General features: G+C 40.4%; 5 protein-coding genes across 13 annotated transcripts in view; 3 read left to right on the forward strand and 2 right to left on the reverse strand.

Moving 5' to 3' along the window:
* The first annotated feature begins 4,024 nt into the window (after positions 1–4,024).
* dab2 (DAB adaptor protein 2) lies at positions 4,025–28,917 on the forward strand. 5 transcript variants are annotated; one of them, XM_080418692.1, is made up of 16 exons: positions 4,053–4,140; positions 8,532–8,562; positions 11,349–11,662; positions 12,257–12,396; positions 12,869–12,967; positions 17,212–17,343; positions 17,805–17,888; positions 19,457–19,483; positions 19,569–19,619; positions 20,499–20,561; positions 21,423–22,052; positions 23,985–24,117; positions 25,075–25,713; positions 26,453–26,607; positions 27,225–27,311; positions 28,528–28,917. In XM_080418692.1, exons 3-15 carry the CDS (start codon positions 11,521–11,523, stop codon positions 27,294–27,296), a joined length of 2,367 nt encoding a protein of 788 aa, XP_080274818.1. In that variant the 5' UTR covers positions 4,053–4,140; positions 8,532–8,562; positions 11,349–11,520; the 3' UTR covers positions 27,297–27,311; positions 28,528–28,917. The 5 variants fall into 5 exon arrangements, with proteins under 5 accessions (XP_080274815.1, XP_080274816.1, XP_080274819.1 ...); XM_080418691.1 differs by having other exon boundaries at positions 4,081–4,140; positions 8,527–8,562; XM_080418689.1 differs by lacking the exon at positions 8,532–8,562 and having other exon boundaries at positions 4,025–4,140.
* Positions 28,918–30,876: 1,959 nt separating this feature from the next.
* On the reverse strand, positions 30,877–48,738 carry LOC308077875 (uncharacterized protein). 3 transcript variants are annotated; one of them, XM_080418848.1, is made up of 19 exons: positions 48,470–48,738; positions 46,947–46,987; positions 46,147–46,232; positions 45,875–46,051; positions 45,509–45,719; positions 44,722–44,802; positions 43,601–43,770; positions 42,947–43,254; positions 41,619–41,652; positions 40,791–40,874; positions 39,716–39,857; positions 38,939–39,045; positions 37,589–37,828; positions 36,662–36,923; positions 35,479–35,528; positions 34,393–34,533; positions 33,520–33,686; positions 32,964–33,054; positions 30,877–32,052 (listed from the first exon to the last, which is right to left on the reverse strand). In XM_080418848.1, the coding sequence occupies exons 1-19, from the start codon at positions 48,503–48,505 to the stop codon at positions 31,958–31,960; spliced, it is 2,523 nt and encodes an 840-aa protein (XP_080274974.1). In that variant the 5' UTR covers positions 48,506–48,738; the 3' UTR covers positions 30,877–31,957. The 3 variants fall into 3 exon arrangements, with proteins under 3 accessions (XP_080274974.1, XP_080274973.1, XP_080274975.1); XM_080418847.1 differs by having other exon boundaries at positions 35,461–35,528; XM_080418849.1 differs by having other exon boundaries at positions 35,461–35,528; positions 48,698–48,737.
* An 836-nt stretch (positions 48,739–49,574) lies between these two features.
* hexb (hexosaminidase B (beta polypeptide)) lies at positions 49,575–63,968 on the forward strand. 3 transcript variants are annotated; one of them, XM_080419864.1, is made up of 14 exons: positions 49,575–49,955; positions 51,204–51,349; positions 52,607–52,672; positions 53,637–53,683; positions 54,567–54,677; positions 54,921–55,022; positions 55,579–55,711; positions 56,599–56,779; positions 57,259–57,345; positions 57,666–57,738; positions 59,203–59,377; positions 62,732–62,822; positions 63,313–63,417; positions 63,667–63,968. In XM_080419864.1, the coding sequence occupies exons 1-14, from the start codon at positions 49,648–49,650 to the stop codon at positions 63,728–63,730; spliced, it is 1,689 nt and encodes a 562-aa protein (XP_080275990.1). In that variant the 5' UTR covers positions 49,575–49,647; the 3' UTR covers positions 63,731–63,968. The 3 variants fall into 3 exon arrangements, with proteins under 3 accessions (XP_080275990.1, XP_080275988.1, XP_080275989.1); XM_080419862.1 differs by lacking the exon at positions 59,203–59,377 and adding an exon at positions 61,167–61,347; XM_080419863.1 differs by lacking the exon at positions 59,203–59,377 and adding an exon at positions 57,984–58,158 and having other exon boundaries at positions 49,576–49,955.
* Positions 63,969–64,111: 143 nt separating this feature from the next.
* Positions 64,112–70,567, reverse strand: part of gfm2 (GTP dependent ribosome recycling factor mitochondrial 2) — a 10,932-nt gene continuing 4,476 nt past the window's right edge. Inside the window, exons 12-21 of the mRNA XM_080419861.1 lie at positions 70,407–70,555; positions 70,022–70,162; positions 69,781–69,880; positions 69,245–69,428; positions 67,892–67,968; positions 67,603–67,741; positions 66,908–67,102; positions 66,090–66,205; positions 65,592–65,774; positions 64,112–64,815 (exon numbers count right to left, since the gene is read on the reverse strand). Of these exons, the coding sequence (XP_080275987.1) occupies positions 64,687–64,815; positions 65,592–65,774; positions 66,090–66,205; positions 66,908–67,102; positions 67,603–67,741; positions 67,892–67,968; positions 69,245–69,428; positions 69,781–69,880; positions 70,022–70,162; positions 70,407–70,555 (1,413 nt within the window). The 3' untranslated portion in view covers positions 64,112–64,686. The remainder of the gene's footprint in view (positions 64,816–65,591; positions 65,775–66,089; positions 66,206–66,907; positions 67,103–67,602; positions 67,742–67,891; positions 67,969–69,244; positions 69,429–69,780; positions 69,881–70,021; positions 70,163–70,406; positions 70,556–70,567) is intronic.
* Positions 68,604–68,816, forward strand: LOC308078234 (large ribosomal subunit protein eL29-like; the record flags this gene model as incomplete). Its single annotated transcript, XM_080419354.1, has 1 exon — positions 68,604–68,816. The coding sequence occupies one exon, from the start codon at positions 68,604–68,606 to the stop codon at positions 68,814–68,816; it is 213 nt and encodes a 70-aa protein (XP_080275480.1).

The following is a 70,567-nucleotide window of genomic DNA, read 5'->3' on the forward strand; positions in this document are numbered from 1 at the left end:
CACACATTCAGAGGAAATAGCAGGCCTGTAAGCTCAACTACGAGCTTATAGATCGGCTATTTTCGCGATTTTCACGTACGGAGCAACAAAGTAGTGCCACATATTTGAGCATGTAAGCTCTGGTGCATCCTTGACTCTGGATGGGGAAGTGATTTTCTTTTTTTTTTCGTTTTTTTTCGTTTTTTGGTCAGAAGTGTTGTAATAGACGTTGCTGTGCGTGGTTATACTGGGTGGGAGTCACACTGAATCACCCTCAGGAGAACAAGGAACCGTGTTTACCATCAGAAAGTGTCTCAGTGCCATAACGTCAGTGGCTTTAATAATAATTTCACATTTCCTCTTATGTCTGCCCCAATCTCCCTCCCCTCGTCTCTCTCCCTCCAGGCCTATACTGTATATAATAACCTCTGTCTGTACAATAAACTGTAGCAAAAACAATGAATGAAATACACAAATTGTAACCCTGCTTCACACAGAGTATTGATTACACATAAAAATACTATACATACTATATACACATACTGTATATAGTAGTAGTCTATGCCAGTGGTTCTCAAAGTGGGGTCCTTGAACGGTTTTCAGGGGGTCCCCAGCAAAATGAGTTAATGTAGCATCAAAATCAGTTGAACCGCTTTACCCCTTGGCACAAAATATTTTCAGATGATGGCAGCGGAAGCTAATGGGGATCCAAATAAAGAATGAATGAAGAACAGTCCGGGGCCAAACATATATTAATTTGGGGGGTCCTTGACATGGAAAACGTTTGAGAACTACAGCAGACTATAATGCACTCCAGTCTATGCACCGCAGTCCTTGGTCAGAGGGAGAAAACAGGTTCATTCTCAGTTGGTCAGTGGTGTGGGGCTTGGAGAAGATCAACCTCAGTCAGCAGAACACAGGATATGCAGTCAGGAAGGACATCCTTCCTTTGTACTTTTCCCCTATCTCTCCATAGCTCAGCTCTTAGATAGAGGTCTCTGTCTCTCTGTTGACCACAGAGCCACACATACAGTGCATGCACAGATACATTACAAACATAATATAACATACAGTCAAACATACTCGAGCGGTGAACTCAGAATATAAACATTATTAAGATTATTCAGAAGTCAGAATGACCATTCTTGCTCTTTTTTGCCTTATACATTCCAAGGGCACCATGGGCACAAGGGCACCATGTGCTCACCACAACATTCCTCCTATTTTCCCCCTTATAAAATGGACATGAACAGTGACACTGCAAGTGAATTTAATTTCCAGAACGTATAGCTAGTACCTGGTCTCAGGTTCAACCTATTAGGACTATATACCAGCATTGAATAATGATGGGGTGAGGTTGGGGATTGTTACAAATGTAACCAAATGGACCCTTGATTACATGTGCAATCTCAGAGTTATTAAACCAACAGAGGGTTTTACTGGGTATTTTTTTCAATTAAGCTTCTATGACATGAGGGACAATGGAGCTTCCACCCCAGCCTCTTGTTAGATAGCAGCATGAGGGGTCCATCCTGGATGGGGTATAGAGGAAAAAAGACTTTCCCAGGAAACTCCAAGAGAGGCCAAGTGTTTTGCTGTCGACCCATACTGGACCACTGGACCCTGGATCATGCCATATTATAGTAAATCGTTGCCGTCTGGCAGAAACCGCCCAACTCCATATTTTAACTTTTGGTGTTTTTTCGTAAATCAATGCCTATACTTGAACATACTGCAATGTCACATAAAAGCATCAAAAGTAGCAGATCTACAAGCTGTCGGGGTGGAAACACCCGGTTTCCACCCGACAGAGACAAAATGGATCATGCATATTTGTTTGCTCTAACATCTGCAGTCCATGCTTGATGGAGTACCATGTATGTTGATGACATGTGTTCATCATGTTCAATGCTCTGTTGATGAATTGAATACATAGGACCACAATGGAAACAAATCCCCAGGACTTTTTTGTGTTATCCTTTTGGCCTAAATGTTTTACTATACCTCTATGCTGTGTGCATCTTTGACTAATAAAGTATTCAATCAATCAATCAATCAATCAATCAATCAATCAATCAATCAATCAATCACCTTGTTCTTACAGTAGATATCAGACAACAATGGCTGTACACCCAGGCCTTGGGTACAGACCTACAGTTTGTCATTCTGTTTTTTTTGTTATCGACTGGTGGGATGGCGTTACCTGCTCTCAAGAAGCTTAAAAGAGCAAACAAAAAAAGAACAGGTGACAGGTCCCTCACTGTATTTTATCTGCCAAGATGATTTTACTTCATGTTTGCTTAAAGCCTTTGTTAAATCGTTCTACAGTACCAAGCTATTTTCACTGAGTAATAGAAGAAACCTGCAGGATTAGAAGGTGCATCCACTGCCTTTAGTCAGCAACAATCATAGAAGCCCCCTAGAGGAGGTTTATTATTCAGTACTGTGCTCATAGATGCTGCATGGTGTTCTCCTGAACTTGAGGGACCTGCTCCTTCTGTCTGAGACAGTGCATGGCAGGATTCAACAAAACACACTGCAAAGACTTTTTTGGGGGGGGGTGCATGAGCTACGTTGAGGTTGTACATCTACTATTTTGACACTATTTTTGATGATTTTCACATATGACCAAAATAGGGGATGGCAGGTTTAAAGTGCTAAACACACGTGGTCGGTGGTAAACTTCAACTTGAAGTTTCAAGTAAAGTAATTATCTGGAGAAAAAAAGCAGTGATCAGAACGTACAGTTACACACAAAGATAAGCAGGGGAGCTTGTGTCATAGGACCAGGCTGTACTCAAAACAATAAATACCAAGTCTGCATGCTATATAGAGTCTTAATATTCACATTGTGTCAGAACACATCATAAGGCCAAGGGTGAACTACGTCAAAACAAGACTGTAGGGCCTTGAATTAGAGCCTGACCTATGGCAGAGTTATGGTTCCAATGCAGGTGATCCCCATTCTTGGAGTCCTAGCCCAGTGGTTCTCAAACTTTTTAATTTAAAGGACCCCCATAACTCTGAGAGTTACATAGGCCTTCTGTACCTGTAAGGGTCCATTTGGAACACCCTCAAGGAACCCTGAGGGTCCCTGGACCTCACTTTGAGAACCACTATCCAAGCCACCGACTATTGCTATCTGGACCGATATTTTGTCAAAAAGTACAAAAATGTTCTAATCGATTTGAAAAACGTAGATTTGATTTGAGAATGTTTTACCTATATGAGCAGGTTGATGTCTTGCATGGTTTCCTCCAACGGTGTGTGAATGTGTAAAGCACTATATAAATGCACCATTTTAACCAATAATAATAGCTGATGTAGCCTAATATTGTCCCATATCAGCACACCATTCTGTACAAAAACAATAGGAGTAGCCCTATATGCTAATGCTGCCATTATCCTTATTGTCTTGATTGCTTAATTCTAATAATTAATTAATTATATAAACAAAAAGTAGACTATATACAGGCAAATAATGCCATGTCCATGACCATGAACCAGAATAGCTATATTAAAGGCTATGCTAAGATTATGCTGTGAAATGTCAAATCAAACTCACAAAAGTTTATTTTTTGGGGGGAAAAGTTTCTATAGTAGCCTACACAAAGTTTCTGCATAGCATATACCACTGGTTCTCAAAGTGGGGTCCGGGGACCCCTCTTTGGGGGGGGGGGTACCAGGGGGTCCCCAGCTAAATAAGTTAATATACATGTCACAATCATTTTAACCACTTTAACCATATTTTACACTTTTACACTATTTTTTAAGAATCCCTGGCACAAAATATTTTTGAGATGAGGGGTCAGCAGCCAAATACATATCATTTTGGGGGTCCTTGACATGAAAACATTTTAGAACCACTGGCATATACAAATTACTCGTGCATTAATAGCCCTATTTTGCTGCTCTTACAAATAGGATATAGCCTACCCTCTGTCCAACACATATACATATTTCCTAACAGTAAAAGGGTTCCAAAGTTCCACAGAGACCAGACACTGGCCAAAAACAGAACCGCCCCCTCTTTCAATTTAAAGAGCAACAAAAGACGTTCGAGGCTATACCTCTTCAGATCTGGCAGACCAAGTGTTAAATGGTAGAGTCTTCTTGTCCTGGACACGGAGTAGAGACGCAGAGCATCGCGTTCTGACTGGGGTAGGAGAAAAAAAAACACCATGTTTTCGGCTTGATACACTTTGGAAAAACACCATGTTTTCAGCTTGATACACTTAGGAAAACGCAATGTTTTCAGCTTGATTACACAGGGTTGTTGCAGTTGTATTCATAACTCCTATTCTTTCTGACAACTGAGATTTCAGTTTCGGGGAAATTGTGCCTACAGGCTGTTCCTTTTTTTTTAACGGTAAGGAATTGCATTGCATTGCATAGGCTGCATGCATAGGTCTATAAAACCACTCGGTTTTTTTGTGGGGATATTTTTGGGGGCTTTTTCTGCCTTTATTTTATAGTGGAAATATGTCATTTTAAGGTGAATTGCTGAATTAATGTCGGCCACTTGAATGGATCAAGTGTTCTTTTATAGCCTACTTTGTTTTTGCTAAATGTTCTGGGGGGAAAAAAGTTGAAAGCCAAAAAAAAACCCGTGAAAACCGTTAGTTTTCCATTAATTCCAGCTGTGCCTCTAGAGTCTGAACGGGTAGGTATAGGCTAACATCAGGCTGGGGTCGCGTTTTTTTTAGGGAATGTGGCTGCTTTTATAACGCCAGGGGATTTGGGGAGAAAATAGCAGATCTACAAGCTCACAACGCGTCGCGGACGCGACGTGTTGTGAGCTTATAGATCGGCTATTTTCACCGTCGTACGACGGGGTATAAATGCCATATAGTCTGTTTCCTGCACTGTCTGTTTTGGAAATGATGTTTTCTCCAAGTTTTTTTTTACTCATGATGATGACCGTTACTTTGCAGTGGTGGAAAAAGTATTCACATGTTTTACTAAAGTAAAAGTATCACTACTGCAATGTATAAGAAAAAAATAAGAAAGTAAAAAGTCCGGAATTAAGAATTCACTTGAGTAAAAGTACAAAGGTATTGGTATCAAAATACATAAGTACCAAAAGTAGAAAGTACTCATTATGCAGAATGTCCCATTTCACAAGTATTCAAATGTATAAAAATCTTCTGAAAATAGCAGATCTACAATTAAGCTTGTAGATCGGCTATTTTCAAAATGTTTATAGGGCTGAAGTGCTTAATGTATGTTTTGTAATAATAATCAAAAGCAACAAAGTAACTAGTAACTAAAGTTTTCAAATAATTTTAGTGGAGTAAAAAGTACAATATTTGCCTCTTGATATGTAGTGGAGTAGAAGTAAAACTACTGAAAATTTGAAATACTCCAGTAAAGTAAAAATACCTCAAAATTGTACTTAAGTACAGTACTTGAGTAAATGTACTTAGTTACTTTACACCACTGCTTTGCGAGCATTCATGAATCATACTAAAAATATTTCAATGACTTTATCTTTATCCTGTTCGGTGGATGAAAGTAAAAGCTGTTTTTCGTCAAAATAGTTTTCCCCCTTTTCTTTTACTTTTCTTCCTTTAAAAAAAAAGAAGTTGGATTTCACGAATAGCATTTCCATTCCATTGCCCTGTGCTGTGTCTGTGTGTGTGCGCGCGCGCATGCGTGCGTGCGAGAGTGACTCTGTGTGTGTGTGTGTGTGTGTGTGTGTGTGTGTGTGTGTGTGTGTGTGTGTGTGTGTGTGTGTGTGTGTGTGTGTGTATGTGTGTATGTGTGTCTGTGTGTGTGTGTGTCTGTGTGTGTGTGTGTGTGTGTGTGTGTGTGTGTGTGTGTGTGTGCACGTGCGCGCGTGTGTGTTAGTGTTGTGTTCCCATTGGGGCCTGAATTATGCTATTTCGCCATCCATCCACCTCATTCACTCGCATTGCAGTCAGAGTATGCAGACTGACTCATTCCCCCTGATTTCCTCCAGATGTTGAGCCGAACTTAACGTTTCCTGACAAAGCAAAGCCTAAAGGATTGTGACATTTACTGTCTCCTCTCCGCACAGGAGTTCAGAATGCTGACAAATGTAGAATCTAGCGTCAGAGCCCTTTGTTTCTATACACCACATCCACTATAAAGTATTCCCTGTTGAAATGTACGTATTAAAGGTGCAGTCAGGGATTTTCTGTTAAGACCTGAGGCCGATTCCACAAATGCCTTCTAAATCAATTGTTGCCCTTTGAAGATTTTTAAAAAATAGCAGATGTACAAGCTGTCAGCACGGCACGAAGAGATGTGCTGTGAGCTTGTATATCTGCTATTTTTGAATAGCTATCGCAAAAAATCTAAAGTGACACAGGATGCTTTCCCGGTTTTAATGGGTTAAAGTGTTAAATAGCTCTATTATTCTGATAAGAATAATTGCTATCCAGTGTTTGTTCAGTAACAGTAACAGAGGCCTCTCCCTGCATGTCTCTCCAGCTCTTTAGTAAACAGGAAAAGCCTTTTCAGGTCAGGAGGATGCCAATTTTATCCAATCAGGAGAGCGAAATTGAAAGTGATGACACAAAGAAACTATAGCCAAGACAAAATTGGACAGTAGGAAAATGGGACAACATGGGACCCTTACAGGTCATTTGTTTTCATCTACGAGAGTTTCAGACCCAAAACGGTTTCATTTTTTGGACCCCTGACGGTCACCTGACCCGTCGTCGAGAAGCAGTGTCTTTAATGACAGAGGCTATTAGGACTCTGACACCAGTGTAGTTACTGGACAACTAGGATCATGTGTGCCATGCAGACAGTGATGTGAAGCAACTAAGTACATGTACTCAAGTACTGTACTTAAGTACAATTTTTAGGTATCTTTTACTTTGCTGAAGTATTTCCCATTTCCAATAGTTTTACTTCTACTCCACTACATCTCAGAGACAAATATTTTACTTTTACACCACTACAATTATTTGAAAACTTATTTTGATTATTATATTTGGCCAATATTAGTATAGTTTGTTGATTACTTTTGTTGCAGCAATGGTCAAATTCTTCTGTTTTGTTTCTTTTTAGAGTTGTTAAAAAGGTCTTAAGTCCTTAAATGGTCACTTTAGAATCATCTGCGGACCCTCTGGGGGTCTCGACCCACAGTTTGAGAGCCACTGACTTAGGGTACAAAATAGACCAGTTAGGGCTTCCCCTTCCATTGCTTCATTTGTGATAAAAGGAGCTAATATTACGTTTTTTCCTGGGTATATAGTGCGGGGCAATACATCGATACTAAATCGATATTGTGACATGAGACTATCTGGAATTTTGGATAGGCCTATCATAATATCGTGACATGGCAAGTCTTGTTTTATTCCTAAAGTTTTAATCACTTAAGCCCTATTTTATACTTTCAAAAAATGTTTGAAAATCTTTCAAAATAGGAAAATAGCTGATCTACAAGCTCACAATGTGTAGTATCAGTAAATTAACCACTTAAAACCCCGGCATCCGTATTGTGAGGAAAGCTTTTGCAGAAAATAGCAGATCGACTGTCGATCGGCTATTCTCAGCGAAAGCTTTCCCCACAATAAACAGAAAACAGAAAAGACACTAGTATAGAGCCCTGAGGTACTCTGCTCAACCATATAGGTTTAAGTGGTTATAACATTAGCTACCAGTGTGTTGTAGACCTTGAACACACTGTACACGGCGGAAGAAGTGAACCCACAGCTGAATAACATGAAGGTTTTATTGCTTTAGTGCTATATCCCTTGTGATGTAAGCCATATGACTGAGGCAATACATCAACGCAATGAATTCTGCAATAAACAAACACGCTGCGCGGGCTGCATGCATGCCTTTACAGACACACTTCTGCACAGACACACATTTTGACACTTGCTATTCTTTTGGGAACACTATTTGTGCTTGTGGGATGACAATCCACAAAGATGGAAGGGTTTGGCACAGAGCCCCAATGCACCGACTGACCCCAAAGATCTTCTTATCTCTGTTATCATGTTTTAGCCACTTTCCTTTGAATTAAACTTCCAGTAATCATTAATAATAACTTTAAATTACATTAAGGCCGATTTACTGATTGTCTACACTACAGGTAGGCCTATCTATGGTTATAAAACACAATAAGCTTGAGCTTGTGTTTTATCGTTTGACAGATATGTACAAATATATGTTCATGTATATTATTCATCAATAGAAACATCAATCAATCAATCAATCATGTAGGCAACAATGCTAACCCAGGACAACCTACAATTAGGAATATCAAGTGTTTTAGGCCAAAAACTGCATTTATTTCATTTTAGGTTAATTTCACCATGCAACCATCACTAGGAGACATGCATTATATTAAGTGCAGGTTTGATTAAAAAAAATCATCAAATAAGAATATTGTGTGCTCTGAAGCCCTGTGTTCGGACTGCAAGTCATATATTTTGTTGATCAGCAGGGAATCACGGGATCTTTCAGCTAGCTAGCGTATAAGATTAACTTAATTGCTCAACCTTTGGCCACTTCCAACCTTTGTTCTGCCCTGCCGTAATTGTAGCTTCTTCTCCTTCCTGTCAGCCTAGGTCAGAGTAGGATCTGGAACTGCTCCTGAAGGTACGTCACATACAGGAAGATCAGAGTTTTCTCTTGGTAGCGTTTCATGGTAGTTGTAGAACTATGATCGTCTTGAATTTATAACTTAGCCATAATCTAACCTGTCCACCTGTTAAACCTGAATTATACTTTAGTGATGAGTGCTGAAAATAGTCGATCTACAAGCTCACTTGTAGATCGACTATTTTCAGCACTCAACACTGTGTTGAGGTTTCCATCGTTTAGAAGGCAGGCTTATCTGAAACGGGTGTCAAGGCTATGCTGCACTCACTGCACAGAAGCCTTTTGCTTACCAGAATGTCATGTAATTGCATGCCTTTGCATGGACGTTGTCCAACAGGGGCAGGGATAACTCTCAGGTATTGCTTATGTAATCTGATACCAGTGGTGGAAAGTAACTAAGTACATTTACTCAAGTAGCCTACTGTAACTCTGATGTACTTTTTCTTTACTTGAGTATTTCCTTTTTTTTTATTTATTATTTGATACTTTATACTTCACTTCTCTACTCTACTTTATACTTCCTCTACATCTCAGAGACAAATAATGTACTTATCTCTTTACTCCACTACAGTTATTTGACGGATTCGATTACTTATATGCTGGACATGTTTTCAACCTGCACAAGAACTAATTCTGCTTTCCCTAGGTCCATCTATCCATTGAAACGTGTAATATCTTTTGCATGCTATGCACCTTATGTATACTGGACTTTGTATATCTGATTTGCCAGGTTATTTGACTTGTTCTGTGCTCCTTTCTTCTCTATTCTCTCTATTCTCTTCCTGTAACTGCAATGTGTATGAGAGCTTGCTCTGAGAAAAAGGTTTTCTTTTACATAGTAAAGTAGATTTTGATTCTGAGAATTCAATGACAGTACGATTCCTGTCAGCACCATGAATTGGAATTTTACGCATAAATATGAGACCTTGGTCATTTCCCTTCCTTTCAGTATTGTGCAACTGTGACAAGTGATTCAGTGTGACACATGATGGGTTCTAAATTATGGGCTAAAGGGTGCCTTCGATGTCCTCGTCCTCCTAACGAGGTCATTAGGATTCTTGTATTCGTCTCTGTCGGGTGGAAACCTCATATATGTCCAAAACTTTTCAGGATTCAATTCAAAAATAGCAAAAGTAGCAGATCCGTGTGACGCTGAAGTATGATCAAGTAGGGCATTCATTTAAGAAAAAAACATTAAAAAGTTAAAATATGGAGATAAGAGGTTTCTGCCCGACAGCGACGTATTGTTTATTGCTGCGGTTCTCAAACTGTTTCGTGTGAATTAACCCCCAAATTAATATGTATTTGGCTGTGGACACCCACCCCATCTGAAAAGATATTGTGACAGGGACCCCCGAATAAGATTTGTGCATGTTGTTAAAATGTTTTTTAAAAAAAATCCAAAATAGTTGCATAGAGGTTAAAGTGGTTCGACTGATTTTTATGCTATATTAACACATTTGGTTGGGGACCCCCTGGAACCCCCCCAAGGACCCCTGGGGCCTCTGAACCAGTGGGGTAAACGGTGCTATTGATGTCTTCATTCTAATGAGGACATTCATGCATTGTTTATTGTATTCTCACTATACTATGGCTGCAAGCGTCCACTGTGGATGGTTGACCACATGAACCCTAGTGTCCCTATTCTGGGGGGAATAGAGCACCGAAGTCCTGACGTCACTCGTTCATCCCCAGGTTTGCGGAAGTAATTTCTCTATGGAGAATAACATTGGGTCATCTTAGAATCGTCTCATATAAGAATTGTGGTCCAAAAATAAACACCGCGTGTCGGCGTTATTGTCAGGGAGGAGGTTCTGTATCGTTTATGATAGTCAGTCACTTATATTTGATACAGTCTGTTTCTGGCGAAAATGTAACTAATTCGGCGGAAGTAACATTAGCGTTTTCTCACCGTCAGTTGATGCTTCATATCCATAAGAGTCAACCCGCCGGGGTCATGTGTTTATTTTTGGAACACAGTTCTTATTTGACGCGATATTCAATACGTCTATGGGATTCAGAACGGGGGTGGAAAACTGCAAACCAGGTAGACAAACAAAGGATGTGTAAATGACGTCAGACTTCGGCGGTCTATATTGGGTGAAAATAGCAGATCTACAAGCTTCATAACGTGGTGCGTTGTGAGCTTGGCTGTTCTAGTCTACCTGCAATTCGCTGCATATCTTAAAAACAAGTTTTGTCAGTGAATACTGGAGCAAGATTGTATCCCTGTAAAGCATTGGTTAGTTAGTGTATAAAGCTGTTGTGTCCCCGTCTGTGTTGTAGACATATATACAACTAGTTATGTCAGTTATGTCCTCTGCAGTGGTGTAAAGTAACTAAGTACATTTACTCAAGTACTGTACTTGAGTACAACTTTGAGGTACTTTTACTGTACTGGAGTATTTCCAATTGTCTATACTTTTACTTCTAGTCCACTACAGCTCAGAGGCATATATTGTACTTTTACTCAACTACAATTATTTGAAAACTTTAGTTACTAGTTACTTTGCAGATATCAATTATTACATTATAAAACATACATTAAGCACGTTAGCCCCATTTTAAACCTAGGCTATTTTCAAACATTGTAGTACTTTTACTTTTGATACTTTAAGTACATTTTGATACCAATACTTTTGTACTTTTACTCAAGAAAATGTTGAATTCCGGACTTTTGCTTTTACTTCTACATTGCAGTATTGATACTTTTACTTAAGTAAAACATTTTACTTTTCCCACCACTGCATATAACTACATCAGTTATGTCCTCTGTGTTGTAGACATATAACTACATCAGTGATGTCCTGCTGAGGTGACGTCCCTGTCCCCCCCTGAACACGGAGCTGCTGTCCGGTGACGTCTGCCCCACCCGTCCCGTCCCGTCCGTCTGGTTTTGCCGTCTGCTTGTGGTGTGAGGCTCTCCCCCCCACCACCACCCCCACCCACCCCAGCATGTCTACAGAAGTGGAGAACAGCGCTGCGGCTGATGCCGGCGCCGCCGCCCCCCCTCCCGCAGGCTCCGCCCCCAATAGCGCCCCCACCTCACCCGCTACAGCCGCGTCCAAAACCCCTTTCAAGAAAGAGAAGAAGAAAGGTACGCAAAAATCACACAAACCCTATATAGCGTCCCTATTCTGGAGTGAACATTCGGCGAAAATAGCCGCTCTAACAAGCTCACAGCGCATCGCATTGTGACACGTTGTGAGCTTTTAGACTTGTTGCTTCTTTAACCCATTAAGACCGGAGGCCGATTCTACAAATGTCTTCTAAATCAGTTTCCTGAACAACATTATGATCAGTGGTTCTCAAACGTTTTCATGTCAAGGACCCCCAAAATTATATGTATTTGGCCACGGAGCACCATCGCAAGTATTTTGTCCCACGGACCTCCAGAAGCAAAGATTTGAGTTAAAGATGTTCGCTTTCAAAATATATATATATTCAAAATATATTAAGGTTTGTATATCTGCTATTTTTTGTTTTAGATGCTTCGGTTTACCTGGTATCCCTAGGTTCTTTGAAGCACTACTGTACATTGTTCTACTTATGTGACTATTAACTCTGTCGTTTGTTGACTAGGGTTAATGCCATTCACTCTGATCTCACACTGAATGCCTAGATTATAAATTATGATAGATGATTTCATTTCAGTCCAATGGTCTTGACATGTTTTCCTCCGTATTTGTAGTTCCAGAGAAGACAGACGAGTACCTGCTGGCCAGGTTCCAAGGGGACGGCGTGAGGTACAAGGCCAAGCTGATCGGCGTCGATGACGTCCCAGAGGCCAGAGGGGACAAGATGAGCCAAGACTCCATGATGAAGCTCAAGGTGAAGCATCACAGGGGCCGCAGTCAAATCCTCAGCGTTAACCCATTTAGACCCGTCTACAAGCTCACATGTACAAGCTGCGAGCTTCTACATCTGCTATTTTTGAAAATATTTGAAAAATATTGAAAATGTTTGGAAAATGTTGGATACATTTTAAACAAATCATCACTTCTGGCGGTCCCTGGCACGAAACATTTTCAGATGGGGGTCCACAGCCAAATATATATATCAATTTGGGGTTCCTTGACACGAAAACGTTTGAAAACTGCTGAACAACACAATAACCCAAAACCTTGACCAAAGTATCCTTGTGCATTAATTTTACTCTGAGAGTTACACGTGGATAAATGAACACTGAGCATTTTCTGTTTACTGCGTACGGGCAATGTGAGTCATGAAAAGAAAAACAGTGTATATAAAAACAGTGCATTCATTGTGTGTGGTGTTCACTGTGTTTACCGCGGCGGTGCAGGGCATGGCGGTGGCAGCGCGGTCCCAAGGTAAACACAAACAGAGGATCTGGGTCAACATCTCCATGTCAGGGATCAAGATCATTGACGAGAAGTCTGGGGTAAGTGTTCTCTTTGCATTTATTTCCACCTTTTGCTTTGTTTTAGTTGCTTACCAAAGACATCATCGGTAGGGGCAAGTTTGGTCATTTCAAACAAACTTTTTGTATTATTAATATTATTATTATTATTATTATTATTGTCACTGTACTAACATTCCAGTAAGAAAAATATTGCAGTTTCTATTAGCTGATGAAGTGAGTACAAAGACCACAATGGAAACAAGCCCCTGGGGAGTTTTGGGTTATCCTTTTAGCACCTTTGACTGTACTACCTTCTCTCTTTCTTTCATTTTGTCCTATATTCATTACAACGTTACAGAATTGACCTGACATTTTTAGTCAACAGCTACAACTTACAATTTAGGCAATTGTCAGAATTTCTTATTCAGAGTGACTTGAACCTTAAGGTGCATCAGGTGAATGCTGCATGATTTAGGTCAGTACGATCATTACATGTCGCACGTAAAAAGGGTAAAATCGTGATTATCAACCTTGTTAGGCTGCGTAGTGAATTGAGTCCTACCTGTGCTGCGAAACTAACTATGTACCTATGTCAGCTGACATACGCTGGGACGATGTTTTATTCTTGAGAAAACTTCAAAGAGAAAAAGAAAGGAGTGCAACATGGGTTGGCAATTCTCCAAATGGAGCTGACAATATCTCCTGTCCATTTTTCATGAGACTAGCATGTCGCTGTTGTCGGGCAGATACCTTGTAGATATTTCAACTTTTAATGTTTTTTTTTGTTAAGTAGCGCCCTACTTCGTCATACAAGAGTGTTGCACAAAAGTAGCGAAAATAGCCGATATACAAGTTCACAACGAACGCATCGTGACGCACTGTGAGCTTGTAAATCTGCTATTTTTTTGTGTGAAAGTGGTTAAAGGGATACTTCACTTTCACATAAAATAAACATTAAAAATAAATATTAAAAAAAAATGAAAGAAGTTATGGCAAAATAAAGGCCCCCTCACACATTAGTAGGACACTCTAATGCGTGAGGGGGCCGTGATTTTTCCATTACTTTTTTCATTTATTTTTAATATATTTTTTAAATGTTTATTTTATGTGAAAGTGAAGTATCCCTTTAAGTCTGTATGTGGTTTTATAAACATTTAACCAATGAAAAGTACAAACAAGCGCTTGTGACTAAATGACAACTACATTGGATCCATTGGAACACAGGTTCCTTTTCTCCCCATCTCCTGAAAAGTAGGCTAACAGGTTTGGACGTAAAAGGTTTCCACCCGACAGCAACGAGATGGTGATTCATAGCCATTAGGGTTTTTTTCGGTATAAGTTCCTTTAACGCAAACAATGTGTTTGTAGCCGTTATATAATGTCTCACATTGACAATTTGACAGGCATCATATTAAGCCACCGTGCACAAACATACAGTAGCCAAAGGTTTGTGACACTGCCAGAAACTCTGTCGTACGTAGCCTATGACGGTGTGGCTCATAATTGGCCGTGTTTGACGCACTCACACTGAAGACTTCTGCCACGTTTACACCTCAATGTGTAATTTTCATACGCCATACAGACAGCTGATATTGTACATTGCGGATTACACATTTAGTCAACTAACTACAGTTCAGTCAGACAGACAAGATAAACCATTTGTTGCAATGATATTGCGTCAAATTTGACGCAATATCACGGTTTTATTGAAAAAGAATTGTGAAAGACTTTCAATAGTCTTGAAAAGTCTTAACGACACAAATCATAATGAGGAGCCCGGGCACTGAAGTCTTTTCAAAAGGGCGTCCGTGTCTAAATACATATAATAATTTGGATGTCCTTGACAAGAATAACTTTGAGAAGCAACTGGGGCGGCAGACTCCTTGGCGAGGGAGTGTGTAGACCTGACCAGTGTAGACCTGACCGCTGCAGCAATGTTGATTTTGACAGCAAATTTGTATTTAGTTTTAGTTATATTTTTGTCACCTGAAATGTTTTACTTTTAGTCTAGTTTTAGGAGACTAAATATCATAAGACTTTAGTCGACCAAATCTACAGCTGATTTAGTCGACTAAAATTAGTTTGATGTCTGATTTTACACTTGGTTGCATGCTGAAAATAGCCAATTAGTCTTAGTTTTAGTCATCATAGCTTAGTTTTTGCTTAGTTTTTATTTCGTTTTCGTCAGTGAAAAAAGGTAGTCGACGAACATTTTTCGTCATGGTTTTAGTCGATGAAATCAACACTGCGCTGCAGTGTGTGCCTTGAAGGACAGCTGACTGTCCAGGACAACACCCAGGTTCCTGGCAGTTTGAGGGGGAGTCAACAGGCCAGGGTGTTGTCGATGGAAGTGGCCAGTGGCGGAAAGTATCTAAAGTACTCAAGTACTGTACTTAAGTAGAATTTTGAGGTATTTTTTTTGCTTTACCGGAGTATTTCCAATTGTCAGTACTTTTACTTCTACTCCACTACATCTCAGAGACAAATAATGTACTTTTTACTCCACCCACAATTATTTGAAAACTTTAGTCACTAGTTACTTTGTAGATTTTGATTATTATTACAACACATACATTGCCCACTTCAGCCCTATATACATTTCGGCCGTTTTGAAAATAGCCGATCTACAAGCTCACAATGTGTCGGTATGCGACACATTGTGAGCTTGTAGATCTGCTATTTTCAAAAGATTTGTATACATTTGAAAACTTGTGAAACGGGACATTCTGCATAATGAGTACTTTCTACTGTTGGTACTATAAGTACATTTTGATACCAATACTTTTGTACTCTTGCTAGAATTCCGGACTTTTACTTGTAACAGAGTATTTCTAAATTTTTCCACCACTGGAAGTGGCCAGGGAAGAAGAGAAGCTCTGTTCTATCTACAGTAGATTGAGCTCTTGAGGTGGTGGGAATCCACTGAGAGATGTTAGCCAGGCAATGCAGGCATAAAAAGTCACGCTGACATTAAAGCTCAAATTTGTGTTTGAAATGCAGCTCACAGTGTGTGTGTGTGTGTGTGTGTGTGTGTGTGTGTGTGTGTGTGTGTGTGTGTGTGTGTGTGTGTGTGTGTGTGTGTGTGTGTGTGTGTGTGTGTGTGTGTGTGTGTGTGTGTGTGTGTGTGTGTGTGTGTGTGTGCGCGAGTGCGTGTGCATGTCTGTACGTGTGTGTGTGTGTGTGTGTGTGTGTGTGTGTGTGTGTGTCTGTGTGTCTTTAACTGAAATTCATGCATAAACATTATAACATTTACGTAAAAAAAACATTTAACACAAGGGTTAAGTTACAACTTGGGTATGGTTTTACAGGGAAAGGCTTAAAATGAAGAACTGTGGTTTCTTGATACGGCGTAATATACAGTACTTTAAAATGGAACACCATTACATCTCTCACTTCCAGATGTAGTAACCACTTTAAACCCATATACTTAATTAACTGGGGTCCACCAGGAGTCTGTACTAGGTCCCCCCCCCCCTCCTTTTTTCCCCTCTACACCAAATATTTTCGCCAAAAATATAGGCGATCCTACAAGATCGCAACATGTACTGTAGTGAGCTTGCAGATAAGTTATATTCGACCAAAATGTCTGACTATTTTCGCTGAATGTAAACAGGGGTTATAGCAGTAACTCCAGGACATTTTAAAGTAGGTACATGAGTCTATACTGGTGTGGGAGTGTGCAGTCCATGAAAATTAAGCTGATTCAGACTGGATTAATCACTCAACCCCTACTTTGTTGATCAGAGTCCCCCATGATTCTATACTAGGCCCCTTTTCCCCTCAACACCAAATCTCTTCACAACCCTTAATAGGGCTGTTTGGGTTTATGTGATCAAAATCACTGCTACTCTGATAATAATGACATTACACCATCTTCCGCTATAAAACATAGTCACATCTGAATAGAGCTCATGACTACATTTCAATAACTGATTATAGCATAAAAAGTGATTCTGGGGAATATATACTGTAGGTGGGGAAACTATAAACAAGCTATATTATTTTTGAACAATTGAACACAAAATTGGCCACACACAAGACAGCTGACTTGCCTCCTATTTCAATTTCTTCAAAATAAATAAATACAAATAAAATAAACCAAAAACTTTGAATAAATAAAAAAGAGGAAGCATCTCAGCCTTCTTGAGTGTGATTTTGTTTCAGCCCTATACTTCTTTATACAATGAAGAGCAAAAAGAGTGTATTTTTGCTATTTTTGAAAACGTTTTTTAAGCAAAAAACACTGAAGTTATATTGTTTGTCTTGTTGTCCTTTTCTGTCAGGTCATTGAGCATGAACACATCGTGAATAAGATCTCCTTCATCGCCAGAGACGTAACAGACAACAGGGCGTTTGGTTATGTGTGCGGCGCTGAGGGACAACATCAGTTCTTTGCCATAAAGACTGGACCACAGGTAGCGCATGCATGCACGCACGCGCACACACATGCACGCACTGAGACCTGAGGCCGATTCTGAACATATATTCTAAATCCTAACAGTTTTCTGAAAAACATGTTGCTATATCAGTGGTTCTCAAACATTTTCATGTCAAGGACCTCCAAAATTATATGTATTTGGTCGCGGACCACCATTTCAAAATATTTTGTTCCAGAGACCCCCGGAAGCAAAGTAAAAAAGTAAAAAATGTTTGCTTTAAAAATATATATATTCAAAGATTTGCGCAAATATTCACGATTTTTCAAAAATTGCAGATCTACAAGCTCATAGCACGGCACGAAGTGACGTGCTATGAGCTTGTATATCTGCTATTTTTCAATAGCCAAAGTACAAAAGTTAAAGCCAAAGTATGAAGGTTAAAGTGGTTAAAATTATTGTGACGGTATATCAACTCATTTTGTTCTTTCACCACACAGGCAGAACCTTTGGTCATCGACCTGAAGGACCTGTTCCAGGTTATCTTCAACCAGAGGAAGAAAGAGGCTGAGGCATCAAATAAGGTAACCGATGCTGCTATATTCAGTACAGTACGGGACACCGGCTTACGATGGAGTAAATATTCGGCATATCTGCTTCCATCTGGTCCTCATCCTGTGCAGCATGTTGTGCCTCGCCTCAAGTTAAAGCCTGATTTACACTTGGTTGCAAGCCGGTGTCGTGCTCGGTAAATGGCAGATCTACAAGCTCACGTCTGTGACACACTGTGAGCTTGTAGATCTGCCATTTACGGTGTGCAACGGCAGCTTGCAACCAAGTATAAATCAGGCTTAAATTGAGCGCCGTTTTCAGTTCTACGGTCACAGTTCTCTGCTATGTCGTTGTTGACCTCGTTTCCTCTTTCCAGGTGAGGTATGTACGTCTCAAGGCTAATTTAAGAATGCGGTCGTGGTCCTCTCTGAGGACATGTCCGAGCCACTGATCCATGTTTAATTAACTTCCAGCACCACATTGCGACAGACAGTTGTTTTTGTACAGGTACTTTCTGGCCAAAAGATGTGTGTCATATCTTCCCAAGACATCCGTTGGGGAATGCGATGATCTTTTCTCATGTCACTCTTAAACCACTCGCCAGCATTCTGAGGCATACAGCAAAACTGAATTAACACGACTGTTACACACTGTTGGGGAGTAACTTACTAAGTAAGACATTACTGTATTATTACTTTCCCCAGCAACGAGTAGAATAAGGGCTAATTGGTGACTCCTTCTGTAGGTTTTAACTATTGTTCCAATAAAGTGAATGCCGTTCTAAAAGGTTCAGGGTTCACTTTTATTTGTCTCCCATAGGAGAGATTTGTCTTGGAGTCAAGGGTTAAAAGCTGCGGTACAAAAAACACGGTTACATGTCATTGTTCCGACATTACAAACCCTATCCCTATCCCTAACCCTAACCCTAACCGCACGCGGAAGCCACATAGTCGGAGTAGTGGGATGTCGGACTTATGAGCAGTCACCAAAAAACATGCATGTAATTTGTGACGCATTCACTTTTTCAGAACGGGCGTAGCAAAAGTAATACTAGTAATATATTGAGCGACATAACTATCTACTTTTTTTACCAAGTAATAAGTAAAGAGTCAATTATTACACTTCCGGAGTAGCTTGCCCAACAGTGGTAATACAGTTGGATCTTGGTTTTAAGGCAGTGCTGCTTTGACTTCCAGATGGTTTGGAGGCTTGCAAATGCTGCTGCAAGCTCTCTGATGGCTTAGAGCCCTTACAGTAAATTACAGAGTTGGCAAGGTTTCAGGGTCAAATGCACATCTTGAACATGAACATTTTTACAGAAACAGACTCTAGATATTCAATTAATGATAGTTGTTTTCTGTATTCTGTATTCTGAAGAAAACCTGGAGACTGACATTCAGTAACTGGGTCTTATGATCAAAATAAAAATAATTATAATGGTGTGTACAAACTAAATCTAGAATTTGCCACGGACAAGGACAAGTCTTTGCCACGGACACATTTGTCTGTGTACGGACGGACATATTGATGACCATTGTCTGCACTGCACTGTTGTTAGGTGTAAAGATTTGCAATAATAACTGTCTACATCTGTTTGCAGGGTGAAAATAACAGCACAGTAGTTGAGGTAAGAAGAGAGGTTGTCCTGTGGTTTTATTTAAGAAGAAGTGTGCCTTAAATGCAACGTCTGACCAAATGAAATGTATTTCCAGAATGGAAGTGATGCCTTGCTAAGTGTTGACGCACAACAGAAAACTGCTAAAGTAAGTGTTTTTGCTCTTGTTCATGAGTTTAATCATTTATTAGTATAAGTGTGTAGATGATCAACCCGGCATTCATCGTTGCTCCACATTGTCCAACCGAGGGCCTGGCGTATAATGCTTAACAACCTAATAAAAAACCTTCTAGTCACCCTGGCATCCCAAAAATGTTGATTTTCTTTTCAAAAATGTTAAGAAATGTTAAATTTTTGTGGGTGCCGTGGCACCCACAAAGACCCACGAGACCCTGATGTAAGCAACACAGCTGCAGCTAATGAATACAGGGTGTGTTAGATTTAGGTGTGCCAATGCACTTTGACAATACTGTTGACCACTGTCAAACAAACTACAGAATCAGCCTAGGGTTTAATTTCCCTTTAAGTGGTAAATTGTTGCCAGAAATATCAGATCTACAAGCTGATGCAGCCATGGACCACAATGGAAACAAGCCTTTGGCTTTTTTGTGTCTGTCTTGTCCATTTGCCGTTTTTAAAAATCAATCTATCAAGCCAGTCCTGACTGAGGTTGGTTGACAAGGGTAACGACAAACGCTGGGTGATAATTTTGTTTATCACATGCCCATAGCTTTATCTACTCACAAAAACAATGACTGAAAAGCCTTTGCTCGTTACTCTAAGGCAGTGGTCGTCAAAACACTTTAATTTCAAGGACCCCGATAACTCTGAGAGTGTACAAATGGAACCAAACAGACCATTTGGTGATGTCTCTAATTGACACCGCAAGTGATGTTCCTTGTGGTGACTGTTAAGTGTGATATGGCTTTAGCTTGTGTTCATTGCTCACAATGGTCACGTAGTATGGATCTATCAAGCTGTCCAACTTATACTAATGTAAATCTCTCTGTCCTTTACTACTGTCCAGCCAGTGGAGCAGCTTGACCTGTTTGGCGACATGTCAACCCCTCCAGACATCCACTCTCCCACAGTACGTATGCTGCTACAGAGTATGACCAAAGTGTGGTCAACTTTGTCTGGTACATATAGAGAGAGGTTCAACAGTCTATTATTACTAGGATACAAATATGTGTGAAACCCCTCCACACCGTCCTGTTAGCTGTACACACCACTAGGAAGTAGAGGCAGACCCACGTGTCGGTTTGGCCGATATATCGGTCAGTACATCAACAATTATGCAGCTCATGTGTCCCGATTTTTAATCACTTGGAACAGCAGTTATAAAACAGATGTTCAGAAATGTCGCCCCCTTCAGGGCAGCTGTGCTATAGTTTTCAGCCTATAATAATGTGAAAGCATTGCTCCACCCAGAGGCTGCCTTAAGCAATCTGAGGGCCCGTTTCAAAGATGTCTTTCTGGAACAAATTGATCACGTATTAAGCAGATAATTATTAGAACCTAATTTGTTTTCTTTCTTTAGTTTCAACTGTATTATTATATAAAAAAAAGTGGCTGGGTTATTAAGTTTGGGGGCCCGTTTCAATTGAAACAGCTGAAAACAGAAGCTTTAAGGTCGCCTCTGGCTCCACTACTGCACCTCTCAAATCATACATCTACATCAATCATCTGAAACTCAAACATAAATACTTTTCTACTTTTGACTGTAAAAAAAAATGAATTATGGATCTTTAATAATTGAGTTTCCGATCATTGATATCAGTCCTATTCATCAATCATGTTAAACTGTCATATCTTTACATAATGTGATTCATTTAGCTTTTCTTTCTTTTTTTTTTAACAATTGCTCATCTCTTCCAACAGAACCGATTCATGAATCTGTCTTTTCTCTCCCCCCAAATTTCTCTCTTTTTTTCCCCCCATGTTAACCCAGGAGTCTAATGATATTCTCTTGCTGGACTTGTCCTCTGAAGTTGACAGCAATCAGAACTGTATAAAGGGAAACCCCTTTGTGACTTCCTGTGCCTCTAACCTCTGGGCATCTCCGCACACAGAGAACCCCTTTTCCTCCGCGTTTGGCTTCTTTCCAACCCCAGACACTGACCCTTTCAAAGATGACCCCCTTTCAAATTCACCCACCCAATCAGCGTCCCATAATAACCCTCACATCTCTCTCACTGCTACCAATCACAGCCTAGAGACCACTGTGCCCGCCATTACCAAGACAATCATGAATGGTGCACTGAGCGCCGGCGGGGACTCGTCTGAACTCAACGAGTTATCCAACGAGACCGTAATCCTAGCGCTTAGCAATGGCCACTGGCCACTAGGGGGCGTGATATCTCAATCTCAAGGACCCAAGAGTGCCATGGAGGAGGAGAGTTGTGTCGGACCGGTGCTCTCCACCCAGAACCCCTTTCTCGACGTGTCCGTGAAAAGCGTTGCTCTTTCTAACGGCGTGTCGTGTGACCCGCAAACCCCGGTGCCTCGTGGCAAGGAGTCGGTTGTCATTAGCCCGCCTCCGCAGAATGCTAAGGCTGGACGAGGTCGAAGGAGGGCACAGGTGAAAAAAACCTATTGCTGGATGCATCATATAGCGTCGATGTCGGGCGGAAACCTTGTATGTCCAAAGCCATTCAATTTCGTGGAATGAAAAATGAAATTCCAATTGAGCTGATGGAGTTATGAGATTTAGTCACAAGATACTCTGATACTTTTCATCGGTTAAAGACGTTCAACTTGGCGTCCCTATTTTGTGCATGTCATTGTAGGCGGAATCTTTAAAAACTGTGCTGTGAGCTGGTAAAAAAAAGCCGGCGGTAGATCGGCTATTTTCACAATTTTCTCAACTGTTTTGAAAGTATATAAGTTATGGCTTAGGTGGTTAAATATGTGTAAAACCCACAGAGAAAGTGTGACCAATAGTATTGATTTATAAAAAATACAATACAAATGGAGATACAAGGTTTCCACCTGACAGTGACAATAGTAATGTTGCATGTTTGGATGGTAATGGTTTCTGAATGCACACCTCCAAAACCACAATTGGTTTCCTAACCCCTCCCTTTCTGAACACTGGGATTATAGTTTTCTGTGTCTGTGGTGATGATGAGGCTAGAGTTTGTATTAAGTTTAGATAACAGCATTACAACGCTTAGTAATGTGGTTTGTAAAAGCAGTGATTCTCAACCTTCTGAATGTCAAGGTTTCGGTTTGGGGCTGGATTTTACCTTTTCTTTTTTTATCTCTGGGACTACAATCTACACTGTGAAATCCTCTGTGTTAATTTAACTCTTGAGAGTGGACACATGGAACCAAATGGACCCGTATACGGGTCCATTTGGTTCCATTTGCTCACTCTCAGAGTTACAGACCCGTAAGGGTCCATTTGGGACCCCTGGAGGTCCTCGGACCCGACGTTGAGAACCAGTGGTTTAAAAGCCTTAAAGGACTACGTCACCCATTTTCAAGCCACCCATCTTCATATAATTGGTCCTTACTAAAGCTTAATAATAATAATGTTGTACCATTTCTGTCTACTCACTCTGTGTCTCAGAGGAGGGCTGTGGACAGTTCAGAAACCCGCCTACCAGTGACATCATTGGTAGGCAGGTTGGGTAATTTCAAACAAGATTTCAATGTTTTAAAAAATATATTAATGCGAGAACAATGGCTTCTATTATAGCATGCTCACTTTTCAGAAATAGAAAGCCTGCAGTTTCTATTAGCTTGGAATCCCCATCGATGATGTCACTGGTAGGCAGATTTCTGAACTGTCCACAGTCATCCTCTGAGACAGAGTAATAATAATAGCTGGAATTTATATAGCGCTTTTCTAAGTACTCAAAGTCGCTTTACTCTTTTTTTATGTGTGTGGGGGGGCCGGGGGGGAAGGGGGGGGAGAAAAAAAGGAGGGGGTCTCTGATATGTTTTGGGAGTGCGTAGAGTAGAGAGAAATTGTACCATTTTATAATGAGCATTATAATGAAGGCCAATAATATGAAGATAAATTGAAAATAGGTGAACTGCTCCTTTAAGGTTTTTGTTGCGTGCCCACATGCCTCTAACAGGGATGGGAGTCTAGCTGCGCTGTAGTGGTTTGCATGCTGGTCTAACTTGGCTTGACGTACTGTAATAACACTGTAACTGTCCTGTTCAACAATCAATTCTTGTTTTCCATTTTCATCTTTGCTCATCATATGCTATTTCATAACATTCACGCTTCAGTGAGTAAAGAGGTGGTAAGTTATGACCGTTTGCCCGTTTTATGCCTTTTAATTAAACATTCATTTCTGTCAAACGTAATTGAAATACTGTATACAGCATTTTGGAACTATCGGTGTGATAGTTGTGAAATTATATTATATTACAGTATTAAAACATTTAAAAAACAAGTTAATTACAATCAATTACAATAAATGATTAAAGTTAATTATTGTTATGGACATTGAGGCTGCAGCGTTCTAACAGATCTTTGTTTAACTCTTGTGTAAAGTCTACAAACAATGACCTGTTTGGAGCAGACCTGTTCGCTGCTCCTGGTCAGACTGACGGCTCATCTGACGCAGTCGACGGCCTCTTCAACAACACACCTGCCAGCTCCATGGCCTCCTCCATTAATGCTCTGGGTAAGACAAAGATCCTATAGATCAGTGGTTTTCAACCTTTTTCATGCCAAGGACCCCTAAATTGATATACATTTGGCCGCAGACCCCCATCTGAAAATGCTTTGTGCCAGAGACTCCCAGAAGCAAAGATTTTAGTTAAATATGTTCGCATGTACACATTTTCAAGATTTTTCAAAAATAGCAGATCTACAAGCTCATAGCGCGGCACTCTGTGCCATGCTATGAGCTTGTATATCTGCTATTTTTGAATAGCCAAAGCTAAGTGGTTAAAATGATTTGATGTGATGACGCTATGTTAACTAATTTAGCTGGGGACCCCCTCCCCCCAAGGACCACTGGTGGTCCCCGGACCACTGGTTGAGAACCACTGCTATAGATGTTTTTGACAAGATAACCCATTCCACGCCTCACCGATAGTACGAAATGGTACACATTTCCGGTCTCCTAAGTCAAGGGCCCCGAAACCTTTCAGGCCGCGACCCCCATAATAATAATATTTGAACTGTAGTTCTGTGCTCATGGTCACTTCTCCCCTGATAAAATGGAAACACTCAAGTAAAAGCACCACAAAATTTTACTTATTGTACTGTATACTGTAGCATGTTATTTAGACAGATGCTAGGTTTGTTTACCTGGCATCCTATAGTTTCTATAGTTTCAATGTGCAATTTTTGGTATATATAAGGTTGTTTAGACTGATGCTAGGTTCTTGGTTTACCTTTGATCCTAGTTTACTGAGGCACTATACTACACTGTCTCTCTGCATTTGATGTATGTGTTTACTGTGCTTACTGTAAGTCGCTCTGGATGAAGAGCTTCTGCTAAATGCCTAAATTGTAAATTGTACCTAAGTGCAGTAAATGTTCTTAGTTACTTTCCACCACCGTTTGTTGCACCTAGTTAAAACAGAAGGAGGGTGACTTTGACTATCCCCACGTGTTCCCTTCTCTCCTTCAGGTAATCTCCAGCTCGGTCCTGCAGCCACCAGCGCCGGCCTGTGGGGGGCCCCCACCTCCGTCCACTCCATGTTCCCCTCCATGCCAGGCGTGGGCTCTCCAATGACAATCCCAGGCCCTCAGCCCGCCTTCCCCCAACCGTCTGCCTTCGGCGGCCTGCCCATACCGCCAGGCATTTGGGGTCAACAGGTGCCGCCGCAGTTCGGCGCCCCGCCCCAACACTGGGGCCAGCCGCCTCCGCAAGTCGGACTCATGGGTGCCGCTCCGGGCTGGGGTCAGCCCCCCATGGCCAACCCCTTTCAGCCTAGCCATTTCCCCATGATGGGCGAACTCCACCAGGGTCCCCCGCGACCCCCTCCTCGACCGCCCGTTAAAGAGGCTCCTCCGAAGGTGGAGAATAGCGCCTTCACGGCGCTGGACCCGCTCGGAGAGAAGGAGAAGAAAATGGGGAAGGACATGTTTAAAGACTTCCAGATCGCCAAACCCCCCGCCATCCCGGCCAGGAAGGGAGAGGCTCCCGCCCCCAGCACCAACGGAGGCGGGGCGTTCGACCAATACTTTTCCAATAAAGTGGGCTTGCCTCAGGACGCCGCGGATCACGACGACTTTGACATCAACCAAATATCAGCGGTTGTCAACGGTAAAGCGCACGATCGGCTCTGCTCCAATATAGTAGTAAAATATTCTGTTATTTAAAGGCACAATTCGCAGATTTTACCCTGAATCGTATCATTCTATTATGAGGAGTACATGTGAAAATGTGATGCAACACTTCCCAATGTGTTCTGAGCCTTGAAAGTGGTCTCTTTTTTATTTTATTTTATTTATTTAATTGCTAGCAACCACAACACAATGAGGGTTAAAAGACAATTGAGGATAAAAACGTAATAAAGTCAGAGTTTTACTTCCGTTGTGGTCCTCTCACATAAAATAGAGAACCTAGAAGTCAATAGAAAGGATAAAACAATTTAAATTAAGCACTAGCAAATAAAATTCAAATACCTCTCTAGTACTCTCTCCAGCCTGTGTAAAACGAAACATTCATATGCAGGCTGAGAGATCAAGACTTTTGTATTGATGAACTTTTAACGTATGCTATTTAATGACCTCTTCCATTAAGGAAAGGATTCCAAATAAGCCTGCTTGCTTCTTCGTTTTCTTGCGCAATAACTTGTTTTCTTTTGATTGTTTCTATTGTTTCTATTTTAATTACAATGTGCTAATATACTAAACTTAACTAAAGACACAGAACACATTGGAAAGTGCTGTGTCATTGCTCCTCAATGGGATTCAGGTTCAGAATCAGTGTAGTAGTCGCCCTTTAATGAAGTACACAGATCTTACAAATGTTCACCTTTGTCATAATATGTCTGTTATAGATGCTCCTGCTGCAGTTCTAGCTCCGAGCCTCAACCCAGGCCTCCTAGACGCTGCTTTCTCTATGGCTCCGGCTGCAGCCCCAGCTCCAGCCCCGTCACAAGGCTTCAACCAGAGCATATTTGACGACGCATTTGGAGCACCGCCCACAGCCATGGTATAGACCAGGCCTTCTCAACTTAAAACCATCTGTGTCATTTTAGATTTTAGCTATGTGTGTGTGTGTGTGTGACAATTTTTCAAAAATATCAGATAATTATACAAGCTCCGCGTTTGAGCTTTCAGATCTGCTATTTTTGAAAAATCTTGAAAATGTGTGCAAATCTTTGAATATATATTTTTTATATATTTAACTATAACTATATATAACTAAAATCTTTGCTTCTGGAGGTCCCTTAAGTAATCACACAATTTCGATCTAAATTATAATATATGAAATTATTAAGTTACAAAATGAGTAGGCTTTATTCACAAAATGTGAACATTACAGGATGCCGTAAAACATTGCAGGATTACCGGACCCCACATTGCGAACCAGTGATCTTGATCATTCTAATGCAGTGACACTGGTTGCCAAACTTTTAACTCAAGAAAGACCCAAAAGAGAAATTAAACGTTTGCCCGGGACCCAAACTAGTGAAAATAGCAGATCTACAAGCTCGCAACGCGGCCCGAATGTGGATCTGCTATTTTCACTACTTCATATTCACCAGACCACTGGTTGAGAACCACTGTTCTAATGAATGTCACTGATGTTGCTCCATCTCCTCACAGAGCCCTCCTGCCGTTCAGACGTCTGGCTCCTCTGATCCGTTTGGAGACCCTTTTGGAAACCCATTTGCTTGACCACAGGATCCACATGTGAGTGTACCTTTAATTCTGAGTTTAAAGTAGTGGTGGGGCAACAGGGTTCAAATTAACCCAGGTTCACTGTGAAAACTAAAACCAAGATTAAGAGGATAGTTTAAAACTAAACCCGTTTTGTGAAAACTAGGTTTAAAGTTTTGTCCAACTGGATTAATAGACCTTGATTGAAACCAGATTAAAAGCTTTTTGATTGGTTGAATTTGATTCAATACTGTATCAGTCATACATGTAAACAGCACATGGTACAGTAGGACATTAAGGCTAAAAGGATAACATTGTGGTCTTCCATTGTAATTCCATGTTGGTGCAACCACAAAACATACATTAACCACTTAAAGGGCAAGACCACTTTGTTAGAGGTTTGGGTTGTGTAGTTACCTTGCCATTATGTAACTCCAAAGGTGGACAACTTAAGAAATCAAAAATAATTGCTCCATTGATTAGAAATTGATAATTCAAAATATGCTCCTCATTGACTTACATCGTACACTGAAACAGCTCTCAAAGTCACTCTTTTAGCACGTAAATGGACGGAAACAAAGTTGATTCAGACAATATAGAACATCACCAAACCCAGTACTGTTTTTTTTTTAAATAAAAATGTTAGCTTCCTGTTGATTTTGCTATTTTTATTTAGAAAACCCGGACTGGATCCGCGGATCCGGATCTTCAAATTGTAAAATCAACAGGAAGTTGACATTTTTATTAAAAAAACAAACAGTACTGGGTTTGTTGACGTTCTATATTCTGTGAATCAGCTTTGTTTGTGTTCGTTTATGTGCTAAAAGAGTGACTTTGAGAGCTGTTTCAGTGTACAATGTAAGTCAATGAGGAGCATATTTTAAATGATCAATTTCTAATCAATGGAGCAATTATTTTTGATTTCTTGTCCACCTTTGGAGTTACATAATGGCAAGGTAACTACACAACCCAAACCTCTACCAAAGTGGTCTTGCCCTTTAAGCCATATTTTATACCTCGGCTATTCGGAAGTAGCGTTGTGATGTGACGCCGCGTTGTAAAGCTTGTAGATCGGTTATTTTCAAAAAAGGTTTCATACATTTGGAGAGATTTCAGTACTTTCACTTTTGGTACATCTACTATTTCTACATTGTTGTATTGCGACTTTTAACCAAGTAATAATAATCATCCATTTCCACCACTGGTATGTATTGTTCTTACATTCTCTCTCTCTTCTTGGTACTCCCAGGGGCCGGTTGATCTGAGTAGCAAAGATCTTCATCAGATGCCATCATGTGAACCAGCTGCTACACTGTGCGGCAGACAATCCAAATGATCAACTCTTATCGCTATTATTACTCCACATTCACAAGTCCTCACCTCTCTATTACAAATCTATGTAACATCTCCACCCCTATTTTTTTTATTTTTATGTTTGTTTTCTATCCAATCAGTAGTTTTTTTTCTCCTTTTTTTTCTGAGCACCACTGAATGAAATGTAAAAGGAAATGCTAACTTGCATAAATCATGATCTACTGAAGGGATGAAGACAGTGTCAGGGATATAAAGCATATCTAATGATCTCCAATGCTGATATTGTCTATATGGAACTGAAGAATAAAATACAATCATTATTTTGGTTTGGGTGATATTAGTTTTTTTTTTGTGAACATGCTATAACACAGTTGTTTTCATGTCAAGTTGATATGCATTTGGCTGTCCCTCACCTGAAAAGATTGCTGCGGGGGCTGTTTGGCAGGGTGGAACTGGAGGTATCGGCAGGGAGAATAGCGCACACAAATATTGAGACACTTCAGTGTGGAATTCCTCAGGGAAGCTGCCTCGTCCCTCTCCTCTCCATGTATTAAAAACATGCAGGAATGGGGAATTATGCAGATGATACAACTATGAATGTATCGTCAGAGAGCATTGAAAACGTTAATAAGGTGCTGCAACTAGAGTCAATACTGGTTTCTGAATGGATCATGGAAAATAAGCTGAAGTTGAATGCTCTAAATATGCTCTCAGTCATGACAGATCAGAAATTAAGCCTCTCTTTGCAGGGTGCTACTATTGAGCAGGTTAAAGAAGTCAAACTTTTGGGGGTCACCCACTATTGATGGTCCACTCAGATTAATAATACACTGGTGAGAATGAGTAATGCCATTAGAAGAAGTGCTCATCTGCTAGCTAATGCAATAATTAGAATAGCCATACAATCTCTAGTTCTGTCAAATCTTGACCACTGTCCTGTTATCTGGTCTCTGGAGCAAAGCAAGAACTTGTTAAACTTTAGCTTGCTCAAAACAGAGTTGCAAGACTAGCACTTCACTGCTTATCAGGAGTAGTGTGGATGCTATGCATGCCAGGCTGTCATGGTTGAGAGACTGGCATGCAGTCTATTCTGTTCATTCGATTCCCCAGCTGAAATAGTGTTTATAATTGGTGGTGGTGTCTATGACTGAATATCTTTGCAATGTAAACAAAACTGGTACATTTGTTATTCTTACCCGTTGTGCTCTTTGCCTGTAGAAGCCAGACACAGCTACCTTTGCTTTAATCAAAATAGGCTCTTTACACAGCAGAATGAAATGACTATACAGAATCCATATTCTGAGGAGAACAGCAGATCTATAAGCTCACACCGCCTCTCGCTGTGATGGCGCTGAGCTTGTAGATCGGCTATTTTCGGCAAAGAGGTTTGGTGTAGAGGGGAAAAAGTGCAGACCAAGTTAACTAAGTATTGATGACAGTTTAAGTGGTTAAATGTCTGAAAATAATGATTAAAATTAATCCCAACACAACGATAGAGCTGTCAAACAAGTCTATGAAGCCAACAATGAAATCTAAGAAAAGGTTAATCTGCAATACAATTTTACACAATCGTGGGGGTCCCCAATTCATCTCCATCTCAGCTAGGGGGTCCTTGGGCCGAAAAACGTTGAAGACCCCTGGACTATGATATGATGGCCTACTGCCAGTGTTTGGGCCTGTGATAGTATTCTCTTCTCCAATTTGGCCACTGTGTCACAATGCAGCATAATAATATAAATGGCAAAACAGATGATTGAGATAGGTAGTCTATTAGATTCGACGTTTAAATGCTTGTAAATGCCATCATTAAAGCCATCGTTTATTTTTAGTTTGATCCTGGTTTCTTAATAGAGCGCTTAACAATGTATTTCACATTCACCCATCAATGGCAAAGGAAACCATGCTAGGCACCAACCTGTTCATCGGGAGCAATTAGGGGTTCAGTGTCTTGCTCAAGGACACTTCGACACATAGCCAGGAGACGGGGATCGAACACGGAACCTTTGGATTCCAAGACGGCCGCTCTACCTCCTTGAGCCTCTCAATCGATAGAGCGACCGTTTCAGCCCTACCGGGAACCTACGGGTGAATAGGATCTGTGTATTCTGTACCACTAGTGGTGGCCCTCCCTTCTATACCGCGTTATTTACATTTAAATCATGGGTAACACTTGCACCATACCCTTCCTAGACACACATTACTTACTCCAGGGTAAGTATGTATACAATGTAAACATTTTTTTTTAGATTAAATATATTTCAACAAAATGCAAATCTGGTTAGTGCAAAAGTATTGAACACTTTAATTAGAAATACAAAAAAATAAGTAATAAAGAATAAACAGACGCTCAAAAATAAACAGGCATCACAGTGGCAATCTTGTATGACAAAAATAAGAAACATTTCTATATACATCCGACCGTATAGAAATGACAAAAGATTTGGAACTTAACGAACTCAAATAACGGACCGAACAAATTTGAGCACGGATGGCGTCATCTGGTCTAACGGGCTGTAACCTGTAGCCCAAATAAATAAACAAAAATCCAATTTAACAATAACAAGTGAACGAGCGATGCAGCAACAACCTTCTCAGAAGTGTTCAGACATGAGGTTGGTTTCTGAGACGGGGTCTACTTAAACACAGTGGTTCTCAACCTTTTCTCCATCAGGGCCCACTTTAAAAGTCTCAGACGTGTTTGCGGCCCGACCATCTGACCAGTTAACCCGGTGGGGGTCAGATGGTGGTCAGATAGGTGGGCCGCCTGCATTTTCAGAGAATGTTTATTTTAATAATGAATCAATCGGATCACTGGAACAAACGCAGTATACTACATGTTCCTATCGATCGATCTATATCTATCTATATGAGAACATAAAGTATACATCGTTTGTTCCAGGTTTTAAAGAAAAGACAAAAAAATCTCAGTTGTGCGCCAATTGTTTTGGGACCCACTTGCAACACTCTCGCGGCCCACAAGTGGTCCCTGCCCTACAGGTTGAGAACCACCGTCAGACCCTCTGCTATACAGCCAGCCCCATAGGAGCCACGCCATAAAGTAAAAAGATAACTGAATGTACAAAGAAAATGTCTGTCGGTTGGAAACCTCTTTATGTCCAAAACTGTTACTTTCAGGACTCAAATTCAAAAATAGCAGCAGTAGCAGATCTACAAGCTCAATGCGCTTGTGGGCCTGCTACTGCTGATACTTTTGTGACACGCTGTGGCATGATCATGTAGGGCGTTAATTTACAGGGAAACCCGCCCCCCCCCTACAAAAAGTTAGAAATGGATATAAGAGGTTTCTGCAAACAGCAACAAAATGTCCAGTAGGAGAAGGGGTCCAGTATGAGGAGAAGGGGTCCTCACTGATCCTCCGTATCTGGTCCTGGTGCCAGCATGCGGGTGTAAAACAGCACCGCAGGCTCCTCACACAGGTTCTTTACACTGTGGGCATGTCCTGTGTGAACAGACCAACACAATAAGGAACTAATTAGAAAACAACGCAATCCTTGTGTCACAAACTTTGTTCAGTATGACCAACGGTTACGTTTATAGGAAACTGATCAAAATAATCCATGTTCCAATAGATCCATTGCAGTTATTATTCACAAGCTCGTTGGCATTTCTTTTCCCATTTGTTATTTATCAAAGCCACAGACACACTTAAAGGGATACTTCACTCTCGGGCCGGGGACACATTTAAAAAAAATATTAAAAATAAATGAAAAAAGTTATGGAAAATTCATGGCCCCCTCACGCATTAGAGTGTCCTACTAATGCGTGAGGGGGCCATGAATTTTCCATAACTTTTTTCATTTATTTTTAATATTTTTTTTAAATGTGTCCCCGGCCCGAGAGTGAAGTATCCCTTTAAGGAGCAGTTCACCTCCCAAAAAATTACACACCCCATCAAGTCTTGAATTCATGGAGATTATTTAGTTTGTCGCATTTCTAAGCCAATAATTTCATGACCGGGTCATCAGTCAATAGCAGACTCATTAGGAGACTCTTTGAGTCTCCGCCGGTCATCAAATTATTGTCACAGGAATGCGACAAAAAGTGTAATTGATAGAAAACAAGTAATGTTTTGGGGTGAACATTTCCTTTAACCACTTTGACTTTCACCATAAACATCTTTCAAAAGTAGCAGATCTACAAGCTGAAAACACGTTGTGATGTGACACGGAGTGAGCCTGCAGATCTGCCGTTTTTTTGCTACTTTTGAGAGACGCTGTTGTACGACAACATAGGGCATTAATTTACGAAAAAGAAAAAAAAAGTTGGTTGGAATAATGCAGATATACAAGCATTCAGCCTGACAGCGACGATATCCAACTACTGTGGTACCGTTTCTTGTCGAATGCTTACCACATGGCACTATGAACGACCGTCCTGTGTTGTAATGGGAGGTCTTACAGTCGATGGTCAATGCCACACAGCTCGTCAGAACGTGGTAAACCTTTAATGCACAAGGTTAGACAAAGTAGGCAGAGTCAGAAATATACATATAGAAAAGGTACAACATAACTAAAAGGATAAGGATAGTTCACCCCCAAAATGACTTTTTCTATCGATTACACACCCCATGGAGACTTGAATTCATGGAGATTTTTTTGTTTTTGTCGCATTCCTAGGCCAATATTTTCATGACCGGCGGCGGCTCCAGTAGGAGACTCAAAGTGTCAACTTTGAGTGTCCTATCGAATACATTAGCATCTTTCCGCCGGTCATCAAGTTATTGGCTTAGGAATGCAACAAAAACAAAAACTCCTCCATGAATTCAAGGCTTCATGAGGTGTGTAATTGATAGAAAATAAGTAATTTTTTGGGTGAACTATCCCTTTAAGTATCAAGAAGACCCCACGTTGAGAACCAATGGATGTATACTGCATGTACAGTAGTAAAAACAAATGAGTCTTCTTACGGTTGTGGCACTGTGATCCACCCAGAGAGGCTTAAGCATGTTGGAGCCCAGCAACACCTTCCCCACACAACAGTGGTCGTGCAGAATGTCGGTGCAGATCCCCAGGACTTTTCCTCGGTGGGAAAACCACTGGAAGTCATCTGGAGTGATGGATCCTGGTCCTAGACCTATAGCACGAGACCAACAGAGAAACCATTTAACCCATTAAGACCTGGAACGCATCCGTGTCATTTTAGATTTCTTTGGCTATTCAAAAAATAGCAGATATACAAGCTCATAGCGCGGCACCGAGTGCCGCGGTGTGGGTCTCTAGGAGGCCAACTAAATGAATGAGTGTGTGTGTGTGTGTGTGTGTGTGTGTGTGTGTGTGTGTGTGTGTGTGTGTGTGTGTGTGTGTGTGTGTGTGTGTGGAGCTAATCTAGCCAACAGCTGGCCCAATTCAAGACACTTTTCTTGTGTACGTGACTAAACCTTTTCATAGATCACTTCATAGACTTGACAGCAGTGTTGATTTTGACAGCAAATCTTGATTTAAGTCTTTTAAATAGAATTCTGTTTAGTTTTAGTTATATTTTAGTCACCTGAAATGATTTACTTTTAGTCTAGTTTTAGTGGAATAAATATCGTAAGATTTTAGTCAACTAAATCTACAGTTGATTTAGTTGGCTAAAATGTATTTTTGGCAGGCCGTGATGACATCGAAATCACTCAAAAATAGCATATCTACAAGCTCGTATGGTATATCTGCTATTTTTGAACAGCCAAAGTATAAAAGGTTAAAATGATTGTGACGCTATATTAACAAATCTGGCTGGTTCCCAGGACCCCTGGGAGCCACTTGAGAACCACTGCTCATTGCCACTGTGTTCTTACCGTTGACAGGGGCAGGCCTGAGCGTGTTCAACCAGGCCGTGAGGCCTTCCTCATCACGGGCCTCCAGGGACACTGGAGCCAGAGGGAGCGCACACATCTCTGTGGCGGACAGCACTGAACGGACGCTCGATGATGGAAGAACTGAAAGAAAACAAAACAAACAAACAGTGTTCAATGACACATGAGGCCATAGGTAATCATATTATAATGAGCGTTAGTGAGGACCAATTATATGAATAAATGGGTGAAGTGGTCCTTTAATACAGTAGACCATTGGTTCTCAAACTGGGAGAGGGGGGGGGGGGGTCGCCAAATGTAAGAAATGTTTTTTTGGGGGGGGGGGGGGGGTAGATGATTTGCTTAAAGGAGAATACCGGACAAATTAAGTGTTGTCTTTGATGTCTCGTTACTCACCTATTGACGTGAAAAGTGCTAGCCTCTCAGGCTAGCTACTCTCATGTTTGACTATCATGAGACTCCACAATGACTAGCAGTAGAGAAAAAAACAACTTTGCATCGGTTATAATAGACGAATCTCCCTAACCCACGCGCTCCCATTATGACAACGGAGGGGGTTTAAAAAATGACGACAGGGGAATCGATGGAAAAAAAGAACGCCACTTTTCACGTCAATAGGTGAGTAACGAGACATCAAAGACAACACTTAATTTGTCCGGTATTCTCCTTTAATATGCAACATTGTTCACTCAACAGTAAACAAACCCACATAGAGTATAAGTGTATACAGGGTATCTGCACATTTCTAAAGTGACAATTTAAAAAAAATTAAGAGGTTTTTTAACACATTGCGTGGAATGTGTTAATACCTCTAAAAAATATATTACGTAAGAAATAGGCCTTATTTTTTTTTCAACAAGCTCACAATGCCTCCTAAGCTTTAAGAGCTTCCATTTTCACAATATTTATCTGTCCAACCGAATCAAACGAAATGTAATGCCTCAACTCCTACAACTCAACTAAGTGTCAGGGTGGGGGGGGGGTTCACTTATGATCATTTTGGGGGGGTCGTGGCCTGATAAGATTGAGAACCCCTGCTTTAATACGTACATGCGTCCTCTTCCTCACGAGTGTCCAGTTCAAGAATAGAGGACGGTCCGCTTACGAAGCCTTGGGACCTGTGGAGGAAAAAAAGAAAAGAAACAAAAATTTGTCAACACAATTAAATACAGCTTTTTACAAAAACCTTTTGTAGGACCCTTCCTCTTTCTATGGTGGGCCGCATAAATTCCATCAAAATGGTCGTTAATGATAGTTCATATCATTATGGTCATTGTGCTTGGTATGAATGGGACTTAAGGGGAAGACCACTCATTTTCAACATTGAACTAGGTCTTTAATACACCTTAGAGCTGTTGTGTGGAAATAAGAAAAAAGCCCCCCCTTCTGTGTTGCCTAGAAAAGGATAATTGATTGAGGTTATGTGATCAGTGACATACGCAGGGTGTACTTTTGGCTCCGCCCCCTCAGTCAAAAGTAGACCCTGCGTGTGTCACTGATCACATGACCTCAATCAATTATCCTTTTTCCCTTGGAGCCCCTCTTATTACATCCGATAAAAGCTGAGACCACCCCGCATGTACGCATACACTTGTAAGTTGTTAAAAGGATCCCTGACTAATAAGCCCCAATACATTATAATTGACCTCTATAACAAAAATTAAGAATGAAAAACACCTTAAATATTTTAGAAATGGTTCATCTTTTAACTCAAGGGGGACAACACCGGTCGCAAGTTGATGATTTAATTTGTCCAAGTGTGGTCCAGCCCTATGGAATGTATGGAATGTGCTAATAAAAATATTTAAAATATAGTTTTGATGCTCATATTAACCTTTGGAAGTGCTACGTTTTTAGTTATGTTTAGGTTAAATACAATTGTTTATTGCTGGGCCACACTCAACTTCCATCAACACCATATGTAAAATTAGTATGTTTTAGTAATATTGTTCCTGCTGTTCTACGTACTGCCAATCAGGTGAATAAATCACAGATTGAAGTTTTAACATTTGATTTGATGAAATATCCCAGACCATTAGGGTTTTATGGAAGATGCTTCTGCACACATTGTTTGACTACTTCAAATGCTATAATCTTAAAAAAAATAACCCAAAATAGCCCATCTACAATGGGCTACTTTCACTGCGTAACATGCTCATAGAAGACATGCTGGGGACTATGGACTGAAAGAATCAGTCGTGGCGAATGACAACTTTAATCCATGAGCTTACGAGGAGTAAGAGTTCCTTACTTGTCATCAGAGGGCCGATTTCTGCTTGGGAAGCTGAAGCCTTTGGAGGACCAGGATCGTACAGAGGTTTCTGCAACGACTGAGGCTGCTTCTTTTACAGGCGACTGTTCAACGGAATCACCGGCTGCATCTTCCACAGCCGGATCCTCAACGGAATCGCCGGCTGCATCTTCCACAGCCGGATCCTCAACGGAATCGCTGGCAGCATCTTCCACAGCCGGATCCTCAACGGAATCGCTGGCATCGTCTTCCAAGGACAGGGCTGTGACGATCAGGACATTTTCAGTTGACGATTAATTGGCGTGCAAGTAATTGCGATTAACGACTCAATTGTGTTTTTGACATTGGGAATTTCCGTTTGGCGTTTAGGCTTCCTAAACAAAATTGCACATGGCAGATATGACAAATAAGTTAAATACACAAGAAATGGTTGACAATGACTGGTAGCAATAGTCAAAATATTTAATGTACGATGGGAAAAACAGGCCATGCAAATAAATATATACTAAAAATAGCAGTAATAGCCAAAATAATATAAGCTTGGACCTGATAGCTCTTGCAACACAATATATTGTGTTGCAAGAGCTATCAGGTCCATAGGATCTCCTACTCTATTGGTCTGGTAGGAACTGAGCAGTTCCAGTCCTTGGGGGCTCCTGCTGGACTCCAACAGAGTCACTGTGGTGGGTTTGTCCGGCTGACTCGGGAGACAAACAGTTCTGTCCATTTCTGCTGCAGTGTCAAGTAGCCTAAAACCTACTGTCACTGTGTACTAGCTATGTAATGAAATGGATGTGTAGACAGTAATGCCTACATGTTCCAACATCGACAATATCCACAGTTTTTCCAACAGATTAATTTAGAATTGCGATTATCTCAAATAATTGCTATTAGGCAGACCTATATCTTCTAAAGCTGGATACTCACAGAAATCGCTGGGCGGCGAAGCCTGCTCCTCCTCGACAGGGAACGATGTGTCATCCTCTATTTTGTGACGTTTGTTTGTGGCGCTGCCCATGCTGGGACTGCTGCCCATAACTTCCGCCAAAAAAGAGCTCCTGACAGCCTTTGGAGTCGAAGCGAGCTTCCCTTTCAGCGGGGGCTCAGGGGCTCCTCGCTGTGGCTTTGGCGAGATTGCCATGTTGCCGTTTTCAGGGCTCCCGTCTCCTGTAAAAGTCATCAGACACAATCAATCGGTTATTAATTGAATTATCCCGATTCCTCATGATACAACTGAAAATAGAGTACAGTAAATTAGGGCTGCAACGATTATTTTCTTTGTCATTAATTACTCTATCGATTACTTTTTCGATTAGTTGAATAGGTGCGTTTTCTTTTATCACGCGTTAAATATCAACGTATTGACATTGGGGGGGAAAAAAGTATTAGCAGGGAGTCCACAGCTAAATGATTTATAGTCAGGAAACAGATGGACCCTTACGTGTCTGTAACTCTGAGAGTGTGCAACGAGCGGCGCGAAACGAGTCGCTTCGCGCCGCGTTTCGAGCTTGCAGATCTGCCATTTTCACTACTTCTTAAACTATTTTTTTCTGATTTAGGGAATTTCATAGATGTTTTGTTCATTAACACCTTTACCGCCGGGCCCGTAGTTCTACGGGCCGTTAAATCCAACGGTTAAGCGCCGAGCCCGTAGTCCTACGGGCTGCGGTCTTTTCGCGCATGCGCGGTCCGGGTGCACTTTCGGATTTTTTTTGATCCACTTCCGTTTCCGGTTTGATGACAGGAAATAGAATTATTTGGGATCCGGTTTCGACGATCACGCCCGCTCCCATTCTACAGACGAAACTGAAACTCAATTCTCTTCCTGTAGTTTTTTCTCCTCGCATTTCACTGTTTAACGTAATCCGCTCTAACTCAAACATGGATGCCCCGTTTGACACGTGGTTTTCACTGGGAGATACAAGGAGATCTCGCGGATGTAAACAGACAGTTCACGGCTCAATCTTAAGGATTTTAACAAGATCTATGGCGACATGAAAAAAACAAAAAAACAACAAAAACACCTTGGCACTGGTGAGTACATTATGAGATTAACCTCTGGCGGTGGATGTGTTAATGAAATTCTTTTTAAAAACATTTAGAATTTGTTTTCAGTTTGTGATTTTTTTTGTGGAAATCTTTAGAAAATGTTATTACATATTTAATTAATTACAAATAATTACATTTTGGAACCAAAAAATAAAAAGGATATTCACTCGTGACCAGCGGAAATTGATCCACGACCCACAGGTAGAGATCCACTGTTCTAGACCTTACCTTTCTGCCCAGACTGCTTCTTAGTTGCCCCCACCTCAACATCTCCAGCTGCTCGACTGGGACGTTCTCGTGTTCTTTTGGGCATCTTGCTGGGGCTCTGCTTTGTTCTGTCACAACAATCAAACTTTTACTTGACAATAAATTGTCACACCATTTTTTGCGATTAATGATTTCAATTTTAAAGAAATTGGCGTTGAATATTGGAACAATGAATGAATACAAAAAGTCTGTTTGGCTTTTAGGCTTCGTAAAACAAATTGCATGGGGCAATGAAAATTAATTTAAATATACAGAGAAATTAATATACAGAGAAATGACTGACATATTTAATAACTATATACTTTCAAAATAATGTGTTGTGAGCTTGTAGATGAGCCATTTCCAACATTTTCTTTTTTTTATGTTTAGCTTTAAGACATCATGATTAAAATAAAAACGCACTTTAAATGCTTCTCTAGGAAACGTCAAGGATAAAAACACAACGAAGCGGTGTCTTATTTTCATTGTGGTCCTCGTTTCCGACATGGAAACGATGGTGCTAAAATGATTCTCAAATAATTGAAACATAGTCCCAAAGGGAAGCACGAACATCTCAACAAAAACATTTCAGGTGCTGAATACGTACATTGGAGAAGGAGGAAGGGAAGTTCGCACACAAACGTTTGTTGACAACGTTTCGTACATGTTCTACTGAGAGCTGAGATACAGTGTTCCCTTCCTTCTATCTCAAATAATTGCAGTCATCTAGCGATGATGTAATAATTGCGACAGGCCTACCTGGGGCTCGGCTTGGTCTTCTTGCCAGACGTGGGGAGGTCTTCTGCGTCCTGTGGTTCCTCCTCCTCCACCTCGAGCCCATGGCTCAGCCACCACTCTCCAGGCGGCTTCCTCTGCCTTTTCCCTGACACCCCCACAGAGTCTGAAGGATAGTGATTATAGTTAAAAGCAGTGGTGGAAAGTAACAGAAAGTACATTTACTCAAGTACTGTACAATTTTTAGGTAGTTTTATTTTAGTATTTCCAATTCAATACTTTTATTTCTACTCCACTACATCTTAAAAAGGAAAATATTGTACTTTTACTCCACTACAATTATTTGAAAACTTTAGTTACTAGTTACTTTTGCAGATATTGATTATTAGCTTGTAGATCTGCTATTTTCAAAGGATTTTTATTTTAGACATACAACTTGTGAAACAGGACGTTCTGCATTTGCCAAGTGGTACTGCCTAGCAGGTCAAAACTACAATTCTACCCAGAGCAAGCAGGCAGGCTCCATTAGCTCAGTGGTAAATATGTCAGCACAGGAGACCAGGGTTCGAATCCGGGGTAGAACAGGAAAGTTACAGATGGCAGCTTTAACTAAAAACAACAAAATAAAAACTATAATTGAAAATTAAAACAAATTAATATGGTTACTGACCAAAAATCTCCTTTTCCAAAAAAACTATAACTGCATGCGTTAATAAAACTAGCTAACTGAAATCATAGAGAAAATGTCCTTAGTTTTAGTCTTTGTCAATATTTAATAGATCAGTATTTTGGGTGGATATTAAATCTGATCTTCTAATAGTTTTTTTGCTGTGCCAGTTTCAAGCCCTGTTGAGAAAATTGTCAAACATTTTCTAAAATAGGGAAAATCTGGTCGCATTGCAAGCTTGTAGATTGGCTATTTTCGCAGTTTTTTTGTTTTAAACTCGCACGATTACATTACAAAAACTAAAACAAAGCTTTTTTTCAAAAGTAAGAACAGAACAAAACTATCAAACCCACATCCAAAACAAATGAAAACTAAATTGAAAACAAAAGGGCAAAATGAAATAACGAAACAAAAATGCAAAACTATAATAACCTTTGTCTGGAGAGGAATTTCTTTCATCAGAGCTGGAGGTGATCTGCCTGGTCTTTCTGCTGGTAGCCTTTCCGATGCCCTCCTCTGTGGGATAAAAAGGCAAAAACATCCCTGAGGCTCATAAGATGTTACTTAACCAGGGATTCGCATACGTTTTTGATATAGTTGCCGTCAGGTGGAAATCTCATACAGTATGTGTCCCAACCTGTTATTTTTCGGGATTCAATTAAAAAATAGCAGATCTACAAGTTCAAAACTTGTGATGTGTTTAGAGCTCAAGCTTGTAGAGGTCTACAATTCTTGGCATGCAACAACCGTGGCGCGACGAATGGATCAGGCTTTACCAAACTACTTAGTTCAGACCCTCCGAAATTTCCTTCAGAAAGGGAGGTGATACAACTACAAATTGACAAATTGACGTCATTGCCAGCTTCGGAAGGGCCAGTCCCAGAACTTGTCCTCGGAACACGTGCACTTCCAGATGTGCACTTCTTCTCCGAACTGTAACTTATAAGGGAAGCTTTTCCGAACCGGAGGGCCAATCCTTCTGACGTCAGAAGGATTGGCCATAATGGGATATTTCACTTTCAAATATGTTTGGGGTCATTTTAACATCTACTCTGGCTTTTGTGAACAACACTTTTTAGGTTAGATTTAAATATTTGAAAATAATTTTATCAGACACCCCGCTTCCTGGTCTGGGTTGCACACAAAAGCCAGAATAGATGTTAAAATGACCCCAAACATGTTTGAAAGTGAAACATCCCCTTTAGTTCTTGTGATGGAAAAGAGCCATTGGATACCACACAAATTAGGAGGGGAACCTACCTGAACTCTCATCCTTCTCTTCTTCAGAGCGGTCCTGTTGAGTGGAGAATAGGGATGCAACCGTTAATCAAACTAATTGATTGAAACAAATATTATCGAGAAATCGATTAGAATCAAACCGATTTTGGAAAGACAGCAGATCCATGTACAAGCTCACAACACATTGCAATGCGATGCATATGTGAGCTTGTAGAATGGATATATTCTGAACCCATGTTCTTGTCGTTCTACATAATAAAGCCAAGCAGTTGAAGAAACTGAAGATTGAGGCTTCAACCTTTGCTTTCCGAGACCATTAGGGTGTCATGGAAGATGCTTCTGAAATACCTGAGAACATTAGGGATTCATGAAAGTTGAAAAGCATAATAAAAAATGACTTTAAGCCATGTGTATAAGACTGAAATATGACTTAAGTGGTTAATCAGACCATTTTATTTAGTCAATTTCAATTTTAATTAAAATAAGTTTTAAACCGGTTTCTCGATTTAACAACTAATGGAAAAGGAATCTAGAGAATACAGCTCTAGTGGAGAATAGGGCTTTATTAGCCTCATTTTCAAGCTTGACAAGCCCCCCAACACGTTGCACGTTGTGAGGTGCCGTCATACACAACACCGAGGTGTAAAACATGGCTTTAAGTGGTTATGGTCCGTACACACCACGAGTGCTTAGTTTGTGCGATGAATTTAAATTGGCATCACCAAATTAATAGTTAAGTAGTGTAACAGTCGGCAGACGCATTTTCGTATCGCCTCGCTTCTCGTGTGCAAGGACCTTTCGTTTTTATTTAACCCTTTTAGACCGGGAACGCATCTGTCATTTTTAGATTTATTTGGGCTATTCAAAAATAGCAGATCTACAAGCTCATAGCGCAGCACCGAGTGCCGCGCTATGAGCTTGTAGATCTGCTATTTTTTGGGAAACTCTTGAACGTTTTGCGCAAATCTTTGAATATATCTATATTTTTTAAGCAAAAACTCAAATCTTTGCTTCTGGGGGGTCCTGGAACAAAATATTTTAAGATGGGTGTCCGCAGCCAAATGCATTTTGGGGGTCCATGACATGTAAAAGTTTGAGAACCACTGTTATTACAGCAACATAAGTTTTTTCAAAAAACGGTTAGGATTTAGAAGACATTTGTAGAATCCCCCAGAAGCAAAGATTTGTTAAAAATGTTAGTTTAAAAATATATATATTCAAAGATTTGCACAAACTTTCCACGATTAAAAAGAAAATAGCAGATCAAGCTCATAGCGCGGCACTCGGTGCCGTGCTATGAGCTTGTATATCTGCTATCTGCCATCAAGCTCATTGTCAGATTTCGTCACCTTTCTCTTAGGATACTTTTTGGACGTCTGTGAGGAACCCTTCTTTACAGGTGTACTCCTGGATGTAGCTTTGCTGGGGCTCTGTGAGGAACCCTTCTTCACAGGTGTGCTCCTGGATGCAGCTTTGCTGGGGCTCTGTGAGGAACCCTTCTTCACAGGTGAGTTCTCGGACTCAGCCTCAGTGGAGCTCTGTGAGGAAGTGGTCTTCTTCTGCCGTCTTCGCAGAGAAGCAGTCTGACGCTTCCCTGTGTCCCCAGAGTCTCCTTCCTCCTCTGTTGGAGAGACTTTGGAACCCTTACCTTCCTTGCCTGTACAACGCAGAATAATACAGCGTTAAAGGAGTAGTTCAACCAAAACATTACTCGTTTTCAATGGAGAATATTTTGTTTTTGTCGCATTCCTAAGCCAATAAGAAGTCTGAAGTCTCGTCTCCTACTGAGTGTGCAGCCACCTGGTCAAATTATTGACTGGAATTGGACAGGAATGCGACAAAAACAATCTCCATGAATTCAAGGCTTCATGGGGTGTGTAATTGATAGAAAATAAGAAATGTTTTGGGTGAACTACAGCTTTAAGTGGTTACTAATCAATTTATTGGAATATAAAAAAACAAAACCTGCTGATATATTTTCGGTTAATTGCCAGCAGCCCTACCTGTTGATCCTTGGTCCTCTGAAGCGGAGCTTGTCCCCTGCTTCTGTCTGGGCCGGCTGCTCTTGGCTCTGCTGAAACTAAAGGGAGAGACGTCCTCGTCCACTACCATGAACTCATCTTCCTCCAAAGGAGGTGTTGGAGCCTTTGTCCGTTCAAAGGACTCCCTGTTCCTATAAAGATGAATTACAAACTTATTAAGTTGTGTTTTACAAGGTTTAAGTATCTTAAAGTAAAACATCATCACTGACATCCACAAAACAAAAAAAAACAATGAACATTTTGAAAAACATATCCATCTACCAAGCTTGTAGATTGGCTATTTTCACTATTCATCTTACAGAGTATATAGGGCCCCAAGTGGTAAATTGAAACATTTCACCAGGGATGCACAGTAGTAGCAAACGATTTAAGTGCTAAAAATCGGTGTTTCAACTCGCTGTGTAGGTTTAGAGTGCAATTCAAGCGTCTTCATGAAAGCGGACGTGTCCATCTCAACATGGGAGCGCTCCTCTACTGGTGGCTCTCTGAACTCATAAGAGTTCATGCGTTGAAGATTTTAACTACTTGAACAATAGCGTGCCTTTTCTGGGGTGAAGTTTCAGTGAAAATAGTCAGTCTACAAGCTCACGATGCTTCGTAGCGCAGATCAGCCATTTTCAAAGATATTTGGGGTAGAGAGAAAGGATCAGAGGGCCTAGAGGGCCTAGTATAGACCGCTAGGGGACTAGTATAGACCGCTAGGGGACTAGTATAGACCGCTAGGGGACTCTGGTCAACGATGTTGCATTCACTGTTGTGCAGGTTTGAAAAAATGCTAACAATATTTCTATTTCCCAGTTTAACCCATTAAAATCGGGAACACATCTGCGTGTCATTTTTAGATTTATTTTGCCATTCAAAAATAGCAGATATACAAGCTCATAGCACGGCACCGATTGCCGCGCTACGAGCTTGTAGATCTATTTTTCAAAAAAATTTGCAAATCTTTGAATATGTATATAAAAATATATATTTTGTAGAATCGAAACCTCAGTCTTGATGGGTTAAGAGACAGACCTTTGCTGCTAAGGACCGTCAATAAAAAGCAAACTGATCATATTAGGAGGGAAAAAAGGACTTACCGTGGTGCTGCCGCCTTCATCGAGGGGGACCGAGTTTCCTTGAAAGTTTCAATGGAAGACCCCGCCTCGGAATTGTTCAGCCTAAAAAAGGGAAAAGAAAGCACTGAACATTCTGCGTAGTGCATTTCCATACGATTTCCATTGCTTACAGTATCCGAGCAATCCCAAGTTAACTGCCACGTGAACACAAAGTTCAAAACTGCTTTCCATGGGTTTTACCTTACACATACATGTTACAGTGTATGTACAATACAACACTGGTTCTCAACATCAGGTTAAGGGACCTCCAGGGGTCCAAATGGACCCTTATGGGTCTGTAACTCCAAGAGTGTACAAATTAAACCAAATGTCCATTTGTACACTCTCAGAGTTAAAATAACACTGAGGAGTAGCTTGGGGACCCAGAGATAACAGATCTTAACAAATCATGGGGGTCAGTTGAGAATCACTGCTTTATAATATTCCTTACACCATTGATTCTCAAAGTGGGGTCCAGGGATCCCCAGGGGTCCTTGAGGGGGGGGGGTCCCCAGCAAAAGTAGTTAACAGAGCATCACAATCATTTTAACCACTTTATCCATTTATAAGTTGGCTATTCAAAAATAGCAGATCTACAAGCTCACAGCATTTCCAAATATTAGGAAAAGAAATATCGAATATATTGCATAATTTAGAATCGTTTTTAAGTCTTCTTCTGGGGGTCCCTGGCACAGAATATTTTCAGATGGGGGTCCGTGGCCAAATACATATAATTTGAGGGTCCTTGACATGAAAAGGTTTGCCTTACACTCTGTTGGACTTCTGCACTAGGCTCTCTGGCTCTTCCTCGTCCTCCACCTCAAAGAGATCGATATCCGCTTCTCCCCATGTCCCCACATGGGACTTTGCGGGACTTGATGCCCAAATTGGTGGATGCTTTTCAAATGCACAGGGGCTCTGTGATGACGTTCCCCTCTTCACAGGTGTGATTGGAAGGGAGGAGTCTTTAACCACTTTCTCTACATGGAAAAAAATAGGAAAGAAAACAACAGACTAAAAATGCAAGCATGGCAACAAGAAACTTTCCAAAGCTGAATATTTCGTAATGCCAGAGGTAGGGCTGTCACGGTCCAGGCCCAGCCAGAGGCAACCATGTACTTCGTGATTTTCGTACCAATATCCTGGCATCTGGATGGTGTTGCTGACTGCAGGACGTCCGACAATTCAGGTGATGATCCTTCACTTGGATGAAGGCGTCCAGGTGCCAGTGCCTCCATCTCTCCTCGGTTTACCGTTAGCACTGGAGAGAGGCTTAGGTCTAGGACCTCACTTTTATCCGAGTCTGAATCTTCTAATGTAATTAAAAGCATGGGTCAGCGATCAGGGGAAATGTATGATAAAATAAACTACGAAAATTCCAGTAATTCAACTTCATCACACACTTACCCAAACTATCAATTATCCTATCAATGTCATGTGCTGTTATCCCACCTTTCAAAGTGGGCTCTCCTGTCCTTCGTGTAGAAGATGGGCTGAGAAGACATCATTAACAAGTCATTTCTCAATAGGGTTCGGTATCGAAATTCGGTTTGAAGTAGGAACCGAATCCAAATTGCCGGGTACCCATGAAAATTAAGGAATCGGAATTGATAAAAATCCTAAATCCTTTATGGGACCAGTATTTTTTTACAAAGCGTAAACAAAGACTAACAAAGCTTTAACTGCTTCCCGTTGTGTTGCCATGGAATAAATGTACGAGGTCACTATTCATTACATTGATTAAAAGTTGGTAAAGAACAAGCAGCCAGGAGAATGAGACTAGCAGGACACTGCCAAAAGACATCCAAGAGGTGCCAGCCAGCAAATTGGTGCTGGGGGAACTGGGAACCAACACACAGGCATCGGCCACGAGGCCGTCCCACATTAACATACGTGGTTGGACTCAGGAAAGTACCAACTAGCTGGCCCAGATGTATGGAGAACCGGGATGACTGGATGTGAAGATAACAAAGCTTTAACTGCTACTGCTGACCATTGTGTTGTCATGGAGTAAATGTACTATTCATTACAATTATTAAAGTTGACAATTATTGATGTAAAATTAAATTAGTTTACAGGGACAGCGGAGTTCATTTAAATAATACTTTTCAGAGCAAAAAGTAGCATTGTCTATCTCAGGTACTACTAGATTCTCTATTTGAGTGGCATGTCCTTTTAAGCAAACTTGTCATTTTCACCAAGCATACCTTTCCTTGTGTGATGAGAATTGTAGGTCCATGGTGCTCTTCTGTTAAACAATGAAATGGAACAGTTAGTACATTTTTTTTTTTTAATAGTTCTTAGTTTAGTTCTCAATAAAATCAATAATTCCAAAAGCCAGTGTGTCCAAGGTCTTTAAGCTCAGTTTCCCTGTACTCTGGGATATGATCCAAAAAATAAGGATCAATTATATGGCATGCTCCTATAAAACGTATATACCCTGTGAAAGTTAATGACAATTGTTATAGATGTGTTGGTCGTGCTGAAACTTGGCCTAATTTACAGTCAGAGAAATGCAGCTGATTCCAATTGACAGGTTTTATTGTGAGTTGAGAGTAAATTACAGAAAATTAACCATCAGAAATGCCCTTAACATTACATTGATCAAAAAAAACCTATGAAATGTTAATTCACTAAATGTCAGAATAGTCACTTGAAACAAGCCTTAATTATGTCGCCAATCAGAGTTGTACAGTTATAAGCAATATGCACCTTTAAAACAGGGATCTTCTATAACATACACTAATGGTAAAGGAAACATAATCTTGCAGTTACACAAATTGAATCAGTCTACAGCAGTGGTTCTCAATCTGTGGGTCGGGACCCCACATAATTTTTTGGGGGTCCCCAGATGACAGTGAGTGGAGGGACAATTTAAAGGACTTAAGGAGTAGTTCATCCCAAAAAATAATTATTTTCTATCAATTACACACAAACATGAAGCCTTGAATTCATGGAGTTTCTCGTCAAATTCCTGAGCCAATAATTTGAAAACCGGGTCATCGGTCAGTTTTGGGCAAAACGCGAAGGAAAATAAAAGCCTGGCGATCGAGGCTAGTCAGTAGATGACTGAAGTTGTCTGCTCTTCATTAATAAATGAAATATGCACTTCAATACAGTGAAAAACAACACATGGAAAAAACTTACACGGTCATAGACGCACGCACAGTGTCTATCTGCTAACTTGGAAAAAGGCTTGAAAAGACTGCATAGGTGAAACTAATTCAATAATGGCTTCACTGATTACAAATACTGGCACCTGCATGGGCCGCTAATCAAACGCTTATGAGACAGTGCTGCACAGCAGGGACTTTTACACACACACAAATATTGTACTTTTATTACAAATATTTAAAAACTTTAATTACTAGTTATTTTGTTACCAATATTTTTGTATTTTTTCTCAAGTCAATTTTGAATTCCGGACTTCACTTGTAAAGGAGTTTTTCTACATTGCAGTATTGATACTTTTACTTAAGTAATGTGTATTCAATTCATTGATTGGTTACTTTTTTTTAGAAGTTTGCACACACAAAAAAAACACACATGAAAGCCAATGGCTTGTTTCAATTAGGGTCCTTCTGTACTCAATTCATCAAACATTTTAAGATTAAGCTTGAATTTCCTTATTTTCTTAACGCGTTTAATTCTGGCATCTTGTTAAATCCTCTGTTGGCCTATAGTGAAGTCCACTGATCTAACTTTCATTATAGCATCACATTAACTTTACCAGAGTTGGCGTGGATGAGGATGTGTTGGTCTCCATTGTTGTGCTAGCTGTTGTTAGCCATTCGAGCTATATTAATAAACCTCGGGGGGGGGGGACAGGTTTTAAACCGAAGGCGGTTTGTTTATTTTTCGCTTGGTGGTGTGTCTTGCCTTTCGCTAATAGTATCTTCGCTAATAAAAAGGCTAACAACAACCCTAACTAAGTTAATCGTGTGTTAGATAAACTAACTTAACGTCAACTCAACAGGTTGTTTTGTTTTTGAACCGTCCACGCTCATCTGCAGTACTGCCGCTGCTTCTTCTTCTTGTTTTTCTGCGGTTGGCATCCAGCTTTTTGATGGATTAGCGGCACCTTCTGTTTGCTGCAACTTCTTCTTCTGTGAGTTTTTGTTATCGCATCCAGCGTTGCCAAATTTTGTGAGAGAAATAAGCAACCAGGTCTAGGAAAAATCAAGCACAAAAGAAGCAACTAACACATGAGCACTTTAAACCTAACCTCGCGTTAGGCCTCGGCCCTAACCTCTCAGACTTTCCACCTCGGAGGAAAACTTTAAACCTTTATAGCCTAGTGCTATTTGAAAATAGCAGATCATCTACATGCAAGAAAATAGCAGATCTAGACACCCGGCGCCCCCTCACGTCTAAAATACACCTTTTATGCCAGAAAAGAAGATATTCCACCGGACGGAAACATATTTTAGTTGCTCTACTGCGCCCCCTACAGATCTGGTCAATGGAATTTTTCTTTCGAGAAGATCTGTAGGGGGCGCAGTGTCGTGACTAAAACATTTTTCCTTCCGGGTGAAATATTTTCTTTTCTGGCCCAAAAGTATATTTTACACGGAACGTGGGGGGCTCCGAGTAATCCCACTAAGAAAATTAGTCTTTCAACACACTAAAACCGTCTTCGTTTTGGTGAGTAGCGAAATCATATTCTTTATTTTTCTTTTACTAAAGTCGAGAGGCTGCGCTACCGGTTGGTGGTATTTGGGACAATGGCCGACAAATGACATTGCTCCTTCCTTAAAGCTATGGATGGACCAGAGCTAGCCCCGCCCTCTGACCGTTTCTCATAGATCACATGATGTTGTCACAACTTTAAACCCACATTCACTTCCGACTCCCTCCTGTCTGTGTGTGTACTGTGTAGCCTACTGTACTGCAGCACAGTGAGCATTGATGGTGGCTGTGATGTGGAAGAAGACTTTCATAGTGTTGTTGTTGCAGGCAGTTCTCATCTGCCAGGGCTTCAGGTACAATGACCTGTACACTGATGATGATGACGATGATGATCTGTACAGTGAAGATCCAGAGGAGACCACCGTCGTCAGAGGGGATTCTCAGTACGGATCTCTGTGGCCTCTGCCCCACAAGGTGCAGATCTCCCGGGTTTCATTCAGACTAAGCAGTACCGGCTTCTCTATTGTCGACGCCAAAGAGTCGTCTGCTGGGGCAAGCTGCAGCCTCCTGCAAAACGCATATAGAAGGTATGTTATATGTTGATAAAAAAATGTTTTAAGCAATTGATTGAATACTTTATTAGACAGAAATGCAAACAGCACGAGTACAGTCATACACTTGGTCTAAAGCAGTGGTTCTCAAACTTTTACATTTCAAGGACCCCCCTTAAATCTGACAGTATACAAATGGCACCAATTGGACCCTAACTTTGAGAACCACTGGTCTAAAGGGATAATACAAAAAAGTCCTGAGAGGACTTGTTGCCATTGAGGTCCGGTGTATTCAATTCGTAGAAACATTTAAAGACATACAATAATATACAACATAATGTTATCATGTTAAACATTACAATGTCATGCATTTGTAATAGCCCGTAGACTGGCTGGTATTCCATATATTGCTATTCCATAATACATGCAATGTATGGGATATTTAAGCCCTTTTAGGGCCAACATTTGTATATGCATTCTGTTGGAGTGAAATAATAAATTTCCCTTTATCCCTTTTATATTTTATGATTTACTTGCTGCCACTGTAAATGCTCATACAAATGTGCTGATAATCAGGTTTATTCTGGTACTATGGATATACATGTTTGACAATGATAATCAGGTTTTATCTGGTACTATGGATATACATGTTTGACAATGATAATCAGGTTTTATCTGGTACTATGGATATACATGTTTGACAATGCTAATTAGGTTTTATCTTGATGTTACTACTGCTATATAGTATAACAACAAGGTATCTGTTGTTGCTATTACACGGTACCTGCACATTATATATACATTTATTATAAATGTTATTTTCGCTTTGTGTGTTACGCTGATGTTGCAACTGCCGCTAATATAGAAACTTTTCACGAGGCTTCTTATCTTATCTTAGTTTTTATTATTGTTATGTTATTATTATGTTGATAATTTTGCACAGTATTTTTGTGGACCTGACCTCACACACTTGCATCTGACTGTGTGTTCCTGTATATGAGGTTGTGACAAATAAACCTTCTTGATTCTTTTGCTGGAAATCTGGCAGAAAAATACTTGCTCTCTACATAAACCTTTTAAGGAAGACTCCTTAGACAGAGACTAAGAAAATAGTTTCTATTATTTTAACATTTATTTTAAAGTGCTCTGTGCTCAAAGTGAAACTAAAGGTGCAATCTGAGCCGTTTTCCTTTATGTTTTTAAGACCACCACACCTGCAGTCAACCCCGAACAAAGAACAAAGAAGGGCGCAACAGTTTACAATGTGATTCTTTTGCTGTACAGGTACTATGGATACATGTTTGACGGCGTAAGGGAGAGGAGACATCATGAGCCCAGGTCATCTGACATAATACCTGAATTACAGGTGGTGATCACATCGCCTGACTCTGAATGCGACGGTTACCCCAGTGTGACGTCTGACGAGTCATGTGAGTCCGCTTATCCACTTCCTCATTGATGTTCTATCACGGCTGCACAGTATATCATTTCAGCAACATCGCAATGTACATACTATGTGCAACTTTTGAATTCTGGAATTTTACTTGTAAATAGAAAATTTGCTTACTTTTACCACCACTGTTATTCAGTCAGTTATTATTGTGCAACTACACACAAAAACTAGCAAGGTTTTCTTCATGACTTATCTGGAAGTAAAGTAGTAAAGAGTCCATCTGATAAATAACAATGATTTAATGATTTCTTGGTTAACTGGTGTTGCAAGCACATTCTGTTTTAAGGCAATGTATCATGTTGAGTCAAGCAGAGTACTGAACAACAGCCTTATTTCTAGCCTGGAATCCAGACGACTGATTCTCTACGCCTCCGTCTGGATTCCAGGCTACCTTATTTCACCCTTCTAATAATATTACTCTAATTGTTGCTAGAGTGATACATTATTTCCAAATGGAGCAACTGAAGTTTAGATCTAAGCTAGATCTGGCAAGTGCATAATATCTGTGGGGATATTGTGTAACTTCTGCATTTGAAAAAATATATATTGCAATACATATTGCAAAAATTGCGTCACTTCAAGCCGCACTGCGAGTTTGTACATCTGCTATTTTAGGAAAATCTTGTATACTGGCATTTGTAGAATCGGCCTCAGTCGGCCTTAATGGGTTAAACAAACAATAAAGCATCGCACATCCACTCACTAAGCACATCCAGAACCCCCAAAACAATACATTTTGAACTTTGGAGCATGATCCAGTGTGCAGACTTTATCATTAATGCTTAAACCCCATTGAGATTACAATATGTTCTTATTGGAGGGAGCTCTGTTTAGAGTGTTTCTGTCGATGAGAGTGTAAGAGATATGCAGTTTAACCTGCGGGACAACATTCTGCAGTTGATAGAGTCGTCTGCTATTTAGAGTGAAGGATCACTACTAGTAAATGGTTTAACCAGGTTAATATAAAACAACCTGAGCTCCAAACACTCTTGACTGGGCAGTGGGCACTATTAAAAGGAGTAGTTCACCCTAAAAATGACTTATTTTCTATCAGTTACACACCCCATGAAGCCCTGAATTCATGGAGATTTTTTCCTAAGCCAATCATTTGATGACTGGCGGAGTCTCCGGGTCACTCATCATTGACGGTCAATGATTTGGACAAAGAATTGTCATCAGGACACATTGTTTTAGCCAGGCCATAAAGAACGGTTGTGTCTCTGTCTCTGTCCAGATGAGCTCTCGGTGGACCAGCCGTACGCTGTACTGAAGGCTCCAAAGGTGTGGGGCGCGCTCAGAGGTACAGTTATCTGTTTATCGTCTTATCACTCAAATAACATCCATATATCAATGCCCTCATGTGATCATCACCATCGATGACCTTTGTTTTGCATGGCACCTTGTGACTTCAATAGCCCTTGGATAAATAAAGCTTGATGAATCTCATGTGACCGGCAATGACTTTTTTGGCGCCACACGCTAAACAATGAAAGCAATACTGTTATCTCATGTGTATAAAATGTAATCTGTTTGCAGTTGCACACATTATGTAATACTGTGGCTCTCAAAGTGGGGTCCGAGGACCCCCACTTTGAGTGACTTATAGTTAGGAACCAAATGGACCCTTATAGCTGTCTGTAACTCTATTTGGTTTCATTTGTACACTCTCGGAGTTATGGGGATCCGTGGCCTACCCTAATGCATACCAAACTGGGTATTGGGGCTGATAACAATCCCAATGAAAGATCAGCCGGCAGGCTAAGCCTGGGAGATTTAAAACTGTATGATGCGCATTAAAAGATTCAGGTCCAAACAAATGCTCAAGTTTAAAATGTTTACTGTAGTGTCACCAATTATTACCAATAAATAAATATGTAATAAATATGTGCACAAAATAAGTTAAACAGTGAGCAAATTACAAAAGCGGTCAACAAAATATAACTCTCCCAGCTCACCCTACCTCCACGGTCAAATCAGCCTTAGGGTGAGCAGACGAGTGCCATTATTTATAGACACTGAGGCCACCCACAGCGACACTCCCACCACCAAGGTGCCAATGCGGTGCCTACATCAATCACATACCAATAATCCAATCCAGTGCACAAATACAAATATAATCCTCATTTGGCTCCTACACAGGGGGTCCTTGAAATTAAAAAGTTTAAGAACCACTGATGTAAATTTGTATTTGTGTGATGACAACGTTAAAAGGGTTTTCCTATGTTCCTACTGACTTGCTTTGTGTCTTAAATACCTTTTCTCAGGCCTTGAGACTTTCAGTCAGCTGGTTTATGAAGACGAGTATGGCGCTGTAAGTGATTCACTTTATTTGTTTATTATTTGATTGGGACATATAAAACAATATAAGACGTAAACATGCCGGAGTTAGCCAGAATGGCAGTCCCTAGGCAGGTAACAGAAACATTACAAATGACAATATACAAATATACAAATGCAGAAGTACTGTAGTAGTGAAAACAAGAAATAAAACAAGATACATTGTACAACAGGTGAGGTTACAAACCAAAGTTCTGGTTTGCTTTGTAGTCATTGTTTCAGATATGGGTAGTAAAAGTAGGACACTTCCTTATTGCTAGTGGGACAGCTGGCCATTCCAATGTTTACTTCACTTTGCTGACAGGGAGCACATCGTTTCAAATCATGGTGTGTCTGTCCACACCCTATATGACCCATCACAGTGTCCTCTAGTGGTGTTTTTTGTTGTTTTTTACAAATTCCTGGGACAAGCCCATGTAAAGCCTTACACACCAAAAAATATATATATATTAAAAATTATCAAAACTCATGAATGAATTATTAATTTAACCAAGTATCCTATATCTGATATACAGGATAGCATATCTAATATAGTTATTATAGTATATCATTAATACATGTCAGACATTTGTAACAAACTTAACCACTTTAAAACCGGTTGAGACTTCAGTGAGTTATGATGATTTAATAGTGGAGAGAACTCCTGCCTCGGTAGACATACGTGCATTAGGAGGCACAGCTTAGCCCTCTTAATATGGCGATGATGCATCGTGTATAGATCGATATATTACATCTAATGATACACACAGTTTATTTTTGTTCTGAACGCCCTGAAAATGTCGGAGCTTGTTTTTGTGTGCATGTGTTTGTGTTGTTGACCATGCTGTGAGCCTGATGGACTCTGTCTCTGCTTTCAGAAAAGCGTCAACCAGACGGTGATCAGTGACTCTCCCAGGTTTGCACACAGAGGCATTCTGTTGGACTCTTCTCGCCACTTCTTGCCCATTAAAGTGATCCTCGCTAACCTGGTATGTATTTGTACAAGCCCCCCTCCTCTTTTCCCTGTACACACCAAAAGTGTAGAGGGGAAATAGCCAATCTACAAGCTAACACATTGGGAGTTGTAGGTCTGCTACTTTCGTTGAATGTTCACCTGTTATGAATGCCCAGAATAGGGACGCCAGGGTTCATGATGTGGTTTAGTGGTCAATTTAATTGGGAATTAAGGTAGCTATATTTCCTTGTAATTTCTTCTTCAATTCTCCACACAGGAAGCAATGGCAATGAACAAATTCAATGTATTCCATTGGCACATCGTGGATGACCCCTCCTTCCCCTACTTGAGCCGTACATTTCCCCAGCTCAGCCAGCAGGTCAGTAGGATTGCTTGCAACCGTATTCAGCGTCTGACTACAATGCACAATTATTGTTGTATAGCTGCCTGGGTGTAATACTGTAGGTCTAAATATTCATAATTTTTTCCAGTGATTGAGGAACTGGTTTCCTTTTTACAATTTTGTTCACTCTTTGTACGGTGAAACGGGTCTCAAATTCACAGTATATATAAAAAAAAGGCCTTGTGCCTATTTTTATTTTTATTTTTATTTTTTTTGTGTTCGCTTATGTGCTAAACCTGTGGTTTTGAGTCTGCTACTATGAGTTCCTCAATCAAAGCGCACATAAGCAACATATGAAGTTGATGGACAACATTTGGACTTATATCATGGCCCAGGTAGCTATATAAGATGTACAAATTCACTTTAGGAGCATAAAAACACAGTGCGGATTATCCTATCTTTTATCAGGTAGCGCTACAACCCAATGTTCTACCGGCGTTTAACTTTGGACAGAGAACAAGGAGGTTTCTCTCAAGAACATTGTTATTTTGCACAAACTATGTAGCATTTTCACAAGAGTGTTTGTCAACAGGGAGCTTACCATCCATACACACACGTGTACACCCCTGCGGATGTGAAGATGATCATTGAGTTTGGTCGTCTGAGAGGGATCCGCGTGGTCCCTGAATTTGACACTCCGGGACATACTCAGTCATGGGGCAAAGGTGAGTTTACTGGGTGTGCTGCAGGAGAGATATGCTGTGGATCCTTTCTGTCTTCTGCTTGTGTATTACAGTTTAAAGGAGTAGTTCACCCCAACATTTTCTTATTTTCTATCAATTGCACACCCCATGAAGCCTTGAATTCATGGAGATTTTTTTGTTTTTTTGTCGCATTCCTAAGCCAATAATTTGATGACCGGCGGAAAGATGCTAATGTCTCCGGTCAATCAAATTATTGGCTTAGGACAAAAACAAAAAAATCTCCATGAATTCAAGGCTCCATGGGGTGTGTAATCGATAGAAAAATATATATTTTTGGGAGTGAACTATCCCTTTAACGAGGCCGCTTTCATTCGATTTTGTTTTCTTTCATAGATAAATGTGAGAGAGTCATACTGCACAGCTAAATGATTGACAGTTAGGAACAAAATAGACCCTTACGGGTCTGTAACACTTGAGAGCGTACACATGGAACCAAATGGTTCTATTTGTACACTCTCAGAGTTAAATTAACACTGAGGACTTTAAAGGGTAGACTGGGGTCCCAGAGATCAAATGTTTTATCAAATGGGGGTCTGTGGCCTAATGCATATCAATCTGGGGCTCCTTGAAATTAAAACGCTTTAGGGTCACTGTCTTACAGTATCCAGGCATGTTAAATTAGCCCATTAGAACCGGGACAGCGTCTGTGTCATTATTTTGTATTCAAAAATAACAGCGCGGCACGATATTTTGAGCTATTTTCTGCTATTTTTGTTTTTTGTTTTTTAATCTTGAAAGTGTGAGAACTACTGATTTAGAAGGGATTTGTAGAATGGGCCTCAGGTCTTAATGGGTTAGTAAGCAAATGAAAGCTTTGGAGTGAACACCTTGTATCATCTCCATCTCAGGCCAGAAAGACCTGCTCACGCCCTGTTACTCTGGAGCCAGTCCCTCTGGGACGTTCGGACCCGTCAACCCCATCCTGAACTCCACGTATGAGTTCATGAGCCAGTTCTTCAAGGAAGTCAGCCAAGTGTTCTCCGACGCCTACATCCACCTGGGGGGAGACGAGGTGGACTTCAGCTGCTGGTGAGATTAGTTTCACGTCACCAAAACCACACTATTACACTCTGAGAAGCATGACTTTCATGTTTCTGCCAATGGACATAATACTTACAAGTCATACCGTGTAACGTTTTCAATTAAACAAAAGTTATCTTGATATAATCTTTCACTGGTTACTGGTATAGTCTTTAACACATTAGCTGTGTTTTTTTGACAACTTCTCTAAAACTATTTCTATTTGACGTTAATATGTACTGTTTCTGACAATGTTGTTGCTTTCCAAGATGTCCTTGGTTCAGTAGTTTCGTTTCGAACTGAATTCTTGGAATCGTAGTTCTAACAGACCATAGAGTCTGTCTACATAGAGTCTGTCTACTACTGTTAATGAATGTTATGCAGTATATAATCAACTATAAGAAGAATGTTATGCAGTATATAATCAACTATAAGAAGAACCTATGTTGTAAACGATATTATGTTTAAACGATAACCCCCCCCTGCAGGAAGTCCAACCCAGATATTACAAAGTTCATGGATCAGCAAGGCTTCGGACGGGACTACAGCAAGTTGGAATCCTTCTACATCCAAAGGTGAGTTACTGTTTGACACACAAGGTCACAGCTTCTGTAACTACCAAGTTTGTTAATAGTACAGAAGTTTAACATTCTTAACCACTTAAACCCTATTATATTTAGTTGACTGAGGTACCCCAGGCTGACTCCTTCCTTCTCTTTGCCAAGAATAGCAGATGTACAAGCTCTCAACGTGTCACTTTGCGACGTGTTGTGAGCTTGTAGATCTGTTATTTTAACTCAATGTTCACCCCAGAATAGTTACGTGGTTAAAATCCTAATCCTAATTGAAAGAATAATGATCTAATGGATGTTTTTTCTGTTTTATGACTTGATAGACTCTTGGATATTGTGACTACGACCAAGAAAGGCTACATCATCTGGCAGGAAGTCTTTGACAACGGAGTTAAGGTAACGTTAACTGAAATGACGTGTCACTGAAAACTGCCCTGTCAAAATCTTAAGTCATGCTTTTGCTAAGCAACTTCGCTTCCTAAAATGTAGGTACTTCATTTTATTTATTTTTCATTTTTGTGGCGTGACCAGAATTTTCATTTATCTTTGCTCGTCATCCCTTGCTAACAATAAACGCCATAATTATTGTGGTGTGTCTAAGCTGAGTACAGAAGTATGGACTGTGTTACTGACTGTTGCAGCTGAAGCCAGACACTGTAGCGCATGTGTGGATGGGCAACAAAGTAGCGGACGAAATGCACAGAGTGACGTCCGCGGGCTACACCACCATCCTGTCCTCCCCCTGGTACCTAGATTACATTAGCTACGGACAGGACTGGCAGAGGTACTACAAGGTTGAACCACTGAACTTCAACGGTCAGTCGATATGAGAAGGGTGTCTTATGTCTGTGTCTTTTCAGAATGGCATTATTAAAGCATTCTTACGACGACCGTTTTGGCCAAAAGGGAATTTGGAAATAAAATACACATTTTGTTCAGCAGGCTTACATCTGAACTGCACAGCTGTGACAAGGTGTTGTTGACAAGTCGGACAGTACTAGACATGAAGAAATATTATATAGGGTAGTTACTGTAGGCTGTTTGGTTAGTACTTGTTTTGTTTTGTTTGTTTTGTTTGGTATTTCTGCTTTATTCTTTTGCCTTCTTTTGATGCTTTGCTTATATAACCCTGATTGGCTAAACATTTCATTAACATGCATAACCCTGAATGGCTAAATGTTTCCTTAACATGCATAACCCTGAACTGTTTCCTTAACAGCTTTGAGAATGTGTGCTTAAACAGGAAGGATGACTGTTGGTGTGAAAATCTACATGTCCCAAAATGAAACTACTGGTTGAGCTCAGATGCGTCATCCTTTTCTGTCCCTTTTAAGAGTCAACACACTTGCAATTTAGTTCAAATTCAAATGATCAAACCAGGTTGTAGCCAGTTTGGTGTCAAATGATCGAAAAAATGTGGGAGGCGATACGATTAATTTGTTACACAGTTTATGAGAAAAAGAGAGTGATGACTTCATAATTACTACCAACTGAAAGCATGTGAACATTGCTGCTCACTTGGGCCTACATTTTGATGAAAGTTTGTTATGAATTTTCATTAAACCTTAGACGGTTGCTGTAGCACCACCATCAGGACTATGAGCCCACAATGCCAGTTAAGGAAGTCTGTCATACTGTAGGACTGTAACTACAGTATGTGGGAAGTTTAGTTTATTTTCATGAAAGGCAGATTAAAGAATCAGAGATATACAAGAGGCATTGCTCCGTGGCTCGTAACTAGCAGATTTCCTTTGAAAACAACTTAAAACTGAAATTGAAAACAAAAAATCTAAATGAAATAGAAATTAAAAAACAAATGTAAACTATATTAACCTTGGTTATGGACTGTGTGACTTGCAGCTGAAGCCAGACACTGTAGTGCATGTGTGGCTGGGCGGAGGTCTAGCGGAGGAGATGTCTAAAGTGACGTCTGCGGGCTTCACCACCATCCTGTCCGCCCCCTGGTACCTAGATTACATTAGCACTGGTCAGGACTGGCAGACGTACTACAAGGTTGAGCCACTGAACTTCAACGGTCAGTCTTCGTGAGGAGGGTTTTTTCGCTATTCCTCGTATGACAAAGTTTCCAGAGAGGGCTTAAGTTAATGCCATTTTGAAAAGATAGTCAGACTGAGTAGTTCACCCAAATGCCAATAATTCGGCTTAGAGAAAACGCAAAAGTCTCCATGAATTCAAGGCTTCACGCATGTGTAATTGATGAAAAAAGTTTTGGGGGGGTGAACTACTCCTTTAAACCCATGCTTTATCGTATGACGAATAGCCAAAATAGCCGATCTACAAGCTCTGTAAGATTGCAGATCTGCAATTTCTTTTGCTATTTTGGAAGATTTTTGATTATTCTTTTTAAATGTACTGTATGGATTACGGGGAAGAATGAATGAAGGATTTTTTCTTTTGGGAGAGGGGGGGGCTCTAATGACATGGCTCAAAATAGGGACACCAGGGTTAATGTGGTTAAAACCAGTCTAGTAATAGAAGAGCATTCTTTGGCTATTGCGTTTTTACAGTTTAGGACAAAAGAGGGATTTGGGAAAAAGAAAGACTTTATTCAGCAGGCTTACATCTGATAACTGCACAGCTGTGACAAGGTGTTGTTGACTAGTCAGATAGTACCAGACATGAAGAACATTTTTATATTTTAGGGTGCTTGTTTTTTTGTTTTGTTTGGTGTTTGCGCTTTATTCTTTTGCATGATGCTTGAATCCATAAATAACTCTGTTTGGCTTAATGTTTCCTTAACATAAATAACCCTGATCTGATAAATGTTTCCTTAACATACATAACTCTGATCTACTAAATGTTTCCTTAACATACATAATAATCCTGATCTGATAAATGTTTCCTTAACATACATAATAATCCTGATCTGATAAATGTTTCCTTAACATACATAATAATCCTGATCTGATAAATGTTTCCTTAACATACATAAGCCTTATTGGCTAAATGTTTCACTAACAGCTTTGAGACTGTGTGATGGAACAGGAAGGGATGACTGTTGCAGTCATGGAAACAAATATTTAAAGAAAGCCACGTCTCAAAATGAAACGATAATAACTATTAATGCTGGTTTAGCTCAGATGCGTAGTCCTTATCAGATCTGCTACTTTTAAATACTTTTGTGTGAGTATGGAGATGAGAGGTTTCTGCCCGACAGCAACGACATGCATATGTTATGCATCCTTTATCTGCGTGAAGATAAAGGACGGCCACATATAAACTATACATCTTATAAACCCAGTATCTTGACTGTACTCGGCAAGCTACTTTATTAAAGTTTGACATTTTCTCATTTATCCCCTCCGATATCTATGGTAACTTGAGGTGGAGGACCCAGTAACGAAGTACATTTACTTGAGTACTGTATTTAAGTACATTTTGGGGGTGTATGTACTTAACTTGATACATTTCCAAAACAAATATTGTACTTTTAACTCCACTACATTTCAAGGAAGGGACCCCCGGGACCCAAACTTACAAAAATACATTATTAATTATTAATTAATTATTTCAAGTTCATAAGCTGCTGCTATTTTCACTATTTTTGAAAATGTTTGAAAATTTCTGACATTTCTTTTTAAAATGTCTAAATTTCAATACAACAGTGCATTGATATTTAAAAGAAAATGGACTTTGTAATTTGTACTTTTGAATACTCACATATTTCTCAAATCAAGCGCTCAAGCATTATTGACCCAGGAGTATGTAATATACTTTGACTCAAGTACTTTCGCTGAGTTACTTTGTCCACCACTGGTAACTTGGCTTCTGGTGCTAAAGTGTTGTATTTATGCCGTGTGTAGCTGAAAGCAGACACACTTATCCACGTGTGGAAAGGAAACCAGCAGCAATACCAGGCTGAGATGGCAAGAGTTACATCGTCAGGGTACCAGGCACTGCTCTCCACCCCCTGGTACCTGAACCGTATCTCCTATGGCCAAGACTGGCAGGGCGTTTACAAGGCTGACCCGCAAGATTTCAATGGTGTGTGTGTGTATATGTCCAGCATGATTGTTTTATACACACATCATGAGAGGATGAATTGTTCTTTTGCGGTTTCAGTGCAAAATAATGCAATATCCGTTGGAATATGTCATTTTATCAGGTTTAATTGTGCCAGTGGTGGAAAAAGTACTATTTTTTTTCTGTTACAAGTAAAAGTCTGGAATTCAAAATTGATTTAAAGTAGAAAGTACCCATTATGCAGAATGTCCCCATTTCACAAGTTTTCAAATGTATAAAAAATGTAAATCATTTGAAAATAGCAGATCTACAAGCTCACAAGACACATTGTGAGCTTATAGATTTAGCCAAATGGCGGAAATGTATATACTAGGGCTGAAATGGATAATGTATGCTTTGTAATAATAATGAAGAAAATCTACAAAGTCACTAGTAACTAAAGTTTTCAAATAATTGTAGTGGAGTAAAAGTGTAATATTTGCCTCCGAGATGTAGTGGAGTGAAAGTATAGAAAATTGGAAATACTCCAGTAAAGTAAAATTACCTGAAAATTTTACTTAAAGGGATACTTCACTTTCGGGTCGGGGAAACATTTAAAAAATATATTAAAAATAAATGAAAAAAGTAATGGAAAATTCATGGCCCCCTCACGCATTAGAGTGTCCTACTAATGTGTGAGGGGGCCTTTATTTTGCCATAACTTCTTTCATTTTTTTTTTATATATATTTTTAATGTTTATTTTATGTGAAAGTGAAGTATCCCTTTAAGTTCAGTACTTGAGTAAATGTACTGTAACTTTACACCACTGTGTGTGTGTGTGTATGTCCAACATGATTGTTTTCTATACATCATGAGAGGATGAATTGCTATTTTGCAGTTTCAGTGCAAAAATAATGCAATATCCTTTGGATATGTTGTTTTATCAGGTTTAATTGTACATTGTTGTTTTATTGTCTCTTTCCAGTCTCACGTCTAGTTTCAGCCTTGGTCAAATTGAATCTCACTGTATTTCAAATATGGGTGTTGGAACTGTTGCGTTTGCTTTATGGTTTTGATGTATGGTTCCGTTGTCGATTCACCACTATTAATCTGTTACTTTATGGTCTCTCGTATCTGGGTCACATTCTCAGTCTCAAGTGCGTCAGTTTACTACTTTGCTACGAAAAAAGCTCGTAGGGTTCTTTTATAGTCACTTCTGTGCAGATATGTGTATGCCTGTTGAATGAATACATCAATATTTGAATCTTTACACAGGAAAGGGGGGGCTAAATAATGTCACTGCTGTTTATGTTTCTACCATTTTAAACCTCTTAATACCACTGTATGGGGGTTTGTTTGTATATCACTGGACAAACTGTGCCGTCCTTATCTGATCTCTTGCTTGTTGTTCTGACGTCAACACAGGCACTGATAAGCAGAAGCAGCTTGTGATTGGCGGAGAGGCGTGTCTGTGGGGAGAGTATGTGGACGCAACCAACCTGACACCCAGACTCTGGTACAGTGCTCATTATCAGAAAAATCATTATCAGGTGTCTGTTTAAATGTTTGGCGACATCAGTGTAGGCAATTACGTAGCCGATGTGTCCTGACTTTTAAGCTTTCTACAATCTTATCTATTATCGACAAGCTCGCAACGGTTGCGATTTTTGCGAAACAGTTTTTGTTGTGTGCCTTTACAATGCCTCAAATCATGAACGCAGCAAAAGGTAGAGGAAGAAATGTCACTCTTTTCACATTGGCCTATTATAGCGCCACCACGAGGCCACAATAACCTACCTGACATGGCTCTAATTGATTTGATGTCAAGCTTTTGCTTCTTTTTTTTTACACAAAATATCGGTCATTGGTATGGACTTGGTATCGGACCCCAAAATCTGGCAACGGTCGGTCGGGTTCTACTTGAGCTTGACTTGTTGTACTGCTTGCTGCAATACAGAAACTGTTGTATCCATGGTGTGAATGTGTTTTCCTTTCACCCACGGCAGGCCCCGTGCTAGCGCTGTGGCAGAGCGACTGTGGAGCGCCAAGGAAGTGACTGACATCAATGACGCCTTTAATCGACTGACCAAGCACCGTTGTCGCATGGTTGAGTAAGTATCTACAATGAAGAAGTCATGAAAAAGGACACAAGACGGATTCACACAATTGCATTTTCTTTTTAGTCTGTTAGCAGGCACTCTTTGATGTCTTCCTGATTGACTTGTATAGCTTGGTCATAAACCACTGTTTCTCAACCTTTTTAATTTCAAAGGACCCCCAGTTTAACCTGCATTATGCCACAGACTCCCATTTGATATGGTGTATCATGCTTAACTATGTTCTTTCTTTTTCTTTCAAAGGCGTGGGATTCCAGCAGAGCCTTTGATTACAGGCTACTGCCCCCATGAGTATAAGGGTGTCTGATAAGCGCTACAAGGCTGGACCTGAAAGCAAGTAGCCGAGCTGCGAAAGGGAGCCATGTGGATAATCAAAGCTGTACTTGCATTTTTCACTGAGAAATTACAAGAGTTTTAATAGTTTGTTGATGTATCAACAAACTATACACTGAAATACATGTGCTGGACCTGTTCTATTGGGCTTGTGTTTTACAATGTCACTTTTACAATTGTTTGTATGAATCAAAGTAAATCTTTTAAAATGGTTTGATATTATATTTTTTATCTTATGGTGTCAAACCAAAAATAAAGCTAAAAAACATACATGTCATTGTTAATCCATTGATGCTGTGTATAATGGGACAGACATTCATTTAAGAGTTCTTACGATGTCATCCGTAACAGATTCAGAATACTCTAATCATTTACATATCATTCAATAGTAAATCTCAACTCTAAATAGCATATTAGTGATTGGTCTGCTAGTCAGTCTGCTAGTCTTGCAGAACAATAAAGCAAATTGCACTACATTTTTGTACTGTGCGTTATCTGTGACTAGTGATACATGACATCTACAGTATGAAGTGTAGAATATTTGAATGTTTATTCACATACTTTTCTATTGACATTCACATAAATTACATATATACAAATAAAACGACTCCTCGGGCCCACTGTCTTTTAAAACAAATTGGAATCAGACTGACTTTGGTATAAACGTAACTAAACCAATATGATGTTACAGAGCATCCGTTTAATAGATAAATAAATATTTAAACTAGCATTTCGCAGCTGAGCATGAGCAGATCCTGGTGTTGTGTTGATAAAAAACAAAACAAAAAAAGGACTGACTTCTTTCTTTTACCTGATTTCTCATTGATGCTTTTAAGTAGAACTTCACCAATGCTGGCAGCAGGATTATAGTCTATTTGGGGAAAAGAACGTTATTTGTTGCACAGTTCTGTCGAGTTCAGAATGTGGGGCTCAGGCCAGGCCTGCCACTTTCTTCATAAGTGCACTCTGGTGCTGAGGGTTCATCGCCTCATAGGTGTCCAGCTGGAGGGAGAAGGTGGCGTTTCCGGACGTCAGTGTCCGCAGGGCGGTGGAGTAGCCCTGTGATGGATGATAAAATGTTCAGTTAGTGAGCACACAGAGGGTTTGAAAAATGTCTGAGGTCGTATCACTTCTATTCAGACTTTTGTGTGCACCCCACACAGTTTTTAAAGTTGCTTGATGCAATATTTAGATTAATTGAAAAAAAACTTGTGTCCCTGGTTCTAGTGAATGATATTGTCCTAATGAATGTGGAGACCTTATTTTTCTTAATTATTAATTTCATTATATTAATATTTTCTGTAGTGTAATGTTGCCTCAAGGAGTCCAGCATGAAAGAACTAAAAAAAATGTAGGTCTCCCAGAACCTCTCAGTCACCAGACTCAGGAACGTGTCTTCAATTAATCTAACAAGGAGTTGAATGGGTTTACATAGGAGTGAGATGAACAGGTCCACAATGGAAACAAGCCCTTAGGGATTTGTGTTATCCTTTTAGCACAATTGTATAATTGTACCATTTGCAAACTGTTAATAAAGCATTCAATCAATCAAATATCTTAATTATTGAATCAAGCAACATAAAACTGTTTGGGGTGCACCAAAAATCCAGAGTAGACGTAAAATTACCCCCAGAAGTGTTTTAAAGTGAAATGTCCCTTAAACCATAGTCGCATGATGCGTCCTGCGCCGAAAATAGCAGATCTACAAGCTCACCAAGTTGTGAGCTTGTCGATTGGCTATTTTCGGCACAGGATACGGGAGCTCAACAAAGTATATATAAATCAGACTTTATAGAAAGTACCTAACTACAATGCAAAAATAAAACCACATTTACCATCATCTCAGCCAGGGGAACGGTGGCTAGCAACACTTTGTGGTCATGACGGCTCTGGATGTCCTTCACGGCCCCTCGGCGCTGGGCGAGGTCACCCAGCGCAGTACTCAAATGCTCCTCTCGCACCGTCACCTCAAGGGACATCATAGGCTCCAGGATCTGTCCCCCTGCTTGCCTAAGAGCCTGTAAGACATTTCCCGATTTATTTAGCTGTGCCAGACTGTCAGTTTTAACTGAATACATTTTTAAATTTGTAAATGTTTCTTTTTATAACAAAATACCTTTTCTTACATCTTTCAATCTCACCCCTGACAAATAACAAATATGACAATAAAAAAACTAACATTATAACTAATAAAGCCTTTGGGGAAAAAAAGAAAAGGAAAAACACCCACTTTAAAAACAATAAAACTAAAGTGAAATTGAAAACATGAAGTCAAAACAAAATAAAAAGTCAAAATGAATGAAAGATTCTAGGTTAGTTTTTTTTTTTTATACCTTGAGCATGCAGCGAGACACACAGGCAGACACCATGGCTGGAGATGTACCAGGTTCAATGCTCACTCTCTGGATCAACGTAGACACAGCCTGTACCGGGTAACCTAGTAATGGGCCTGGAACAGCAAGCAGACAACAAAATTATATATTGTAATATCGTGGCGGGCAGAAACCTTTTACCTCCACTTTTTGTGGAACAATAGACAAAGAGACAGAAACAGGTGATGAAGTTAATGAAATAATTGACAGCACAACTGCAAATGAAAGAGAATATACACGTGCAGAGATGGACACCTGTTGTATAATTCTGTATCTGTCTGAACAGGAGAATACTTTAAAGGGACATTTTTATGTATATTTATTATAGTATAGTAAAGTATAGTAGATTGTCTCTGTCGGGTGGAAACCTCATATGTCCAAAACTGTTACTTTTCAGGATTCAAATTCAAAAACATCCAAAGTAGCAGATCTACAAGCTCAAAACGTGTCGCTTCGCGCCGTGTTTCGAGCTTATAGATCTGCTGTGTGTGACGCTGTAGTGGTCTTCAACGTTTTTCAGGCCAAGGACCCCTTAGCAGAGACAGAGATGAAGCAGGGACCCCCACTACTACATATTGTATAAAACAGTGTTGCAGATTAAACTTCTTCATAGATAGCTTCATCTCTCATCTCCGAAAATAGCCAATCTACAAGCTCCCATTTCCGGCTGATCGCCATCACACAAAGATTTTGCGGAGCCCCTGTAGTTACTCTGAGGTCCTCACTCCTCAGAGTAACGAAATATAAATCTTTTTTTAAATGAGTTCCAGTAGTGTTACCTTGGAGGTAAGAACTGTGCACTCCATTGGTCACCGCCTCTTTCAGCTCTGGTGACAGCAGCCCCTCCACCTCCTCATGGAAGGTGGGCTCATCACAGGACGTGCTGGTGGAAGACGAGACGTCCTCCATGGGACAGAGAGCCAGGTCAACTGTCACCACGTGTCTTCTGTCCCCGACCGTACGGTCCAGTGTGTCTGCATGGAACAACATTGAATCAGTACAACCGTCCATGTTTATATTGTACCTGTACTAGATACGCGTTAGAGCAGTGGTTCTCAACATTTTCAGGCCGCGACCCCCCCCCCAATAATCATATTTGAACTGGGGACCCCCCAAAATTTTTTTTTAAATAGCCAAACTACAGCTGTGAGCTTGTAGATCGGCCATTTTCACAATGTTTGCCTCTTTCTTACGTAATATTTGACAATTTGGTATTATAAGTGGTCTTAAAAGTCATTAAATTGTAACTTTAGAAACGTGCAGATACCCTGTATACACTTATACTGTATGTTGGTTTGTTTGCTGTTGAGTGAGAAAACAATGTTGCACATTAAGCTCATCATCTGGGGACCCCCCAAAATCATTTGGGGGTCCCCCACTGTGTTAGAGAATAGTCTCCCTGTACCTGTATGTTTAAATGTTGAACCTGTAGTACAATAGATACGGGTAGTGTGTAACATGTTTATGGTTGTACCTGTAGCAGATACACGTTGCAGTATGGTCTCTCTGTATGCCACCTGCAATGGACCAAGGTGGGTCTCGATGCCGTACTCTCGTCTGATGCGATCGTGGATGATGTCAATGTGCAACTCTCCCATTCCACACAGAATTGTCTAAGAGGTCACAGTTATTGCACAGTGATGGTTATTCATAAACCCTTTCAGCAGCTTTAAGACATTATGGACTGAGTAATGTGGTCAATAACCATGGCTTATACAGAAACGGAACAACCCAGTTTGATAATCGTATACTACTTGTATTACCTGTCCAGAGTCAGGATCAATCCTGACTTTAAGGCTGGGGTCTTCTCTCTGTAGGCAGGTGAGCGCATTGTCAAGATCTAGGGTGGAGGGGGCAGATAATGTAAATACAAAATGAGTAAGATCCACGTGAACACCAAGGCTCCCATGTGGTTCTCTGTGATGGGAGTCATCTATGGCGTATCTATTTGGGCAAAGTTTCAGCCTGATCTTGAGCCCTTTTATTACGCAGGCAGACAGACTGTTAAAGATGGCTAACTCCAGCACCACAGCGTGGCTTACAACTGTTATACAGCCAAGTACCATTTTATGGCCTGTCTGTAAGAGGGTCAGTCTGTGTGTGAGTGTGAGCGTGTGTGTGTGTGTGAGCTAATATCTTTCACGTTTTATATTTTTTTAAATAATAACATTTTTTATAATGGAAATCCCTCTACTTATGTGACTATGGAACTTTTTGGTTGTTGACTAGAGTTCAAGCTTACTCTGCTTTTCCGATTTCGTGGATAAGAGCAACTGAAAAATAGCTACATTTTAAGTTGCAGTGGCACTCAGATCAGGAAACCTTGCCCAAATATAGAGTCATAGTCATAGATACGTCATGGATAACTGATGATGTCACAGGTTGATCGCATGATTGTTGATATTCTTCCGGCTCCACGGTTTTTGTCTCTTCCGCTTGTAGTTCCCATACCTGTGGCAGATCTCCTGAGGCAGAATGGCAAAGTCCAAGAACCACACAACTCACAACCAATCTCGCAAAGCCCACAGGAATGGCATCAAGAAGCCCAAGACTGAGCGCTATGAGTCATTGCAGGGGGTGGACCCCAAGTTCCTGAGGAACATGCGCTTCGCCAAGAAGCACAACAAGAGGGGCCAGAAGGCAGCAACTGTCTTCTCATCACCTTGCCCGTCTGTCAAAGTTCCATAGACTTTACCCTCACAATATAGCTATTGTCTCCATCGGGTGGAGACGATAGCTTTAACAGTCCAAAACTGTTACTTTTCAAGATTCAAATTCAAAAATAGCAAAAGCAGCAGATCTACAAGCTCAAAACGGGTTGCTTCGCACTGTGTTTCGAGCTTGTGGATCTGCTACTTTGGATGCTCTTGTGTGACGCTGTAGTGTGATCAAGTAGGGCATTAATTTACGAAAAAATGAAGAAAAAAAAACACAACAAGTTAAAATATTGAGATAGGAGATTTCTGTCCGACAGAAACAAACAAAAAAACGGAAAGATCTCATAAAGTTCCAGATCCACATTTGAGCCACGCCATTCTCACGTGGATCCCGATATCCACATGATTTCATTTCTGAATTCTAATATATATCGCAAATGAAATCACATCGTCACTAACCTGCCTGTTTGGCCATGGTGGGAGGCTCTATGGTGCAGAAGAACACCGGCTCAGGGACCTCTACCCCCGACAGTACCGGACTGGCTTGATCTCCAGGTTTCTTTTCCCCGGCCTCTTTTTGTGCCCGCCGGGCTGCGGCTGCAGCGGAGGCCTTGGATGACACGATGGTGTCCCCCGTCACCGTCTACATAACAGCGGAAAACACACGAGATGGAATGAGAATGGAAGGACATTCATCAATTACAATGCACACGGTAAAATCCTCAACGTTCATTTATCCATTTAAAACTCTGAAAGTGTACAAATGACTCCAACTGGTTGACAAGTAGTACTGCAGTGCTTATGAACCCAATCGCTCCCCATGCCAAGCAGGGATTCCAAATTTGGTCTCTCATGCAGGAGGAGACCCGGGTTCGAATCCCAGATTGCAGCTTTTAAATTATCACTGAGAAATTCTTTGTTGTGTTACGGGAAACTTCTCCAGAGAGTAAAACAACACATGCTGCATCAAGTTGTGATGTTTTGGGGAACGCTACCTGCTTGAGGCCCACAGTCAGAGCAATGTTTCCAGCTGTCAGGGAGGAGATCTCCACATGCTGATCAGCAAACGGCACCAGCAGTCTGCTCATCCTCTCACTGCAAATGACACAAACACACATGTTTAATAAATCAGAAGGAATACTGCGCATACGGAAGCCAGAGTAAGTCACGGCTATACATTTTAGTCACTAGGTGGCACTCTCCTAAAGAGGTCGGAGGTCAGTGGGATCCACTTACATGTTGTTTCTGTTGATGTTGTGGACAGCCGTCTGGGCTTTCATGGTACCAGAGTAGATGCGCAGGAACACCATAGGACCACGCTGTTTGTCATGGACTACCTTAAACGCTAGAGCACACAGGTCATCTTTGTACCACCTTCTGTAGAGAGAAATGACCAAGAAATTATCTTAGAGGTGTTAAGATGACAACAAATGACAACACAAACAAAACAAAAACTGCCGAGTCAAACGCCTACAAAAGCTCCTGCACATAGTGTACTCTACTTGCACTATGTATACTGTATGTTTTACTACATATTCGGTTGCTAAATTATTCTCTCTTCATAGTCTGTATACTCCCCATTGCTGCGTGTGTGTGTCTGTGCATGAATGAAGGGACTCACACTACATCATGGTGCCTCTCACTGGGGTCAGGTAGGTAGGCCGTGACGGCGTCCAGAAGAGGCTGAACACCTTTGTTTTTCAGAGAGCTCCCCAAGAGCACTGGAAGGGCTTTACGAGCCAGAGTCACACGCCGCAAAGCCTCCTGAAGCTGAAACACGAA

This window comes from Gymnoscopelus braueri (assembly GCF_963280865.1).
Source record: "Gymnoscopelus braueri genome assembly, chromosome: 22".
Classification (NCBI taxonomy): domain Eukaryota; kingdom Metazoa; phylum Chordata; class Actinopteri; order Myctophiformes; family Myctophidae; genus Gymnoscopelus; species Gymnoscopelus braueri.

Excerpts from the sequence above, each read along its gene's own strand:
- dab2 (XM_080418690.1), top strand. The coding sequence starts at position 11,521 with ATGTCTACAGAAGTGGAGAACAGCGCTGCGGCTGATGCCGGCGCCGCC. Across the intron at positions 17,916-19,568 it reads ATGCTGCTATATTCAGTACA|AATGGAAGTGATGCCTTGCT; the intron begins GTACGGGACACC and ends ATGTATTTCCAG. Across the intron at positions 22,053-23,984 it reads GAGGTCGAAGGAGGGCACAG|TCTACAAACAATGACCTGTT; the intron begins GTGAAAAAAACC and ends TCTTGTGTAAAG.
- hexb (XM_080419862.1), top strand. The coding sequence starts at position 49,648 with ATGGTGGCTGTGATGTGGAAGAAGACTTTCATAGTGTTGTTGTTGCAG. Across the intron at positions 51,350-52,606 it reads TGTGACGTCTGACGAGTCAT|ATGAGCTCTCGGTGGACCAG; the intron begins GTGAGTCCGCTT and ends GTCTCTGTCCAG. Across the intron at positions 57,346-57,665 it reads GAATCCTTCTACATCCAAAG|ACTCTTGGATATTGTGACTA; the intron begins GTGAGTTACTGT and ends ATGACTTGATAG.
- LOC308077875 (XM_080418847.1), bottom strand. The coding sequence starts at position 48,505 with ATGGAGACCAACACATCCTCATCCACGCCAACTCTG. Across the intron at positions 43,255-43,600 it reads AGAGGACCAAGGATCAACAG|GCAAGGAAGGTAAGGGTTCC; the intron begins GTAGGGCTGCTG and ends TGCGTTGTACAG. Across the intron at positions 37,829-38,938 it reads GAAGCAGTCTGGGCAGAAAG|GAGACGGGAGCCCTGAAAAC; the intron begins GTAAGGTCTAGA and ends TGACTTTTACAG.